Source organism: Lepidochelys kempii, chromosome 2 (assembly GCF_965140285.1).
Source record: "Lepidochelys kempii isolate rLepKem1 chromosome 2, rLepKem1.hap1, whole genome shotgun sequence".
Classification (NCBI taxonomy): domain Eukaryota; kingdom Metazoa; phylum Chordata; order Testudines; family Cheloniidae; genus Lepidochelys; species Lepidochelys kempii.
This window is the reverse complement of record NC_136381.1, coordinates 187339214-187402970: the sequence shown is the minus strand read 5'-3', so window position 1 is coordinate 187402970 and position 63757 is coordinate 187339214. Positions and strand designations below refer to the sequence as shown.

The 63757-nt window shown below is 44.1% G+C and overlaps 2 protein-coding genes and 1 pseudogene across 2 annotated transcripts; 1 reads left to right on the top strand and 2 right to left on the bottom strand.

Moving 5' to 3' along the window:
• Positions 1-10362: 10362 nt before the first annotated feature.
• Positions 10363-37409, top strand: CASP14 (caspase 14). The gene is made up of 7 exons (XM_073333094.2): positions 10363-10757; positions 13375-13472; positions 17967-18122; positions 23475-23703; positions 30200-30328; positions 34269-34378; positions 37192-37409. The coding sequence occupies exons 1-7, from the start codon at positions 10514-10516 to the stop codon at positions 37297-37299; spliced, it is 1074 nt and encodes a 357-aa protein (XP_073189195.1). The 5' UTR covers positions 10363-10513; the 3' UTR covers positions 37300-37409.
• Positions 37410-40928: 3519 nt separating this feature from the next.
• LOC140906155 (C-C chemokine receptor type 8-like) lies at positions 40929-49412 on the bottom strand (annotated as a pseudogene).
• A 3787-nt stretch (positions 49413-53199) lies between these two features.
• LOC140906013 (C-C chemokine receptor type 8) lies at positions 53200-60209 on the bottom strand. The gene is made up of 2 exons (XM_073329507.1): positions 60144-60209; positions 53200-54356 (listed from the first exon to the last, which is right to left on the bottom strand). The coding sequence occupies exon 2, from the start codon at positions 54346-54348 to the stop codon at positions 53281-53283; it is 1068 nt and encodes a 355-aa protein (XP_073185608.1). The 5' UTR covers positions 54349-54356; positions 60144-60209; the 3' UTR covers positions 53200-53280.
• Between the last annotated feature and the right edge of the window lie 3548 nt (positions 60210-63757).

The window sequence follows — 63757 nt, the reverse complement described above, 5'->3', positions numbered from 1 at the left end:
TAGAGAAGTCTTAATTGGTATTTAAGAAGAAGCCTGTGCGTCTACAAACACAAGAAAGAAAAGGAGTACTTGTGGCACCTTAGAGACTAACCAATTTATTTGAGCGGTTTCAGAGTAACAGCCGTGTTAGTCTGTATTCGCAAAAAGAAAAGGAGTACTTGTGGCACCTTAGAGACTAACCAATTTATTAGAGCATAAGCTTTCGTGAGCTACAGCTCACTTCATCGGATGCATATCGTGGAAACTGCAGCAGACTTTATATATACACAGAGAATATGAAACAATACCTCCTCCCACCCCACTGTCCTGCTGGTAATCGCTTATCTAAAGTGATCATCAGGTGGGCCATTTCCAGCACAAATCCAGGTTTTCTCACCCTCCACCCCCCCACACAAATTCACTCTCCTGCTGGTGATAGCCCATCCAAAGTGACAACTCTTTACACAATGTGCATGACAATCAAGTTGGGCTATTTCCTGCACAAATCCAGGTTTTCTCACATCCCCCCCACCCCCATACACACACAAACTCAAGCTTTCATGAGCTACAGCTCACTTCATCGGATGCATACTGTGGAAAATACAGTGTTAGAATATAGATATTCAGGCCTGCCTGTAAAGGCCTGTACTTTAAGAATTTAGGTGTATTCTTATCACTTGGCTAGTTAGAGGTATAAAAGAAAGAATCAAAATCACTGTCTGCCAATGTAAGGTCCTTCTCTTACTGTGACAGTCTGCGGCCCTGTTCTTAGGCTAAGGCCTTTGGCTAAGCAGCAGAGGCAGCCATAAGCTGGGAAGTGAACGGTCACATCCTCACATTCCAAACTAGTCACATTGAAATAAGGTGCTATTGGGCTGTTAGGCACTATCAGGACAGGATTGTATGCCTATCAGCTCCAGAGAAAGGGAAGTGCCTAGAAAATGTAAAAGGAAACTTAGTTTGATAGCATCCTGTCTGGCAAGAACTCACTTATCAATACTGGGATGTGAAATCCTCACTTCTGTATTGTCTTGCCATTATAGTTCCCACTTTACTATTTGTCTTGATTGTCATGCACATTGTGTAAAGAGTTGTCACTTTGGATGGGCTATCACCAGCAGGAGAGTGAATTTGTGTGGGGAGGTGGAGGGTGAGAAAACCTGGATTTGTGCTGGAAATGGCCCACCTGATGATCACTTTAGATAAGCTATTACCAGCAGGACAGTGGGGTGGGAGGAGGTATTGGTTCATATTCTCTGTGTATATATAAAGTCTGCTGCAGTTTCCACGATATGCATCTGATGAAGTGAGCTGTAGCTCACGAAAGCTTATGCTCTAATAAATTGGTTAGTCTCTAAGGTGCCACAAGTACTCCTTTTCTTTTTGCGAATACAGACTAACACGGCTGTTACTCTGAAACCTGTCACTTTACTATTGTTTGTCTGTATAATCTCTGTCTGGTTCTGTGATTGTTCCTGTCTGCTATATAATTAATTTTGCTGGGTGTAAACTAATTAAGGTGGTGGGATATAATTGGTTACATAATCATGTTACAATATGTTAGGATTGGTTAGTTAAATTTTAGTAGAATGATTGGTTAAGGTATAGCTAAGAATATTACTATATAAATTAGGGGCAAACAGGAAGTAAGTTGGGATTTGGAAATAAGGAAAAGGAACTTGTATTTAAGCTTGCTGGAAGTTCACCCCAATAAACATCAAATTGTTTGCACCTTCGGACTTCAGGTATTGTTGCTCTCTGTTCATGTGAGAAGGACCAGGGAAGTGGGAGAGTGAAGGAATAAGCTCTCTAACATACAGAAGATGTTTTTATACACACAAACCATGAAAAAAATGGGTGTTTATCACTACAAAAGGTTTTCTCTCCCCCCACCCTACTCTCCTGCTGGTAATAGCTGATCTAAAGTGATCACTCTCCTTATAATGTGTGTGATAATCAAGGTGGGCCATTTCCAGCACAAATCCAGGTTTTCTCCCCACCCCGCACAAACCCACTCTCCTGTTGGTAATAGCTTATCTAAAGTGATCACTCTCCTTACAATGTGTATGATAATCAAGGTGGGCCATTTCCAGCACAAATCCAGGGTTTAACAAGAATGTGGGGGGGGGTATAAACAAGGGGAAATAGGTTACTTTTTAAAAAGTAACCTATTTCCCCTTGTTTATTCCTTCCCCCCCTCCCCCTTCCTCAGACGTTCTTGTTAAACCCTGGATTTGTGCTGGAAATGGCCCACCTTGATTATCATACACATTGTAAGGAGAGTGATCACTTTAGATAAGCTATTACCAGCAGGAGAGTAGGGTGGAGGGAGAGAAAACCTTTTGTAGTGATAAACACCCATTTTTTCATGGTTTGTGTGTATAAAAACATCTTCTGTATTTTCCACAGTATGCATCCGATGAAGTGAGCTGTAGCTCACGAAAGCTTATGCTCAAATAAATTGGTTAGTCTCTAAGGTGCCACAAGTACTCCTTTTCTTTTTGCGAATACAGACTAGCACGGCTGTTACTCTGAAACACAAGAAAGAGAAGATGCCCTTTAAAAGGCTCGTAAAGAAACAAATGATGTCACAATCAGTTCTTGAAAAGTGTTGTTTGACTTTATTTATAAGTGAAGGAAAATATACAAATCTCAAAGAGCTGACTTTCTCTGATCTTGTAACAAAGTGCTTGATAAGAATACAGAAAATAAAATCAAAACATGATAGAAAATAGTTTCTAGAAGTATTATAATAAAGCAAACTAGTTAAAAGGAACATCCTAAAGAGACTATATATATCATTTGTAGAAGGTGACTTAATTGCTATTGAGTAGGAAATGAGGTTTTGTTTGTTTGTTTGTTTTTTGATCAGGCAACTCAGGAGCATGGTATGGTATATAGCTTTTCTAGGTTGAAAGAGTCCCGCACGGAGATCAGAGTTAACAATCAGGTCACCCAATTGCTGGGTGTGAGAATGCAAGAGAGAGGAGAAATGATGGCAGTTTCTGCCAGCTATGGCTTTCCAGAGTACGTGACTAGTCACCCCAGCCCGGATCTTCTCTCCTTGAGGCTTGGGCTACACACAATTTTTGTACCAATTTAACTACTTCTGGTTTGTTTGTTTTAAAGTCACATCCCTAATCAAAAATAGTTAAATTGGTACAAAACCTGTTTAGCCCAGGCCTGATGTGCTGCATAGGTCTTATGTGGCCCTCTGCAGAGGGTGAATTTTACCCTTCAGAGTCTTCCAGTGGAGACAGTCTAAACTCCTAACGTAAAAAACAAGCTGAATAATAACCTATAAAAATTTTTCAGGCTGCACTTAAACATCATAAACAAGTTAAGTGCAGAAGCCCAAACAGTTTCCTTTGCAGGCTACCTCTGAAGTACTATCTACCCAGATAGGCTGCACATTGACATCAATAAATAAATCCCTAATATGCCACTCCATGCCATATCTGCGAAGACTTCCTTCATTGTTTGAATCATTAGAGAGTCTTCTGCTGGGTCACACAAAACAAAATCTTGTCTATCTCCTGGATAACAGCTCATCAGAGATTTCTTTCTGACTCCTACTAAGTGTTAATTGATAAAATTAAATTTGAGAATTTGTCAAAATATTTGTTAATTTCTTTAATTAACAGCCACTATCAAACAATGTTTTAGATGAGAAAATAATTTATTTATATGATAGTAGTGCCTTGAAGTCCCAGCTCCTTGTGTTATGCTGTGTACAAATACACACTGAGATAGTCCCTGTCCTGAATATTTTATAATCTGAACAGGAAAGACAGACCAAGTGTAAAATAAATGAAGTATTATCACACCCATATTACATATGGGGAACTGAAGCATGGATTAAGTTCTTGCTCAAGGTGATCTTGGGAGCCTGTGGTCAATCTCCAATTTGGTACCTTAATCACCAGACAATCCTTCCTAACCATGGTGACTGAGGACCACATTTTGCTGCCATTTACTTTCTTTCCATTTCAGCTGGGCTCCCTGAGTGCAACTCAGAACAGAGGACCTGATCTTTCAGGTTTGGGGACAGAATGTAGCACTGAAAGTATTATGGGGCTAGTTGGAAAAAAACACAAACAAATAAATCTGAATATCTGTTTGTTAGCTCAACCTAATAAGACTAATCCCCACCACCACCTCACACACACACACACACACCAGGGGAGACAGTGAAATGGTATCATGTAAAAGTTATTTAAAACAAAGGGTCAGCTGCCTCCTGAGTGCCCCCTTGTGACCAGAGGTCATTGTGTGGCACCTATCTCTGTTTTCCCTTCATAAGGGCCCCTTAAGAGCAGCACACCGGCTCTAATGTGGATAGCAGCTCCCCCTGTTGGGGCTAGTTTAGAAGCAGAAACAATTCTTTATTACCACCACCCTGGCTGAGACCAGTTTATTTTGGGACCCTGAGGACTGTTCAGAACTAGTTCTGTTATTAAAGTCCATCTCCACGTTACTTCGCTCTGGTGTCTTCCCATGTAGCCAGAGCTCTTCTGTCCTAGTCTGTTCTCAGCCTGTCCTCCCAGATCTTCCTAGCTGGAGCTCAGCCTTCTAACTTTGACTTTAGGCTTTATAAAAAGCTGTTTAATAAAAATATCAGTATTGCCAACCACAAGCATTCAATAACCATGAATCACACCCTCAAAAATCATGAGAGTGGTTTAAAAATAATGAGATTTTTAAAATATATACATTTTGGGGCTTTTGTTTTTTCTCCTGGTTTTTGAGCCTTCTGGGTTTACTCAGGGCACATTTTCAGGCTTTATTCCACAACTTTGAGGGCTACAAATTTTTTCTTTCAAAACGAAAGCTGAGATTCTCCTTCAGTCTTAATTCTAGCAGCTGGAGCTTTAATAAAAACATATCTGAGAGTTGGCAACACTGAAATAAAAATAACCTTAATGAAGTAATGTCAGAGGAAATTTGAGAAGAATCTATTTAATGTATTACATGTCTCTGGTTTCCTTCTCCAGACCTGAGGAAGAGCTCTGAGAAGCTCAAAAGCTTGTCCCTTCCACCAACAGAAGCTGGTCTAATAAAAGATATTACCTCACCCACCGTGCCTCTCTCTCTTATATCCTGGGACTAACATGGCTACAACAACACTCGACAATAGTGAAGTGAAACAGATCAAATCTATATCTTTAGAACTGTCTGAACCTCCCTAGGCCATTTATATGGCCTGTGAATCTCTTTTCTTCAAAATCTCTGGAGTGTGGTGAATGGCTCTCTTTTACCATGGAGATTCATGACAGATTTTTGGAAATGTATTATTTACAGCCAATTCTGCTCTCTTAATCAGTTTCCAAAAGGGACATAAAACAGAAGTTTTAAATGTTGGTTATGTGGCACTGACAAATTCCAAGTAAGCTACTGTACATCTGTCATATTCAAGGGTGTAATCTAGACCAGTGAGGGGTTGTGTCACTACCTGTCCTGCAACCCTGAGTGCCGCATAATGCTTTGATGTTGCAGCTCTCATAGGCACTGACTCTGTGGGTGCTCAAGGGCTGGAGCATCCATGGGGAAAACGGCAGCCCACTTATAAGCTCCCCGCTACCCTCCAGCACCTCCCACCCGTCAGCAAGCCCCATGGATCAGCGCCTCCCCCTCCCTCCCGCAAGCAGCTGTTTCATGGTGGTGTGCAGGGAGGCTGGGAGGGATGGAGTGGAGACAGGGCCTGGGACAGAGCCCAGGGTTGAGCACCCCCCGGCACCTGTGGTAGCTCCCAATCCAGGCCACTCACAAACAGACTTCAAGCATACAGGTCACAGCTTGAGTGTCTGTGTATAGCTGTAGCCCTGGTCCAGCAGACCCCATGAGCCTGTCAGCAACACACCAATCACACTCTGGATTCCACCAGCCTTGGTTACTAATTGCAGGGTGACTCCAACACAATCCCAGTCTTGAATTTTTCCAAAAACATGTTCTGCACTGTCCACCCCTCTCCGGTCCAGTTCAGATATCAAGGTTTCTTGCTCCTGACCAGTCAATATTCATCTGTTTCATACTTTAATTGGAGTCACCAAACAGTTTAAACACAACACTGGATGAGTTTAGATTAAAAAATAATACAAGTTTATTAATGAAAGAAGTTAGGATTTTAAGTTAATTCAAGAATGGTTACAAGCAAATAAAAGTGAAAACACATCGGAAAGTCTAAAACTTAAACTAGCAAGTTTTGGTTCAAGGCTTTGTTTAAGATGGTCTGTCTTACCCATAGTCTTCCAGCAAGATGGTGACTGTCCCTTTCCTTGGTCACGGTCTCTCCCAAAGACGGTGGTGCCTTTTCTTCTTAGGTGAAAGAGAGAGAGAGAGACCTGTTTAACAACTTTTGCCTAGGCAGGGCTGTGTGGTTTTGGATATGTGCTAACAACATCATAAGTTTACATATACTGTTGCTACATACAATTCACTATGATTTTACTGATCAGTTATTAGTTTTCAAACAATACCTCACAAGACATATTTTGTACAAAGATTACTACAATAGTGTGTAGGATGTGAATACGGGGTGCTTTTAGTCACAGCATCAATTGCCACAACTGTGATTTAGTTAATTTCTTTACATGCTCTGTCACATAAACCACTGAAATATCATTTCTTTTCCCATGACAGACACCAAGTTACATAGATAATATATCTGATTTGTCTAAAAATGCTTAAATAATAATAAAGGCCAACCCTAGGTCCCACTGAACTTAATGACAAATCTCCAACTGGCTACAATGGGAACAGGATTTAGCCATTACAGTCTGTGGGCCCTGTCCTGAGAGGTGCTAAGTGCCCACTGACGTCAATGAGAAGTGAGGACATTCAGTATCTCGCATGGTCAGGTCCTACGTGAGTTTAGGAACATCGGAAATGTCATGTTAAATAAGAGCAGTGGTCCGTCTAGTCCAGTGTTCTGTCTCTGCAATAACCAACACCAGATACTCCAGAGGAAGGTGCAGCAAACTTCACTGTAGGACAGACTGGTAGGAAGGACAGTAGGACCAGCAACAGCCCAACCATGTTATCAAGAATGTCCAAAACTGGAGACTGGAGATATTGCTGCACCTGTTAATGCTGTAAAGGCAGCTTGGGTCTCTGCCACTGCCTTATTAAAAACCAGTTCAGGAACTTGCTTGCTATGGATTTTTACCAGGTTGGGTGCCACTTTTGGGTCAGTATTATGTTCAGTGACTCCTGGAACTGAGCTGTGCTAGACACCTGGGATGAGGAGCAGTTCCCCCAAAACTTCCAAGTATAAAGACCCTTCTTTGCCTCCAGAGGGCTTGCCCCAAAGTTGGAGCTCTGTTCACTGTAGCCAACAAGTGATGGTTACTCAGCAGAAGCTGACAACCCCAGATACAATGTCAGTCACTGGGATGCGCATTCAGGATTGGGAAGCCCACACTGGAGGCTGATGAGTTGCTGGTGTAATGGCAATACATAAAGTTCTGCAGGGTATTAAATCTGTAGCTAGGTTTGCAGCTAGCACAGGAATCTGGCCACTATTGTGGGAGGTGCTGACAGCAAGCTAATTCAGGCAAGCGGGTGGGGCCTTACTGGAAGCTATACTGTAAATGCCCTTAAGACAAATTCAGCTACAAACAGCAGAAAAGTTAGCCAATTTCTCTGTCTTCTCTGATCTTTGCAAATAATGTGATGCAAGATTCTTTTGATCTGGACCTGTTTTGAACCGACTGCCCACGTCTATCCCCTGCAGCCAGCTCCAGGACCAACTGAGCTCCCCAACTCCTCCTCCCGTCTCATGATGGCACTGACCCTTCCCCCTTCTCTGTCCCTAACTAGCCCCGAGGGACAAACTGACCAAGCCCTACCTCTTGCCTCCAGCCAGCCCCAGGGACTGATAGAGCCCCTGCGCTAGGGACCAACTGATCCCCTATCCATTCCCACCCACTGACAGGTTGTTGGGACCTGCCAACAGAGTCCCCAATGAGCTTCCCTCCTCCAGAAGACCCAGGGTGCCTTTCCCCTTCCACTATTGTTCAGCAACTGTGCCCTGGATGCTACTGTGATGTTGCACTCCATATGTTTTATGGAAATATGCTGATGAGTGTGAATATAATGTAACTGTAACATACTTTATGCAAAAGGTCTCTTGTATGGTACCATTACAAAGCTTATAATCTACTGAGTGTGTTCATCCTATTTGTATTAATGTATCATTCTTGTATCTGAAACTAGGTGTATGAAGTATAACTCTGGGGTCCAACTGTAATTATGCAAAGCATGGGCTATTAATGGTGGTTTGGAATCTGGATGGCTCCCATTAACTAGGACAATTGCTTGTAAATGGCTCTGTTTACTTGCAAACCTTTCTGGGTGCGTGCAGGTCAGCCCTGGAATAATGGAGGGTGGAGTCTCACAGGACATCTGACCATGTCACCGGGTAATTAAATCCATTTTAAATCTGGTACTTTTCCATTTAGAAAGAGGGATGGGGACCCAGAAAAACAAAAGATTCCCACCTTGGCCCAAAGCTATAAAAGGGGATGGAACAGAACAAAGGGGCTGCCAGTCATGAGAAAACCCCTAGTTACCACTGAGATGAAACTAACAAGGACTGTACCGGGGAAAGGATTAGACCCAGACTAGAAAGGAATCTAGTCTGTGAGAGAAGCTTATTGGAACATCTCTGAGGGTGAGATATTACCTTTATCAGTTTCTTAATATATTAGGCTTAGACTTGCATGTTTTTGCTTTATTTTGCTTGGTGACTTTGTTCTGTCTGTTATTACTTGAAACCACTTAAATCCTACTTTGTATATTTAATAAAATCACTTTTGTTTATTCATTAACCCAGAGTAAGTGATTAATACCTGGGGGAGCAAACAGCTGTGCATCTTTCTCTATCAGTGTTACAGAGAGCGGACAATTTATGAGTTACCCTGTATAAGCTTTATACAGAGTAAAACAGATTTATTTGGGGTTTGGATCCCATTGGGAACTGGGTATCTGGGTGCTGGAGATAGGTGACTTGCTGAGCAGTTTTTTGTTAAAATCTGCAGCTTTGCGGGGGGGAGGTGTGGACCAGACCTGGGTCTCTGTTACAGCAGGCTGGCGTGTCTGGGTCAACAAGGCAGGGTTCTGGAAGTCCCAAGCTGGCTGGGAAAACTGGCTCAGAGGTAATTCCAGCACATTAGGAGACAGTCTCAAGTGGGTCTCTGTGACCGAACCCATCACAGCTCCCTCCAACCCGTCTATCAAGTATTGGCCAAGGCCGCCGCTTCACCCTCCAACATGTGCACCGTAGCAGGCTTTGCTACTAGATTGGTATAGTGAAAGTTATCTAAAAACATTAAAATGGCCATAATAAGTCAGATCAACAGTCAATCTAGCTTAGTACCCTGTCTTATGCCAGATGCATCAGAAGGAATGACCAGAACAGGTTATTATCCAGAGATCCATCCCCTGTCATCCAAACCCAGCTTCCGGCAGCCAGAGGCAGGGATGCTGAAACATGTGAGGCCAAGGGGTCATGACCCTCCATTTTTGAAAGTGGACAGTCCTGTCCCATCCCTTTTTGCCAAGGGCCCAGCCCCCTGCCCCTCCTCTTCACTCCTAAGGTCCTATACCCCGGCCAAGCCAGAAGCTGGAGCCCAGCCTGGATAAGAGTGGCCCAGGGAGCCACAGACCCTCTGTCTGCCCAGGGTGGGTGTGGGCCTGAGAGCAGCCCCTGGCCTGTGTCCCCAACCCCTTGCCCAGGGCAGATGGAAGGTCCCCGGGTCCCCACAGCTGTCTGTGCAGCTCTTTCCATGGCCCGGCTGCGGCTCTTTGGTCTCCAAGGCCCCATTCCCAGCCAGAAGCTGGAGTCAGGTTGGGGTAAGAGCCATGCAGGCAACCGTGGGGAGCCACAGACCCTCCACCTGCCCTGGGCAGGGGACCTGGGGCTGCTTTCAGGCCACTCCCCACCCTGGCGGGGTGGAGGGGTCCAGGTTCCCCAGTCCAGCTCTGCCAGGGGGTAGGGCCTTGGGGAAAGAGGAGGGCCAGCGCCCGGGGTGGGGGAGGACTCAGAGCCCCTTACTTTTAGGAAGGATCGGTGGCCTTTGGTCAGAGATTTAAGGACACTCAGGGCATGCGGTTGCATCCCTGACCATCTTGGCTAATAGCCACCGAGGGACCTATCCTCCAGGGACGGCTCTCCTTTTTTGAGCCTAGTTCGGCTTCTGGCCTTCCCAAAACTTACACCAAAGGCTTGGCTGCATGAGCATCTCACGCGGTACCCACAGCTCCCGTTGATTTCCCGGGAACTTCTAAGCCCACGGAGAAGGCAGGCTCAGCCTCGCACCGAAAAGGGGCCACTGGAAACCAGCGAGGAAGCCGCCAGGCCGGAAGGGAGAGGCGCGCACGGCGTGCCTGGAAAGAGCTGGAGTCAGGGTTTCGCTGGGGTGCGGCTGGGGCGCGGCTGCCGCTGGCTTCCCCGTGCCCACAGATCCCGGCTTTTCAGGCTCCGCCGTGCGGCCGCTGCTTGCCAGAGAGGCGCGGGTCCCGGACCCAGCCGGGGATGGAGCGCCTGGTCCACGCCGCCTTGGCGCAGCTGAGCGAGGAGGAGCTGGCGCGCTGCGCCCTCTACCTGCGGAGCCCGGAGCCGGCGGGCGCTGGCGCAGGTGGGAGCCCGGCGCAGCTGGCGCGGCGCTACGCGGGCCGGGCGGCCGAGGTGCTGCGAGAGGCGCTCCGCGACATGGGCCGCCGCGACGGGAGCGAGGCGCTGGCCGGGCAGGAAAAGGCGGGAGCCGCGGCAGCGCCAGGTAAAGGCAGCTGGCGGGGGCGGGAAGGGAAGGGAAGGGGGTCGGGCTGTAACCTGAGCAGCGCCGCCGGGGGGCGAGGCGCTGAACCGGGCTAGGGGGCACCCGCTACAGCCCCCTCGCCGGCGCACCGGCCGCGAGCTCCGTTCCGCGCCGCGGCGAGGCGAGGGGCCTCTCGCAGCTAGAACGGAGCGGGGACTCCGACCGCCTGCCCAGACAGCCCCCACCCCCGGGCTAGTGCGGGGGGCTGACGGGTGCCTCGCCCCCGCCCCTGTGGACGGGATTTATTGCGGGCTGGAGCCTGCCGATTTCCTCCCCTGCCCGCCTGCAGCATTCCGGCCCCTTGCCGATCAGCTCCGTGAGCAGTGACCCCACCCCCCGCCCCTTTCAGTCCGTGTGTGTGTGTCTGTCTGTCTGTCTGTCTATGGGGTTAATATTAAAAACCGAATAACAGCTTTCAGCCCCCACTGCCCAGCCACGAAACAGGGGTCTGTGTTTAAAGAGCCAGGGGAGCCCTCCAGCTCCCCCTGCCCTGTCTGGTGGAGTTGGCAGCGCTCTGGTTTTGCTGAAGAATTAGACTAGGCAGAGGAAAGCACGGCCCTGCGTTTGAAAGCATGAGAGAGGTGAGTGAAAACGCACGAGATTTGTTAAAATAGGAAATCCGGGGGGGTGTGCGTAGGTACTGACAGTGCTGGAGATAAAGCTCCCATAGTACGTGGTCCTATTCTCAGAGCCGCTACAGAATTATATTGCTCTGTCAAACTAGCCCTCCTGAACTCTCATTTGTTTCCTGTAGGCACAGCCCCTGTGCATTATCTCTGGATCACAGTTTCAAAGCCAGTGCCGTACCCGCAGGCACTATCAACTATGCTCACTGAAAACTAGGACATCTAACCTCGTGAATTGTGCAATCCACAGGTGGAACCTGCTGCCAGTGAAAATGATGGCAAAACTCCCACTGACTTCAATGGGAGGAGGATTTCACATCACACCTGCAAAACTAAGCCAGGCTCATGAACAGACATTTGTTAATAAGAAATATAAGAGACTGTGCCCAGGCTGGATATTTACATTGCCAATCCTAGTATTATAGCTTTCCTTTTGTATTTGAGAAACTAAACTGAAAACTTAAACAAAAAGAGGGTCACAGAAATAGACTGTAAAGATGTACTTCATGTGACTAAGACAGTAATTTAGAGAGACAGGGTGGGTGAGATAATATTTTTTATTGGACCAATTTCTGTTGGTGAGAAAATCAAGCTTACACAGAGCTCTTCTTCAGGATATTACCTCCCCTATCTTGTCTCTCTAATATCCTGGGACCAACACAGCTACAACACCACTGCATAAGACAGCAATGACAAAAAATAGTAGACACCAACCCAGGAGCTGGAATCAAAAGGTTTTTCCAGTTTTGTTTATATAATCAAGGTTAATATACTATAACTTGGCAGGTTAAGAGTTGATAGCCAATACAAAATAATGTAAACAGGACATAAACCTGCTATCCTCAATTTTTATATAGGTCTGACCTAAACAAAATCACTGTTTCCTTCAATGAGAATGTTACATAAGGAAAGCTCATAATTCAGGCAGGCAAAGTTTTAAGTGTAGAACAATAAATCTGTTAATGTATTAAGGGTTCTGAAGAGATTGTGGTCAGAACAACAGTTTGATACCAATTAAGTAGTACTACTATTTTGTTTAAAATGAGTTTTTCCAAGTTTTGAGATAACAGACTGTTCACTCCTGTAGTTCATTGTATAAAATAGTAGAATGTAGGTGATGCTAAAAAAGGTGAGATGGAATTAAAAGATGATTGAAACTCAATTTACAGACAGCGCAGTACAATACAGACAGGGTTTGAACGTTAAACATTTAAAAAGAGGAACACTCCTCTGCAGTCCTCTTCCTAGTTTTAACAACTTATTTTAAGGGAAGGGAACAGTCTTCCTTTCCAAATCACTCCCTGAACATAAGACACTTAAATGCAGAATAATAAACCACCAGATAAAGATTTGGAAGTTCGTTTCCAGTTGAGGTAAAGTTCACCACAGCAAGTTCCCAATGTATGGGCCAGGGTGAGGCTCTGTTTTGGGCTTCTCTCCCCTAGGCCTTTTTGGCCAGTGATTTTGTTTTGGTGCTGCCACTGTTTCAGTTTACATAGCAACAGTAGAAGAACTAGTGTAGATAAGGCAACTGGCAGTATTTTAACCATGGTGTCAAATAAACTTTATCTGAGTAGGCTTAGATAACACTGTGCTTAATATACTGGCAACTGCCTTAAGTCCTAGTCACTGTTGTCACGAATGGTGGAGTTGGCTCAACAGTGAGAAACTTGACAGAAAAAGCCTAGTTCAGACACAGGCTTATCTCACTTGGTCAAACTGAAGAGCAGGAGAAGCATATTCCTAGGCCTGCAGTGATGTGTGCGTTTAGCATCGGGGGAGGGGTGGATTCTGAATCTGGTTTGTCTCAAAAGCAGTTTGCACTGTCTAATGTGTCAACTGAGACTTACAAAAAATGAGGAAAGGAAGATATTAAAAAAGTCATACAAAAACAGCTTTACCCGTCATTTGAGCTACACTTGTAAATTACTTGTTTTTAAATATCCACACAGCTGCTGTACTGAGAACTGGTGAACAACAAACCACGAATCAGACAAGTGATACAAGTTTTAAAGGAAGATGGACTGAGCAAAGTGACTATGAGGCATTGGTAATTGTATTTATTTTTCAGAAGAGTTCAATGCCCGTGAAGCCCCTGGGCCAAGTTCTCCCAGTTTTATGGGTGCAACTTCCCTGGACTTCAGTGGGAGCTGCCCTTGTGTGACAGAGAGCAGAATCGGCCTGATATTTGTAAATAATTGAATTTTCCTGAATCATGCAGTTTTCTCAGGTTGATAAAGATGACATTAAATAGTTTGCTTAACCCTGCTATACAGTGGGCTGGAGCCTGAGTATAGCCAGGTTAAGTGGAATTTCCAAAAGGGGATCTCCCTTGGTATGCAGGTCATGGCCCATTCTATAAACACGACCAGTTGTAGGGTTTGCTACCATGTAACCCCATCAAAATTAATAGGATTATTCATGGCAGTAATCCATATGTGAAGATATGTTTGCAGAATTAGGCCGTTAGCTGTTTCATGGCTGTAACTATAGCCCCTGGACGATAGTAGTGATTGCTTCCCCTATGCTCTGTCTACAAGAGGGATTATGGCTAGTGAATCTGCATGATTATGGATCCACTGGCCACTCTCCTCTCCCTCAACACAGGATCAGGCATTGTCATGGAGAGAGTTGGCATGGAGAACTGCTCCTGGAGCAGGATAATATCGTGAGAGAATTTTGAAAAACAGGAAAAGCTTGGAAGCAAATCAGTGTCACATGCAAAATTAAAGGAAGCTATCCTTACGCCTAAGATATGAATGCTGGAAATATGCCTGTCAAATTTATTAAATTCCAAAATAAAAATAATGAGAGATGATACAATCCTGGAGCTCACAGGCTCTGCTCCATAAAGGTATTTAGGCTTCTAACCTCCATTGACTTCAATGGAAGTTAGAAGCCTAAATAGATCTTTGTGGAACTGGGCCTTAGAGCTCAGGTATTGCAACAGCACAGAGTAACTTCAGAAAATTACTAGTAATTTTACTGATAACCACATTTCTATATATTGTAGAAAACTAGCATTTGTAGATATGGAATTATTCTATAATATATGCAGTTGGGTTGAAATCCTGGCCCTGTTGAAGTCAGTGGCAAATTTTGCCATTGTCTTCTGTGAGGTATGCTTTTCACTCCACTTCACTTGAGACATTATGTCAAATTGTGTCAGATTGTGCCTGGCTTCAATGGGGTTGCACAGGTATAGCTGAGAGCAGAGTTTTTCCATGACTAGAACCATCTGATATTTATCTCCTCTTCATGTATCAACCTAAAGTCTAAGAATTATTTGTTAAACTGAAAGAACGAGGAGTACTTGTGGCCTTATGCTCAAATAAATTTGTTAGTCTCTAAGGTGCCACAAGTACTCCTTGTTCTTTTTGCTGATACAGACTAACACGGCTATCACTCTGAAACTTTTGAAACTGAGGAATGAAAAACATCCATCTTTTTTTCCCTCTCCTGAATCAGGCCTATAATGTCAGCATTCTCCTGTGACTAATTTTTATATTGCAACTATCCCCGAAGTGTTGAATGTTCAAGGATAATATTAACTAGCTTATTTTGTTTATTGCTTGAAATACAGAAATAATTTGAACCCAAATCCTTAAATACAGATTTTTTTAACCTACTATTGATCATTTTAGATATTTTCTAACTGAAAAATTTGGGCCAAATTCTCCTCAGTTGTGATTTTAAAAAATCACGATTAATTGCAGTTTTAACTGCACTGTTAATAGAATACCAATTGAAATTTATTAAATACTTTGGATGATTTTTTACATTTACATATATCGTGTATTCTGTGTTGTAATTGAAATCAAAGTGAATATTTTTTACAACTATTTGCACTGTAAAAATGATAAAATAAATGTTTTTTCAATTCACCTCATACAAGTACTGTAGTGCAATCTCTTTGTTGTGAACGTGCAACTTACAAATGTAGATTTTTTTTTGTTACATGACTGCACTCAAACAAAACAATGTAAAACTTTAGAGCCTGCAAGTCCACTCAGTCCTACTTCTTGTTCAGCCAAGTGCTAAAACAAACAAGTTTGTTTACATTTAAAGGGAGAAAATGATGCTCTCTTCTTATTTACAATGTCACCAGAAAGTGAAAATAGGCATTTGCATGGCACTTTTGTAGCCGGCATTGCAAGGTATTTACGTACCAGATACGCCAAACATTCGTATGCCCCTTCATGCTTTGGCCACCATTCCAGAGGACATGCTTCCATGCTGATGATGCTCATTAATAAAAATAAAGTGTCTATTAAATTTTTGACGGAACGCCTTGGGGGAGAATTATATGTCCCCTGCTCTGTTTTACCCGCATTTTGCCATATATTTCCTGTTATAGCAGTCTCAGATGCTGGCCCAGCACATGTTGTTAATTTTAAGAACACTTTCACTGCAGATTTCACAAAACGCAAAGAAGGTACCAATGTGTGATTTCTAAAAATAGCTACAGCACTCAACCCAAGGTTTAAGAATCTGAAATGCCTTCCAAAATCTGAGAGGGACAAAGTGTGGAGCTGGCTTTCGGAAGTCTTAAAAGAGCAACACTTTGATGTGGAAACTACAGAACCAAAACCACCAAAAAAGAAAATCAACCTTCTGCTGTTGGCATCTGACTCAGATGATGAAAATGAACATTCATTGGTCCGCACCGCTTTGGATTGTTATCGAGCAGAACCCCGCAGTCATAAATATAAAGGGAAGGGTAACCACCTTTCTGTATACAGTGCTATAAAATCCTTCCTGGACAGAGGCAAAGTCCTTTTACCTGTAAAGGGTTAAGAGGCTCAGGTAACCTGGCTGGCACCTGACCCAAAATGTCCCCAACAAGGGGACAAGATACTTTCAAATTTGGAGGGGGGGGAAAAAGGCTTTTGTCTGTTTATGTGATACCTTTGCCGGGAACCAATCAAGGATGCAAGCCCTCCAACTCCTGTAAAGTTAGTAAGTAATCTAGCTAGAAAATGCATTAGGTTTTCTTTGTTTTGGCTTGTGAAATTCACTGTGCTGGAGGAAATGCGTATTCCTGCTTTTGTGTCTTTTTGTAACTTAAGGTTTTGCCTAGAGGGAGTCTCTGTTTTGAATCTGACTGCCTGTAAGATTATATTCCATTCTGATCTTACAGAGTTGTTCTCTTATCTTTTTTGTTCTTCTAATAAAGTTTTGTTTTTTAAGAATCTGATTGGTTTTTTTTGGTCTTAAAAATCCAAGGCTGATTTGTGCTCATCTAGTTTATTCTCAAGCCTCCCCAGGAAAGGGGGTGTAAGGGTTTGGGGGGATATTTTGGGGAAATAGGAACTCTAAGTGGTCCTTTCCCTGAATGTTTGTTAAATCACTTGGTGGTGGCAGCGTTTACCTAATCCAAGGGCAAAGACTTTGTGCCTGGGGGAAGTTTAACCTAAGCAGGTAGAAATAAGCTTAGGGGTCTTTCATGCGGGTCCCCACATCTGTACCCTACAGTGTTAGAGTGGGGAAGGACACTCCTGACACCCATCATCAGCATGGACGCATGTCCCCTGGAATGGTGGTTGAAGCATGAAGGGACATGTGAATCTTTAGCGCATCTGGCACCTAAATACTTTGTAATGCCAGCTACAACAGTGCCATGAGAACACCTGTTCTCACTTTCAGGTGACATTGTAAAAAAGAAGCGGGCAGCATTATCTCCTGCAAATGTAAACAGACTTGTTTGTCTGAGTGATTAGCTGAACAAGAATTAGGACTGAGTGGACTTGTAGGCTCTAAAATTTTACATTGTTTATTTTTGAATGCAAGGTTTTTTTTGTACATAATTCTACATTTGTAAGCTCAACTTTCATGACAAAGAGATTGCACTACAGTACTTGTGTGAGGTGAATTGAAAAATACTATTTCGTCTTTTTTACAGTGCAAATATTTGTAAACAAAAAATATTAAGGGAGCACTGTACACTTTGAATTCTGTGTTGTAACTGAAATCAGTATATTTGAAAATGTAGAAAACATCCAAAAATATTTAAATAAATGGTATTCTATTATTGTTTAACAATGCAATTAATCACGATTAATTTTTTTAATCGCTTGACAGCCCTATTAGCAACACATCAGTTTGATGTTCTAGACCAGTAGTTTCCAAAGTGGGGTGCGTGCAAGACAATCCCTGGGGGTGCGCGGCAGGAGCAGCGCCGGTGGCACACCTGCGGCGGCTCTTCTACGTAGCAGCTCTTCCCTTTTTTTTCCCGGCGGCGGCACACCTGCGGCAGCTCTTCCCCTTCTTTTCTCTGGCGGCATGCCTGCGGCAATTTTTTTTTTCCTCTTGGGGGTGCGCAATCAAAAAAAGTTTGGGGACCACTGTTCTAGACAAGGCTATAGAAACCCAATCCTAGAGGTGCTCCCACAGTCAGTGGGAGTTCTCTTAGCAGAGTAGTTGCAGGATTGGGCCCTCAGTCGTTTGTTTCATGTGGAAAAAACATACTGTGTTAGAATGTTGTTGTTCAATTAAGCTACAGCCCATTTGTCAAACATTTTAATTTAACATTTTGAATTAACAGGATATGTATGACATGAGCAAAACCCGTGTAGCTTTTATGATGTGTGTGACAACACACAGGCGCGGTGCAGAAAAGGATATTGAAATAATGAATAAGTGGTTTGACAAGTATCAGTTTGAAACGCCTTCTGGACAGTGCATAGATCCTAATGGGCAGGTAAGTCTTAAAAATTATACCATACCAAGCAGATAGCTTCAAATGGAATGCCTTCCACACCCCCAATAAGGGCTCACTTGGTGCTATTTGAAGCTGTACTGAAGCAGAAGTCAGTACTGTAAAATGTTTAGAAAATATTTGCCCACCAGAGGTATTGATTATCTTTTGTAGATAGGGCTTGGGTTAACTGAAGTCCCTGAAGCTTTGGATGTGGATCCCTTGCAGGCTGATCTTCCCAGGGAAAGGGACAGCCTAATACAGAAATGTTTAAAACTTCAGCTCCCTGGGTGGCAATAGAAATTCTCCAAATGAGCTCCCCTCCTCCAATACCCCACAAATCCAAATGCTTGGGACACAGTTTCCTTATCTGCAGCTGTGTGGCTATAGGCTGGCTGGAGTAACCTCTCTGAATGATTGATTCCAGGGTTGACTTGAGACTAGCTGAGACACAAAAGAAAAAGTTAGTTATTTAGAAGGATATAGGGGAGTGGTTTTTTTCTTCCTTCCCCTTTCACCCCTTTATTGCCAATCTGCTGTATATTATTACACTATGGGGCTTCCCCCCTACTTTTGATTGCCCTTTTGTGGAAGGGCTAATCTTTAGGCCTCATGATCTTGGTAAGGGACTGAGGCATAGGCAGTGTGGCCTAGCAATCACAGCTAGGCTGGTATCCACCGGACAAGGATGGCCAAGAGGTGATAATCAGTGAGCAGGGATCAGAGTGATTGCCAGAGTGAAGATCAATGAGGAAGAGTTAGAATCAGGCCAGGGATAGAGTCCACGGAGTCCCTGTTAGCCAAGGAGAGAGGGATAGAGTCCCTGTTAGCCAAGGAGATCTTGATAATGCTGTCATTACAGCATTGCTGAAACTGGCCCCTTTTCTTCCATAAATTCCTTCGTGTATTTCCCAAGATTATAAAATCAAGTACAATATTTGGGTCAGATTCTACCTTTGCTTACACTTGTGCAACACTATTGATTTTAATGGCAGTTGTATCCGTGTAATGGAGAGCAGAATTTGGCCCAACAATGTTATTTCTCTGCGCCTGAGGTAACAAGAATAATTTCTAAAATATTGTTGCACCAACTTCCTGCAAAGTTTTTGTACCATATCATGCTGAAAACCTATGAATTTAAGAAAACGTAAATGTATTTGAATTTTAAAGGTGCCAATATAGACTGCATTGAACACCTAAAATGTAGTATATAAAGTGCTTGACAGCTTTCATATTTGCATTTACATTCTAAAGTTATAATTTCTCAGCTCGGTTTCCTTACTGCTCAGATTCAGTGGCACAGCACCACAAAATCTGCATATGCAAAAGGAAATGCTTGCATTTTAGAATTCAGGCTCATTCCTGGTATTAAAATGCAAGGCTGCAAAAGCTAATCTGTATCCCTATTTACAAATGAGCCCACCCAATCTTGCTCCCATTTAAGTCAATTGGAATTTTGCCATTGATTTCAGGGGGAATAGGATAAGACCTTAGGGATTTCAGTGGGAATTCTGGGGGCACAGCTGCAGAACTGACTTTTAAATACTCTCATGACTCTTCTTTTAAGGAGTTGAGTAAAATTAGATTAGTGGCAGGTAAATGTCAAATGGTTAGGAAGTTCTGTAAACTTGTAATTATAAAGCAAACTTTTTAGAATCTCTTTATTTGGGGGCAAAAGGGCTCATGGACTTTCCATCGCCCCATCCCCATTCTGGAGCATTTTTAAATTAAACAAAGTACACATTTTGAGGACTCAATTTATTTCAAATGAAGAAATGATGGGAGCAATGGCAAAGGAAGAGTTTTGAAGGGTAATTAACTGGGACTTGAGCATATTTACCAGGAAAAAAAATACACATGCCAAGATCTTTGTCTGCCTTCTATCAAGCCTGTAATTACTTGATATATTTTTGTAGCACAGCAGGCACTCACTGCCATGGTGCCTCCTGCTGGTCATCCAGGAATTAGCTCTGTTCCAGTCTTAGAGTGCCTCCCGCTGGCCAGTGTCTTCCTACTGGTGCCTGCTTCCTCCTGATTTCCACCACTTATAGCACTTCAGGCCCCATGTTCCTCCCAGACCCCGGTGCCCCTTACCTTGGGGTGCTGCCCCGCAGCTGTGCCCCCACACTCTGGGTCTTCCCTCCCCAGGGAACCCCAATTCCTTAATCCCACCTCACCTCAGTGACCCACTGTCAGTCCTCATCTAGCCCCTTCCCTCAGGGGCAAACTGCAGTTTGAAGTAGCCACTCATCATTGGCAAGAGGGTTTGGACCTGTTGCCTTTCCAGTCCCAGCTGCCTCCCTGCAGCCCTAGTACCTCCCCTGGCCTTTAGCAAGGCCTAAACCTGGGGACTCACCAGGCCAGAGCGCCTCCACTCTGCCTCAGGTACCCTGCTTGCTCTCCCAGACAGCCTGTTCCTCTCTGGAGTAAGAGTGTTCTCTCATTCCCTCAGCATGCCCTTTTATCAGGGTCAGCTGGACCCTAATTGGGTGTGTCCACACCTGTAGTTGTTTACCCAACCAGCCTCCCTCGGTGGGGTGACTGCACCGCTACAATTTTAGATGAATAATACCAAGTGTATTGCTCAACTACAGCAGTTTAGACTCACAAATCCTTACAGGTCTGATTATGATCTCACTTTGCAAGCATAAATGGGGATCAATTTTTATGCATTTGCTGAGGTGCCAATTAGATTTTAAAGATGAAATCTAACAAACTAAATTTGTCAATTTGATAAGTTTTATAGCTAATATAGGAATGGAATCTAGTTAGGATAACTCCTTTTTATTGAGTCCAGGGAGCATAACTTACTAATTTTAATGCAAGATTCTATTCACGCCAGCTTTTACTTTTGATTTGAGAAATACTGGTTCCAGATATGTGATGCTCTTAATCAATCAAGATTTTGATAATTCACCCAGAACCACATATGTGTACAATCAACCGTTCATCAATCAAGCATAGACATAGCCAATGTTCTAGGTGTGTACTGAACAGAAAAATAAAGCCTTGCAAGCAACTGTCATAGACTAAGGTTGAGATTTTGCAGTTATCTCATATACCAGTACAAATCACCAACATTCCTAATTACACTTACTTATGATCATCTGTTGTCAATTCTTTAGTACTTCCAACACATTTACCGCTCTTCCCATATTTCTCCAAGTAGTAAGGATGCACTTGTCTTAAAGATACTTTTAAGAATCCCTGTTGTTTGAATGGGGTGACATGGAAGGGACAAATTTAAATTTTAAAAACAATTGTATAAATTATGGTTTTAAATCTTTTAGGCCAGTTTGCATGGGCTTACAAAGACGAGCATGCTTATAGCAATAGTTAGTTAATATGCAACATATCTTGAAGTCTCACTAAAGAGTGTAGACTCAAGGTAACTTTCAGTTATTTATATTCAAGATCAGAAAGAGAAATACAGGCTGAGGTGAAATCTCACCATTTCTTTGTCCTGTAACCCAAGAGGAAGTGAGAGCTGTTCACCAAGCTGGTCAGTGTCCAATAGCACATTTGGGTTCTGCAGCTAATCTGTAAGCTCTTCTTCCTGTAACCCTGGATGAAGGGAGAGGCTGTTTGAAGGGGATAAGCTAAACTCTGGGGTCCCATAAGGTGACCCAGTTTATGTATCCTGTTTCAGGGTCTGTTGGAGAAGGGCAATCCTCTGATTTTCTATCTGATATTGTCTAACTGAGGGCTTAGATTTCAGCTGTTTCTCTTTTGTTTCCATTGGTATCCAGTAGATGGCATGAGCATATAACAAATTTCTTCAATCCTTTTCTTATCGGAAGCTTTTTATGTTGGATTAATTTCAAGGATTTTTATTTCAATCCTCCACAGACTAGCCTGTTTGCCCTAAAGCATGGGGTCACAGTGCTACTCAGGTTTGGCAGAGCCACTGGTTTCATGACAGAGGGGTGGTCGGACAAAATTTGAGTGAGTAGCATTTTGACCTGGTGCACAGGGTCACAACACCACTCAAATTTGGCCCGTCCCCTGTTTTTCATGATGGAAGGATGGCCAGACCAAATCTGCCGTCCCAGGCTGCTGCCCAGAAATCTACCACCCTAGTCAGCTGCCTAGTTTCCCTGTAGCTAGTGCAGTCTCTGATGATGGGAATGTATTGATTCTCATTATCTTTAGCTCCAAGAGGAAGCTAAAGGTTTGGAATATGCATAAGGGCAATTGGTTGCAGTCTTAGGGCTATGTCTACACTGCGCATTTTACAGCGGCAGACCTGTGCCACTGCAGCAGTGCTGTTGTAAGATATGCAGTGTAGCCACTCTTTGTCGGCAGGAGAGAGCTATCCTGCTGACAAAATAAAACCACCCCCAGGTAGCTTTGTCGGCAGGAGAACATCTCCCACCAACAAAGTGCTGTCCGGCGCAGGGCAAAGGAGTGGTTTTTTTCACACCCCTGACTGACAAAAGTTTTCCCGACAAAAGTGCAGTGTAAACATAGCCTTGGTTGCTGCAGACAGAAGGACAGAGTGAGAACTGTAGCTGTTAACAATGTTTTTCAGGGCATGTTTGATACCTCTGGCTTCTTGCAACTTACAGTAGCTTTATATTAATATAACTCTAATGACCTTAGTGGGGTTACTCCTCATTTACAATCATGTGAGTGGTATCTGAAGCAGGCTCTAAGGCCCCAATTCAGCAAGGTACTGCCTGGGACCTCACTGTCTACTTATTGGTAGGTTAGCACAACCAGGCAGAGGCACACAGAACATCTTTTTATTAGTGGATGAGGGCACAGAGGCAGCTCCCCTCCTGCCAATGATGCTGCTGACCAAACACAGTTTTGTTTTCTTCCTACAGCAGGAAGCACATTCACTCCTGAACTATCTCTCAGAGTTACTTCCTGCATCAGGGGCCTTTCCCTGCTGGGAAGAACCACTCACTTAGGAGCTATCTGTTGATGTGCTCAGAAACACCCACTCATACAGTAACTGTTACAATGTTTAAGAAGAAAGTGACAGACTTTATGCATGTGATTAGTACCACTGATTTCAATAAGACTTGTTCACATGCCTTGCTGGCTTGGGCTCTAGATCAAGAAGGGAAGAAATCTAAATCACAAGGCTGTGGGGGAAGAGCTGCCATAATACAGCTTTTTGTTAGCTATTATTATTTATTTGTATTATAGTAGCATCTAGGAGCCCGAGTCATGGACCCACTATGTACAGTTAATGACACTGCAAGGTGTAGTAGTGGCTTTAAAAATACTTTTTATGGCTAATTCAATTGGTCCTTTAGCCTTATTGTTATTTCATTTGTTAATAAATAATCTCTTTTGAGAATTAATTATTTTGATCAGCGTATCTAACACAGCTGTTTGTGACAGGAAATATTGCCAGCATTGGAAGAGTTCCGGGATCAAATCAATCAATCTGAGGATGAAATTAGCTGCTGCCTCATTGCTCTTATGAGTCATGGGAGGAGTCACGGCATCATTCAGGGGAAAGATGGTGACACAGTTGATCTTGATGATATATTTGCATTGTTCAACAATGTACAATGCCCAAAGCTCCAAGAAAAACCTAAAATCTTTATCATTCAGGCATGCAGAGGAGGTGAGTAGGACATTAAATAGTGTTTGCAGGATTTCAGAATTTCAGCTTCTTTCTATGAAGGTTTCATTTCAAGTCTCTATAAAGGGCCTAGAGTATGTATAATTAAATCTAGTCCAGTGACCTCAGCAGTTCTCTGTACTCTGGTGTTGGTGCTGGACAGCTGGATTCAGTCCCAGTTCTGATCTCTCAGTCTCGAAGCAGCCAGCATTGAAAATAACACAGAGAACATGCGTTCCACCCAGAGGGGTGGCAGTGCCTTGCGTTACTGCACAGTGACATCCTGGCCTTTTAAGGACACCCCGTTACAAAATGCCAAAATGTATCTAACCTATCCTCCTAACACAGCAGAACGGTGGAGGTGACAGGGGCCTCAAAGTTAGAAGTGGAAAATGGGGTAGTCCTCAGGGCTCTGACTGGGAAACTGAAGACAAACCCCTTCCTTACAAGAAAAGGTGTATAAGGCCTGACTTCAACTAGTGCCTGCTCTTATTGGGCAACCTTCTGGCTTAACAGTTTGCAAATTATCCACAAGGGTATGGAGTACAAATATCTATCTTCTTAGAAAGGCCAGCTTTGCCAAGCGACAGACTTTTTTAAGTCCATTGAATAGTCCCATAAAACCAGTTTCACTGATGAAATGCTTGTGGGGATTTGCTATATATAAGGGTATGTCTACACTATGATATTAGGTCGAATTTATAAAGTTGGTTTTGTAGAAAGCGTTTTTATGCAGTTGATTGTGTGTGTCCCCACACAAATGCTCTAAGTGCATGTTGTCAGCAGAGTGTGTCCACAGTACAGAGGCAATCATCAACTTCCAGAGCGTTGCACTGTGGGTGGCTATCCCACAGTTCCCGCAGTCTCCGCTGCCCATTTGAATTCTGGGTAGAAATCCCAGTGCCAGATGGGGCTAAAACATTGTTGCAGGTGGTTCTGGGTACATATCGTCAGGCCCCCGTTCCCTCCCTCTGTGAAAGCAAGGTCAGACAATTGTTTTGTGCCTTTTCTCTTGAGTTACCTTTGCAGACGCAATACCACGGCAAGCATGGAGCCCGCTCAGCTAACCATCACCGTATGTCTCCTGGGTGCTGGCAGACGTGGTACTGCATTGCTACACAGCAGCAGTTTATTGCCTTTTGGCAGCAGACAGTGCAGTATGCCTAGTAGCCATCATCGACATAGTCCTGGGTGCTCTTTTGACCGGGCGCCTGGGCAAACGTGGGAGTGACTCAGCCAGGTCATTTCCCTTGTTTCGTCTCGTGGCGATTGAGTCCTACCGGCAGTGCACTGTCTTTTAACCTCCAGCTAGCAGAAGATGATGGCTAGTCGTCATACTGCACCGTCTTCTGCCGAGCACCCAGGAGATGATGATGGCTAGTCGTCATACTGCACAGTCTGCTGCCAGCAAGACGTATAAAGATAGATGAAGTGGCTCAAAACAAGAAATAGACCAGATTTGTTTTGTATTCATTTTCTCCTCCCTCCTTCCCTCCCTCTGTGAAATCAATGGCCTGCTAAACCCAGTTTTGAGTTCTATCCTTGAGGTTTTGAGTTCTATCCTTGAGGGGGCCATTCAGTTTCTCGCAAAGCCACCCCCTTTGTTGATTTTAATTCCCTGTAAGCCAACCCTGTAAGCCATGTCGTCAGTCGCCCCTCCCTCCGTCAGGGCAACGGCAGACAATCGTTCCGCGCCTTTTTTCTGTGCAGACACCATATCACGGCAAGCATGGAGCCCGCTCAGATCACTTTGGCAATTAGGAGCACATTAAACACCACACGCATTATCCAGCAGTATATGCAGCACCATAACCTGGCAAAGCGATACTGGGTGAGTAGGCGATGTCAGCGCGGTGACGTGAGTGATGAGGACATGGACACAGACTTCTCTCAAAGCACAGGCCCTGGCAATGTGGGCATCATGGTGCTAATGGGGCAGGTTCATGCGGTGGAACACCGATTCTGGGCTCGGGAAACAAGCACAGACTGGTGGGACCGCATAGTGTTGCAGGTCTGGGACAATTCCCAGTGGTTGCGAAACTTTCACATGCGTAAGGGCACTTTCATGGAACTTTGTGACTTGCTTTCCCCTACCCTGAAGCGCAAGAATACCAAGATGAGAGCAGCCCTCACAGTTGAGAAGCGAGTGGCAATAGCCCTGTGGAAGCTTGCAATGCCAGACAGCTACCGGTCAGTCGGGAATCAATTTGGAGTGGGCAAATCTACTGTGGGAGCTGCTGTGATGCAAGTAGCCAACGCAATCAAAGATCTGCTGATATCAAAGGTTGTGACCCTGGGAAATGTGCAGGTCATAGTGGATGGCTTTGCTGCAATGGGATTCCCTAACTGTAGTGGGGCCATAGACGGAACCCATATCCCTATCTTGGCACCGGAGCACCAAGCCGGCGAGTACATAAACCGCAAGGGGTACTTTTCAATAGTGCTGCAAGCACTGGTGGATCACAAGGGACGTTTCACCAACATCAACGTGGGATGGCCGGGAAAGGTACATGACGCTCGCATCTTCAGGAACTCTGGTCTGTTTCAAAAGCTGCAGGAAGGGACTTTATTCCCAGACCAGAAAATAACTGTTGGGGATGTTGAAATGCCTATAGTTACCCTTGGGGACCCAGCCTACCCCTTAATGCCATGGCTCATGAAGCCGTACACAGGCAGCCTGGACAGTAGTCAGGAGCTGTTCAACTACAGGCTGAGCAAGTGCAGAATGGTGGTAGAATGTGCATTTGGACGTTTAAAAGCGTGTTGGCGCAGTTTACTGACTCGGTTAGACCTCAGCGAAACCAGTATTCCCACTGTTATTACTGCTTCCTGTGCGCTCCACAATATCTGTGAGAGTAAGGGGGAGACGTTTATGGCAGGGTGGGAGGTTGAGGCAAATCGCCTGGCTGCTGGTTTTGCACAGCCAGACACCAGGGCAGTTAGAAGAGCACAGGAGGGCATGGTGCGCATCAGAGAAGCTTTGAAAACCAGTTTCATGACTGGCCAGGCTACGGTGTGAAAGTTCTGTTTGTTTCTCCTTGATGAAACCCCCCGCCCCTTGGTTCACTCTACTTCCTTGTAAGCTAACCACCCTCCCCTTCTCCCTTCGATCACCGCTTGCAGAGGCAATAAAGTCATTGTTGCTTCACATTCATGCATTCTTTATTCATTCATCACACAAATAGGGGGATGACTACCAAGGTAGCCCAGGAGGGGTAGTGGAGGAGAGAAGCACCAGGAGGGGTGGTGGAGGAGGGAAGGACAAGGCCACACAGCACTTTAAAAGTTTACAACTTTAAAACTTATTGTATGCCAGCCTTCTGTTGCTTGGGCAATCCTCTGGGATGGAGTGGCCAGGTGGCCGGAGGCCCCCCCACTGCATTCTTGGGCGTCTGGGTGAGGAGGCTATGGAACTTGGGGAGGAGGGCGGTTGGTTACACGGGCTGTAGCGGCGGTCTGTGCTGCCTTTCCTGCAGCTCAACCATACGCTGGAGCATATTGGTTTGATCCTCCAGCAGCCTCAGCATTGAATCCTGCCTCCCCTCATCACGCTGCCGCCACCTCTCTTCAGCCCGCCACTTACTCTCTTCAGCTCGCCACCTCTCTTCCCAGTCATTTTGTGCTTTCCTGCACTCTGACATTGTCTGCCTCCACGCATTTGTCTGTGCTCTGTCAGTGTGGGAGGACAGCATGAGCTCAGAGAACATTTCATCACGAGTACTTTTTTTTCGCCTTCTAATCTTCACTAGCCTCTGGGAAGGAGAAGATCCTGTGATCCTTGAAACACATGCTGCTGGTGGAGAAAAAAAAAGAGACAGTGATATTTAAAAAGACACATTTTCTAGAACAATGGCTACACTCTTTCATGGTAAACCTTGCTGTTAACATTATATACACAGCACATGTGCTTTCATTCCAAGGTCGCATTTTGGCTCTCCCCACCACGTGGCTAGCCCCTCACCCCTCCCCGTAGCTAACAGCGGGGAACATTTCTGTTCAGCCATAGGCAAACAGCCCAGCAGGAACGGGCACCTCTGAATGTCCCCTTAAGAAAAGCACCCTACTTCAACCAGGTGACCATGAATGTTATCACTCTCCTGAAGATAACACAGAGAGATAAAGAACGGATGTTGTTTGAACGCCAGCAAACATACACTGCAATGCTTTGTTCTACAATGATTCTCGAGTACGTGCTACTGGCCTGGTGTAGTAAAGTGTCCTACCATGGTGGACGGAATAAGGCTGCCCTCCCCAGAAACCTTTTGCAAAGGCTTTAGGAGTACATCCAGGAGAGCCGTGAATGCCAGGGCAAATTAATCCTTTCACATGCTTGCTTTTAAACCATATATAGTATTTTAAAAGGTACACTCACCAGAGGTCCCTTCTCTGCCTGGCAGGTCCGGGAGGCTGCCTTGGGTGGGTTCGGGGGGTACTGGCTCCAGGTCCAGGGTGAGAAACAGTTCCTGGCTGTCGGGAAAACCGGTTTCTCCGCTTGCTTGCTGTGAGCTAGCTACAACTTCATCATCATCATCTTCCTCATCCCCAAAACCTGCTTCTGTGTCGCCTCCATCTCCATTGAAGGAGTCAAACAACATGGCTGGGGTAGTGGTGGCTGAACCCCCTAAAATGGCATGCAGCAGCCATTTTATAGAAGCAGCATGTTTGGGGCTCAGACCCGGAGCGGCCGTTTGCCTCTCTGGTTTTCTGGTAGGCTTGCCTCAGCTCCTTAAGTTTCACGTGGCATTGCTTCGGGTCCCTGTTATGGCCTCTGTCCTTTGTGCCCTGGGAGATTTTGACAAATGTTTTGGCATTTTGAAAACTGGAACGGAGTTCTGATAGCACGGATTCCTCTCCCCATACAGCGATCAGATCCCGTACCTTCCGTTCAGTCCATGCTGGAGCTCTTTTGCGATTCTGGGACTCCATCATGGTCACCTCTGCTGATGAGCTCTGCATGGTCACCTCTGCTGATGAGCTCTGGCCAGCGTGGCAAGCTGTAGGTGACCATGCAAACAGGAAATTGAAATTCAAAAGTTTGCGGGCCTTTTCCTGTCTACCTGGCCAGTGCATCTGAGTTGAGAGTGCTGTCCAGAGCGGTAACAATAGAGCACTCTGGGATAGCTCCCAGAGGCCAATACCGTCGAATTGTGTCCACAGTACCCCAAATTCGACCCGGCAAGGCCGATTTAAGCGCTAATCCCCTTGTCGGGGGTGGAGTAAGGAAATCGATTTCAAGAGCCCTTTAAGTCGAAAAAAAGGGCTTCATCATGTGGACGGGTGCAGGGTTAAATCAATTTAACGCTGCTAAATTCGACCTCAACTCCTAGTGTAGACCAAGGCTAAGATACAATATTTCACAAGTACAATTTTATCAAAATTGACACAGAATCAGAATTAATACACTGCCATTTTTTACCAGGAGACTGTGTTCCCTAATTATTAAAAGAAAGAGCTGGGAGCCAAAGAGGAATCAGGGTTCCAACAGGCAGACAGGCTCATAGAGTCCTAGTAGGTTCAGAGAGGCACCTAAAAGTTTGGATACCTACATGAATCTTATTCTAATCATCTGAACCTCATAGATCTCCAAAATGGAGATAGAAAGCTTCCAAGAACAGGCTCTTTCATGATATTTTGTGGGGCTCTGAGAAAGATGTAACCAAAACCTGAACCCACCCCAGTTCAGAGCAGACTTTAGGTTTTAATGCAAGTCAAACATCAACCAAGATCCATGGTTGTTTGCAGACTTGAGCTGTTGCTATTTGCACAACTTTAGACATTATTGTCCCCTATAAGCCACTGCCCCCACAGCCAGGCCACACCTTCCTCCCAGACATTGAGACTGTCTGGTAGAGTTGGTTGATAAAATTATTTTATTTATTTATCATTACAATATTTGAAATTAAATTGTTGTTTTAATTCTTCAGGTTACTGAGATACATAATTTTTGTTTTCAAAATCTTTAGTGAAATTTTCATCAATTTTTGGTTTCAAAATGTTTGTTTTCAGTATTTTTGATTTTTGATTTTTTTGTTTTTTCTTTTACCCCTTTTTCTTCTTCTTTTCCATTTTTTTCCAGTTTGCAGGGAGGGGCAATGAAAAAAGAAAAGGGGGGGAGGAAAAATGACAAACCAGAAAACTGAAATAAAATGAAGAAAAATGCTGTTATTCATTTTCTAATTTTGAGTTTAAGAAGTAAGAATTTCTGATTTTGATAAAATAATATATTTAAACAAAATGTACTTTACTCAAGAAGTTTCCTCAACTCTGCTATCTAATAATCCATCTAGCTAGATTACCACCATATCTCAGTCCCTGCATTCCTTCAGTAGCTATAGGTGGGAGTGCCAGGATGGGAAAATATTCTGATACCTTGTAGCTTTTGTATAAGAGGAACAAGTGTATAAACAGCAGCCCATACATGCAAGTCACTTGGAAATCATTTGACACCAGGCAGTCATTTTACAGTGTGTTTAAACATATTTCCTTGTCATAAAAACAGGAAAAGAAGACCATGGAGTTGAAGAAATAGAGCATGAATTCAAGGAAGCTGATTGTACTTATAACTTGATAGCTATCAGGAGGTTGCCAACAGCTAGTGATTACTATGTCGTGTATTCCACTCAAAAGGGTAAGAGAGATGAGGCCAAGTTAGGCCCCAATTACATGAATTGTGGTTGATTCCAGTCAGGGTTTGTGTGCATGAGAGTAGAATTTGACCCTTTATAAATGCAATTTCTGACTGGTTTTTTTGGGGGGAGGGGGGTCCAGTTCCACTTTAGTATAGTAGTTGTTATCCCCATTCTACAGAGAGGTTAAATGACTTGCCCAAGGTCACACAGGAAAGCTTGTGGCAGAGCTAGAATCTCTTAACTCTAAGCCCTGTTCTTTAAATACAAAAGCATTTCTGACATAGGCTTTGGGGTCTTTCAATAACTTGTATTTCATAGTATGGGGAAAAGGGTAAGAGATTTATACTGAGGAAAATACAATTTTCCTCTATTGGGGCCAATATCCAAACAGGATACAGAAGGAGAATGTGAATTCACATCAGTAGTCGTTGTATGGGGAACAGACTTTTCAATTCCCCAAATGGTGAAACTGCGCCTAAGTGGAAATGCTGATGTAACCTCACCCTGATATGATAATGAACTCTAACAGCTGGGAGGTGGCCTGGAACAATGGCCTGATGAGCAGGCCCTAGTCAGATAGAGAGACTTTTGAGACCCAGTAGGGAGAGGCAGCCTCAGGTTGTCCTGACAGAAAGGGGGTCAGTAAATGGACACTGATTTCAAAAGATGTAAAATTTTTATTTTATTTTCTCTACATTTAAAGGCTCTTTTATATAGGAAAATTATACTAATCTAGGGCCTGAATTTAAACCAATATAGGACTGCTGGTGTAATACCCCATGTGGACACTCTTATTCTACTGTGAGTGCCTTTTTCAGTTTAGCGTATGTCACTTGGAAAAACTAAAGCAAAGAAAGATTTTCTTTACTAGACTGTGTGTATCCACTCAGGAGGGAGGGTGTGTATGTCGTGCTGGTAGAGCTATACTGGGAGTTAGGTGCCTAGGTGCTTTTGACAAATCCCACTAGGTTCCTATCTGCTTCTTAGGAATCTAAATATCTTTTAAAATCTTGCCCATAGTTAGGAAACCAGGTAAGTGACTGTTTTTTGGCAGATGCAGCTGCTCAGCATCTCTGAAAGAAATTAGCTGCTGCTGAAGTCAAAACTGACATGGCTATTAATAGCAGCGTTCACCACTCAGAAAACGGAAGCCTATCACACCTCCAGTTTACTGAAACCCCAGGCAAAAGAATTGTCAAACACAGCTTCTGATGGAGAATTTTACTTTACATGAATAACAAGATGGGGAAAAATCCACTAAAATTTGGTGTCACATGGGTAGACTAAGGCACTTGTGCTATATCATGATGGAATGAAAAACAATGCGTCAAATTCTTCATTGGATTTTGAGCTGGCATTGTTCAGTTTCATCTGTGACTAGTGAGTGGGTGGCGGGGGGGGAGAAGGGATCAATAATGTGTGTTTGCATTTCTTTGTCCTGATTACGGTAATGATAATTGCATTGATTTTAATGAATTGCGTATTTTTTTAAAGAAATATGATAGTGGGAACTGGAGGTGTGTGAGGGAAAACAGGCCTTGAACTGGGGCTTCCTTTCTCTGGAGCCTTTCTTGTTGTTCTCCTCTCTTTTCCAAATTAGCTCTCCCTGCCCTTCCCCACAGAAAGACTATATTGTTCAACATGTATAAAAACAATAGAGATTTGAACAGGGCTTTCTTTTGTGGGAAGGGTTAGAGGTGGCCTATCTGCGGAGTTCGGTAGAGAACATTCCTTGCAGTTGCAGGTACAAAAGTCCCTTACATCGCAAAGAAGCATTTACACTAATGCAGTCAAACTGACATAAGTCTCAGGTGTTGTTTGACCTTTGCAATTCTGTACTAACTTGAAACCACAAAAACCAAAGCATTCAGAAAAAAAGCCACACAACTACATACATCCCTTCACACTCATCTACATCCACTCTCGAATAAACATAATCCCTAACAACCGAGCAAATCAACCACAGTCATCAAGGCAGTTGCAGATTTAGAGTTAGTGGGGTCCTGGGTGCAGTTTCATTTTCGGGGGCCCCCTCTCAGGACCTAGCCAAGAAAAGGAACGTTCTCTCTTATCTCCCCCACCCCCATTTTTCATTTTTTTTCTTCATTCTCCTCCTATATTATAAGTAATAGGAAGTAAATGAAAATAAAGTGGGGTACGTTGATTGGGGCAGGGGGTTGGGGTGCAGGAGGGTGTGTGGGGGTCAGGCTCAGGGACGGAGTTTGGGTGCGGGCTCCGGGCTGGGACAGGGGGATGGGGTTGGGTGGGGTGGGGGGAGGGGTGCAGGCTCTGGGAGGAAGTTTGGGTGTGGGCCCTGGGCTGGGGCAGGGGGTTGGGGTGAGGGAGGGGTCAGGGGGGCATCACTTACCTTGGATAGCATGGCTCCCAATGCGACTGGCACACCCCTCTGGCATCAGCTCCTAGGCAGGAGGGGCCGGGGGCCTCTGTGCACCACTCCCACAGCTCCCATTGGCTGCAGTTCCCGGCCAAAGGAAGCTGTGGAGTTGGCACACGGGGTCGGGGGCGACATGTGGAGACACCCCCCAGGGGCCGCAGGGACATGCTGGCCGCTTCCGGGAGCAGCACGGAGGGAGGGAGGCAGTGCAGGCAGGGAGCCATCTTAGCCCTGCTGCTGGCACGTGTCTGTGTGCCCCTTGCGGGGAGGAGGGCAGCGAGTCTCCGTGCGCTGCCCCTGCCAGCACACAGAGCTGCCTCTCAGGCAGCCTGAGCCCTGCTGCGCTGCCAGCCGGGACTCGGGGGCAGGTTGTGAGATGAGATTTGTCCTGCATTATTGGGGGCCCAGTTCCACCACACTGTTTGTTTCATGATAAATCTGCCTCTGCATCAAGGGATGCTCGACAGCTTTCACTGTGCCCGTGGCATGACAGAATTTCTGGGGGTGAGAATTTATTAGTTTTTATTTGTATTGCAGACCTCCCAACAGTCCTGGGTTTTGTGGGACTGTCCTGCTTTCACCCACAAAATCCCCTGTCCCTGTTGAAGCAGCTCCTGTCCTGCACAACTGGCTGGGCTTGTCTCCCCACTCGGGGCTTTTCAACCTGGCCCTGGCAAGAGGGGTTGCAGTGCCACACAGGTTTGGCCTGGCCACCCTAATGGGGTGGGTGAGCCACATTTGACTGAGTGGCATTGCAATTCTGGTTGTATTTGGGGGCCAGGCCAAACCTGAGAAGCACTGCGACCCTGTGCACTGGGAGCCAAGTCATGATGCCTGGAGCAGAGTCAAGCCCAGCCAGCCCTGCAGGACAGGAGGTGCAGGAGCTGCTGCTGCTGTGGGGTGAGCTAGCTCTTCCACTTTCTTCTCCCTCCCTTCCCCACTCCCCCCAGATGCCCTTTCCTGGTTCTCCATCCCCAAGGGCAAGACCTGTCCTGTTTTAGCTACTGGAAATGTTGGGAGATATGGTATTGGCTTTATGAGCTATAATACCTTGCTATTTGTGAGCAGCATTCAGTTGTTGGGCGGTTTGTAAAGTAAGCGTTACAGTTTGTTCGGTCAGGAAGAGCCCCATTAAACTGGTGGTGTTGTCTGGCTTGCCACAAGTGTGTGCAGCCTACTTCCTCCTTCACCTCCACCCACCTCTGTTAATCAAGGCATTAGGAGGTGGGATAGCACCACGGTTCTGCCAGCTCCCTGCCCCTTTTCTGCTCGCTTGCTCATGGTGGTGAGCAGTGGCAATGCAGGGACTGCACTCCACAGGAGACTCAGAACCACAATCGATTCTAGCTGATCCTAACATGGCTGCTCAGGAAGGAAGGGAAAAGAACCATTATGTCTCCCTTTTCCTCTAGGTGCCCATGTTAGTGCTAATGATCACCTGGTGTTAATACGTCTTTAAAAGTTCTTAAGTTGAATTTTGACAATCAACTTTTATTAGGAAAAATCTAAACTGATGAGCTGTTCCTGCTTTTTTCCACCTGTAGGTTATGTTTCTTTGCGTAACAGGGAAAAAGGCTCTAGAATGATTGAAGCAATGGATGAGGTCTTTTCAGAGCAAGGCATGAAGTGGCATATCGGGGATTTATTTACTAAAGTAAGTATGCAACAAAACAGGATAAAGACCTGCAAAGGAAAACTAATTGGGTATCTGCTCTTTATTGCTTCTTTGCCATGTATGAAAATAGGCTATAGGGTAGATAGGTATTTGGGGTGTTTTAAAGTTTTTCTCCTTTTTCACTTCAGCAATTTGGACTTTGTTTACACTAAAAGATTCTGAAGGGCAAAATTCACTCTTGTTCTGAGGACCAGCATAAGGTCTGTGCAGTACTCACATCTTTAAAATAGCACTCCAGTGGTATTTAAGTGATACATAGACCTTGTGCTGTCATTCTGTACAGGGATGAATTTCACCCATATGCAGCTGGTAAAATAGTGGAATTGTAATATTTCAAGAAACAAGAGATTGACAACTAATAAGCAATTGGAGAGGAGAGGGAATTTTTAATCTGATTGTTTTAAAGCTCTTTGAGTAACAGCTTATTTACCATCAACCCCCTCAGACATACTTGGAAGAAAGGATGGTATGGTTAGAGTCACCACAACTGCTCAGTTTAAGAAAGCTCCCAATATGTGCCTGATACTTCCAGCAAAATCAGGGAAGACTAAACTTAGCATTCCTGATATTAACAAGGCAAAAAAACCCCCAAATGTTAAAAAATAATACCCGCTCAGGTTTTCTTTATATAAAGAAGCAACTGTAACAACAACAAAAAGGAACAACCTTAGTATTTTAAATTTCCTTTAGTGGTCACCCTTAATTACTGTTTATGTTGGGCTAGATCCTCAGAGCTACAGCAATTTACAAGAGCTGAAGATTTGGTCCATTAAATACATCTAAAGTAGTAAAGTTAATAGAGACCGTATATTTTACATGCACATGTGATACTATTGCTGAGTTGACGCAAGTGGCTTTCAATTTTCATTAACAATAAATAACATCAATTTCACTGTACACACACAAATCAATGAAAAAATATTTCCATTGATGATGATCAAAATTTAGAGGTAGGCAAAGTAAGAAAAATGCTCCTTGAGAAGTCAGAATTCCAGTGATTTAGACTTTTGAATTTGGCTTGTTACAAATGGACTAGCGAATAGTAAAAACAGGTCTGATTTGTTGATCTAAGGATATTTACTATATGATGTTGACAATTTGTGTTTTTAACTGTATATAAAATTTAACTTTTTGAATTTCAACCTCTGTTTTCATTAAATAATTATCTGATCGCTCCCCATAATTTCACACCACTGAAAATTTAAATTGATAAAATCTTTTAAAAATAAACATTTGATATTAGCCATTGAAATGATAAAAAAAATAAAAATTGAATTCTGGCAAGGCTAGCAATAAGATACTAAGAAAAGGTCAGCAAAATAAAAATCAACAAAATAATGTACGTGACTGAAAACAAGCTGATTAAAATCATAGGATGCAGGATGGGAGTGGAATACATGGGGGTGGGGGATGCCCAGTCAAAGGCTGGGGTGAGTTGATTTTCACACAGACTCGCTAGAGAAGTAGTTGACATTAGGTCAGAGCCCAGTACTTTTCACTGTGGAGGCTTATGTTCAGTTAGCTTCTGCCCACTTGTCACCTTTCTGTAGTTAAAAACCTACAGCTAGAAGGACTCAGTGAAGTCTGCAGAGTTCATCTCAAATAGGGTGACCAGATGACAAGAACAAAATATCGGGACACATGGGGGGGCAGCCACAGGCTTACCCCCCGCACCAGGGTCGGCTCTAGGGTTTTTGCCGCCCCAAGTGGGGGGGGGGGGGAAAGCCGGAGTGCTGCCGAAGCAAAATATTGGGACAAATGGCGTCCCGACCGGCAGGACAAACAATTAAATATTGGGACAGTCCCGATTTTATCGGGACATCTGGTCACCCTAACCTCAGAGTTTCTGTTTAATACTCCCTTAAAGAGGAAGGGATTAGATGAGTCTCAGGCAGAAGAAACAGCTTCTAACCCAGGCATGGGCGAACTTTTTGGCCCAAGGGCCATATCTGGGGATGGAAATTGTATGGCGGACCATGAATGCTCACAAAATTGGGGGTTGGGATGTGTGGGGGGGGTGAGGGCTCCAGCTGGGGGTCCAGGCTCTGGGGTGGGGCTGGGGAAGGGTGCTCTGGGCTGAGACAGGGGTTCAGAGGGCGGAAGGAGGATCAGGGCTGGGGCAGGGGGTCGGGTCCCAGGAGAGGGGGAAGGGGTGCAGGCTCTGGGTGGCGCTTACCTCAAGTGGCTCACAGAAACAGTGGCATGTCCCCCTCTGGCTCCTACGTGGAGGCTCAGCCAGGTGGCTCTGCACGCTGCCCTGTCCACAGGCACTGCCCCTGCACGCACGGAGCGGGTCAAGCCCCAGACCCTGCTCCCTGCCTGGAGCTCAAGGGCCGGATTAAAACGTCTGAGGGGCTGGATGTGGCCCCCAGACCGTAGTTTGCCCACCCCTGTTCTAACCGCTCACCAATCCAAAGGGAAAGGAACCTTTAAACCTGTGGAGCGGCCTCGCTGTGGTGTTGTTGAGTTTTGCCAACTCGCTAGACAGGAAGGAGCCACACTGTCATTGGCTGCTCCTTCCATGCAGTTCCCCCTCCCCCAGATGGGAGTGCAGAACAGATGCTTTGCCTCAAGTAGAGCTTTTGTTTCTTGTTCATTTGTAGATGCAGATTTAGACAAGACACAAATGCTCCAGGACCCAAAGATGCATGGTCTTCCTTAGGGCTCAGCCTACATTCCTTCCCCCACCCCCACTCAGCCCTGTAACAGATTCTGTGTGTAGTAGCATCACTCACCAGTGAAGGTTTGGATAATGTTTTTATTTATTTTTTGATTAAGGTTTTATTTTTCAGATCAATAACAACCTGATGCACGAAACTTTTAGTATCCACGGATGCCCTGTGAAAGAGACAATAGTCGTGGAATCAACTCTGACCAAAGCTGTGTACCTTGCACCTTAACTGGTTGATCAGTGGAAGACTCACTGCCTTTTGAATTGCTCAAAATACAGACAGTGAATAAAAATAAAATAAATACAGATAATAAAGTTTAAATAGTCATCTTTTTCCAAATTATAGCAAAATTCTTTAGGATGTTCCTTTTAACTAACTAGCTTTATTACTGCATTTTAACAGCTATTTTCAACAACAGCATTTTTTTTCAACTAATAGTCCCATTTTTAGAAAGCACTTTTTTACAGGATCTTTGAAAAAACCCAGTTTAGGATCTTATATTTGTCTTCATTTATAAATAAAGTCAACCAGTACAAACAGTTTTATGTTGAGAGATCACTGGCTCCTTTTCCAGTTCTGCAGAGGGCATTTTCTCATTCCCTGTATGACTACTTAAAATTCCACCATAAAAACTTAAACAATAAGTTTATGGAGGAGATGGTCTGATGGGATAACATGGTTTTGGTAATTAAATATTCATGGTAAATAGGCCCAATGGCCTGTGATGGGATATTAGATGGGGTGGGATCCGAGTTATCCAGGAAAGAATTTTCTGTAGTATCTGGCTGATGAATCTTGCCCATATGCTCAGGGTTTAGCTGATCGCCATATTCGGGGTCGGGGAGGAATTTTCCTCCAAGGCAGATTGGAAGAGGCCCTGGAGGTTTTTCGCCTTCCTCTGTAGCATGGGGCACGGGTCACTTGCTGGAGGATTCTCTGCTCCTTGAAGTCTTTAAACTACGATTTGAGGACTTCAATAGCACAGATATAGGTGTGAGGTTTTTTGCAGGAGTGGTGGGTGAAATTATGTGGCCTGCGTTGTGCAGGAGGTCAGACTAGATGATCATAATGGTCCCTTCTGACCTAAATATCTATGAATCTACATAGATAACATCCAACATCCAATCTAACATCCAACAAATCTTTTACAACAGCTTAGTCCTAAGTATTAGCCTGGGTAGTCTGTTCTAGCAGCAGTGCGACAGAGTTGTTTGAATGTTACCAATAATGTGTCCAGTAATGTCAAGTGTGTGGTGATGCTCGTCATGTATCTGAAGAGAATAATGGGCCCAACCACTCTATTTCCAAGGCAAAATAAGCCTGCTCTTCAAGTCCATGGGAGTCTTTCCATTGGTTTCGTTGGATTTTGGATGAAGTGCTAAAAGGGGGGTGCTGTTCATAACATTGGAAGGGAGGGGGAAGATTCTTCCTATGTTGCATAGAATTCACTGTATTGGCTCAGATCAGGTACCCACTTATTCTACAGATTATTTGTTAATATGCATTGCTTTATCTTTACCCAGTTTAAATTTAATCTGTTCCCACAGCACCCAGGCCCACAACGTGTTTGGTTATCCTGAATTTTGCACTGTCAGTAAGTTTTATACTGTAATATATTAGTATTAAGAAGTTGAGATAATGATAAAGCTGTTATGTTATATAATGACATATTCTCATCATAAGGAAATGTGTTCAAATTTGGTCACAAACTATTTTAAAAAGGGGAGGCATAGCAGTAGTATGTTATCATATTGAACTTGACTTTTTAAACTTTATTATCTGTATTTATTTTATTTTTATTCTCCGTTTGCATTTTGTGCAATTCACATAAAAATTGTGAAGGAAATAGATAACCTGATGCTGAAGAAAACACCCAAATTTTAAAATGTTTGCGTCTCTCCCCGAGGCTGACCATTCCAATGATCTTATATGTATATGGTTTCCTCTTTGCGTCCCTTCTCCGTTTTCCTCTGTCACAAGGGAAGAAATGCAAGCATATTTTAAAATTAAAAATATGGCTTCTAATTTTGAATTATTAAACCAAATTAATTCTTATGTAGCACTGGGGAGGGGGGGTTATTTTGGAGACAAATTTGATTCATGTTTTGTTTTCTCTGCAAGGTATCGCTGATTTTAGTAAACCAAAGAGCCACCAATATATGCTCTACCAACCTGAGGAGCCTGGTACCTTGTGATCTATGGGGCTTGAGGAGCAAAAAATGAGGAAAAAATAGAAAGGCATTAAAAGTACCCAGTCTATTTTTTTTAATCAACTGGGAAAGGAAAGAGACTAGAAAGACAGTAGAGGAGATGACAGAGATGAACCAGAACAGAAACATAAATAAAGTGGCCCTACCTTTTTTAAAGATTTAGTACCACTGATATACAGAGTGTATTGAATGTTCAGTATTCCATTGAAATGCTGATTCTACCAGCCATAAGTACCATCTTTAAGGCTTTAGAGCCTTAGGATATGTCCACCCCGCAATAGAAACTTGCGACTGGCCCACGCTATCCAACTCAGGTTCACAGAGCTAGGGCGACTGTTTTATTGCTGTGTAGACTTCCAGGCTCGGGCTGGAGCCTGGGCTCTAGGATCCTGCTGAGGGGGGCGGGGGAGAAGGGCCCCACAGCTTGGACTCTAGCCCAAGTCCAGAAATCTATACAGCCCCATAGCCTGAGCCTTGCAAGCCCTAGTCAACTAGGATGAGCCAGCCATGGATTTTTTTCATTGCTGTGTAGACATACCCTTAGATATACTCCTTCTTGTCATCTTATTTAGAGCAATTTCTTGGAAACCTTTACTTATATGAGTTGCCTCAATGATGTAAATTAAACTATTAACAAGTAAAAATTATTCCTAGGAGCAGGCATACTTGCATTACCCTAGTGTTTGTAGCAGGTATATAATATCAAATACACGTTTAAGAAGAGGGGCTATTTAACTCAACTGGAAAAAAGCAGATACTTCAGGACACTTTTTTCTTTTTTCTTTTTTTTTTTTAAACCATCAATGACTACATACATTAGTGTTAAATACCATGGCTTGGGGAACATCTGAAACTTCTGACTAACCAGGTGTACGGATTAATGGAAGTGCTATTCTGCAGTGCAGTGTCACTGATACAGAAATTGAGGGAACAGAGGGAGTAATGCTGATGTTAGCTTAATACTTTGTATTCTATTAAAAAGAGTTAAAAAAAACTTTGAGACCTGCTTTACAAATACAAAGCTGTTGATTAGTGCTTACAGGTGCAAAGAGGCAAATTGAGAAGTTAAGTGTGTGATGAACTAACGTAAGAGCACAGGATGGACACACTGTAGATTAGGATAGTTAGGATTTTTGGAAAAAAGGAATTTGGATAACTGGAATTCTACTGTATTATAAAACCTAGATAATAAATTCAGTTGATAGTTACGTGTCTTATACATGTCCATACGTCCCTGAGGACTTCAGTGAGCTGTAGGATTAAAAATAATAATGTTAACAACAGCCTTCCTTTTAAGGAAGCATATTATACATATGAAGCTCAAATTAATAAATTTAAGGACACTGAAATTATAATATTGTCTAAGCTTTTATACGAGTCACTACTATGATGAGTGAGAATTTTAATTGAAAGCTAAGTCCTCCCACCTACAATGTGAAATAATCTATTTACTAAGCTGCCTGAAGTATTTTCTTTCAAAGTCACTGATACTATATCGCATCAACTGCATCCCTGAATGGTTGTATTTGGCCCATTGTATTTTACAGGACAGGGTCAACAACAGAAGAATGTGAGGACTGGGGTGCACATGGAAGAGGTGCTATAGTGACTCTAAAAGACATTGTGGTCTTTGCAAGTCAATAAGAATCATGTATGTATTTGGAATATTTCATGAAGGTATTTCTTGAACTTTTCACCCACAAAAGCGTAGATCACTGGGTTCAGGCAGCAGTGGATGAAGGAGATGGTTTGTCACCTGCAGGGCCAGGTCTAGGCTTTTGCTCATCTCGCAGTCATCTATGATGTGCAGGCTTTGCAAGGAAACCAGAAAAATCACAATGTTGAAGGGCGTCCAGAAGAGGAAAGACACAACTACAACAATGAAAACCAGCTTTAAGCTTGTTTCAGTTCATGCATCTCTGCAGGTTTTACAAGATGTGGGAGTAACAGATAATGAGAGTGTCAAAGGGGATCAGGAAGCCCAATATATTGACTTCAAAATTGATTAAAAGTTTCCAATAGTCCTATTATACTGGTAATAAGAAGCACATTTCATAATGCCATCTTCATTAAATTCTTGGATGAATAAAATATTTGGTACTGAAGCTAAAGTGGCCACTGACCAAACAGCGAGGCTTATAACAATGCTGAGCATAGTTCGAACTTTCCGAGCATACACAGCCTGGACGATGGCTAAATACCTGTCTGTGCTCATTAGGATTATGAAGAATATGCTGCTGTAGAAGCCAATGTAGTAAATTCCATGTATTATTTTACACGTTGGATTTCCAAAAGTCCATTGGCCTGAAGCATAATGAGCCAGAAAGGGCGGGGAGAAAACATAAAGCAGGCCAGAGACGGCGAGGTTCTGCAAATAGACATCACTCAGCTGGTCAGTTTCTTGCAAACTACCAGAACACAGATGACCAAGCTGTTTCCCACCGAGCGGAACATGAACACCACACAGTAAAAGACTGGAAAAAATACTGATTCAAAGATCTCAATGTTCTCTGTCCTGCAGGTGGAGCCCCACTTGGAATAGTAATCATAAAAAGTAGACGACTTGTCTCAGTTGAATAATTCATCATGAGGTGACCTGTTCAAGAGCACAGAATTTAATACAACCCAACAATCCTATTGTTTAGTTAGTAATCTAAGCACAATTCTGCCCTGACACCTCACGCAAGTCAACAGGATTGCACAGGCTGTAAAGGGATAGAATTTGGCCCATGAGGACAGGCTAGCCTGTTCAGTTAAAAGAACATTTCACCCTCAAGCCTCACACAACACCTGAACCAAATCAAAGCTTTTTTTGACGTTTGAAAATATTTGGGTAACTTTTGGGTTTCATTAGATTTATTTTTTGTGAGCATCTCCACTTTCAGTTATTATTGTCAAAATCCCATGAGAAAGGTTGTTCCACAGTGTTTAATTTGTGCCAAGGCTTGTCAGGGCTGAGCTTCGTCACTTCAGGGCTTGGCAGTTTGTAGCCTCAGCACTTCTGGGCTTCCTCTTTCAGTTATGAAAATAAAAAAAATTGCTTGCACCCTAGCACCTAATTGCTTGAGCCTCAGCACCTCTTTCATTGCATATTAAGCACTGTTGTTCCCAAACCATTTCCATGAAAATGAAAAGAGGAAATACTGGGAAGCCCATGAGATAACTTCTCGCAGGGTTTCCTACTCAGTTTTACAAGCGATGCAGAGATGGCGATAGGCTAGCATTGGGGAGACACTGGATTTGTGACTTTCCTGGCTGGTGTGTCAGGGATGTGATGTGTTTCCATGAAAAGGGGAACACCAAGTAGTATGTTAGTGAGCAGAAGAATTTTGAGAGCCTGGTTACCTAGAAAATTGCAATGAGGCCTAAATCCTGTCGCCAGCGCTCAGCCTGAAAGAATGGTACTCATGGGGATTCCCATTCACTGTGCATCCTGTTGAGCAGGTTAAGGAACCAGACTGACTTCATGGTGCATAATTAAAGCACCAATAAAACTGAGGTAGTGAACATGCTGAGCACCCTATTGTTTATCATTTCCTTGTTTCTAAATGATATTCTAAACTATGCCCTCCCACTTTTTACCGGTTGTAAGGCGAGCAACAGGGGGCAGGAGGTGGAGAGGAACAAGTGAGGGATGTGGCCTCCAGGGAAGAGGTGGCGTGAGTTCAGGGCCACAGTTTGGGCACCTGTGGCCCCCCCACTTTTAGGGAGCTTCTGTCACTCCTGAGTCTGGCTTACCTGTGTGTTAGTATAGTTGAAAGAGATATTAGAGTTATATCAATGTGCTTAGTGTTTCGACTTTATAGAACGCTTGTAGGATGCTGCGTATATTAATCCTACTTACAATATCTTGTTGTGTATCTGAAGTTAACAACAATTCGAGATTGTTGAATAACAGGCTCAAAGATTATCAATCAGAGATTAGTACAGCACTACACAGAATTCAGAAAGAATGGAAATATTACCACCCTTTGATGTGATGGATGATTGATGATGAAGAGCTGGCTATGTGTCTCTCCTTCTGCGTAACTGGAGGGACTTGCAGTTTCATTCCCTAACTAAGTTCCAACACCACTGTTATTATATAAGTTTTTAAACAAAGAAATCTCTTTGTCGGAAGAAACATATGTTCTGATGTCATTTCTATACATGCTCAGTTTACCTGATTTATGTTATGTGTGAAGGCATAATTATTTACAGCTGAAAGGACTAACAATTCTATAAGATAATAATAGCTTTCAGTGGCTCTTTCTTCCCCCATAATCATTCTTCCCTATTGATTCCCCAATAGGAAACATCAGCTGTAACAATCATCCCTCATCATATTTCCCAGTTTTATATATGCTTATGTACTCATTATATATATGTGTAAGGGAATGGTTTCCAAGAACATCTGGAGTTCTATAGGTCAAAGAGATTATTAGATACAGTCTAATGCATAGAATTCCTGAAGAGTTATTTATTGGTCAAGGACAGTGGCACAGGAGCCAGCAAACAGAGCTGTAAACAGGGGAGTTTGAGTGGGAGTTTGAAAGGGGAGTTTGCATTGTGGTGCTTGTTTGGAGTTTGTTTTTGCTGTGGGTGGTGGTGTTTTGGTGTGGTTTGTTTCCCAGATTAACAGGATTTAGGTGGGAAGGCTATGACAGATACAGAGGCAGCAGTGGGAGTGACTCATGTAGTGGAAGACACGATGAAGATGACTGGATGTGGAAGCTGCGATATGTACATGATCCTGGAGGGGGTACCTGGTAAGAGTTTTGTCTGCATGAAATGCCATCTGATGGAGCTGATGGAGGAAAAAATCCGAGGTTTGGAGATGCAGGTGGAAAGTCTGGTTGAGTTTAGAAAGGGGTTCAAGCAGATTATGGAGCAAAGACATGATGTATCTGAAGGGAAAACCTCAGACTTGCAGATGGAAGCAGGACTGAGGAATTCTGAGGGGAGACTGGGTGAGGAAAGTGGTCAGTGGAAGCATGTGACTAAAAGAACCAGGCAGAGGAAAAGACGGCCTAGTGAAGGAGAAATAGAGCTCAAGAACAGGTTTGCAGAGTTGGAAAACGAAGAAGGGGCTCAGCAGGTAGTCACTGAAGGTGGAAGGGCAAGGAAGAAGAGAAGAGCGGCTAGTCCTATAGGAAAAGGGGAAGAGTCAATGGAGACTACACCAAATATGAGCCCCAGGAGGATACAGGATGGGTTGAAGAGGATTACAAGGGAGAATAGGAATGGAAAGAACTTGCAGCCAGAGGGAACAGGATAGACTGGAGAATAGCACCGTCACCAGGAAAAGGCAGGTCTATGTGATCGGGGACTCTTTACTGAGAAGAATAGACAGGCCTGTAACCAGAGCTGATCCAGAGACTAGAAGGGTATGCTGTCTTCCAGGTGCTAAGATACAGGATGTAGACCTGAAGTTAAAAAGGATCCTAAAGGGAGCAGGAAAGAATCCCCTAATTATCCTTCATGTGGGAACAAATGATACAGCTAGATTCTCGCTGGAAAGTATTAAGGGAGACTATGCTAGGCTGGGGAAGACGCTTAAGGAAATCGAGGCTCAGGTGATCTTCAGTGGGATTCTGCCTGTTCCTAGAGAAGTGCAACAAAGGTGTGACAAGATTATGACTATCAACAGATGGCTTAGGCAGTGGTGCTATAAGGAGGGCTTTGGGATGTATGGCCACTGAGAGGCATTCATGGACAGAGGACAGTTCTCTCAAGATGGACTCCATCTGAGTAGGGAAGGAAATAGACTTCTAGGATGGAGGCTGGCACAACTGATTAAGAGAGCTTTAAACTAGGAATTTGGGGGAGATGGTTGGGAGATGTCCAGGTAATCTCCACGCCAGATTTTAGCATTCAGAGGGAAAAAAACAAAGTAAGAAAGGATACAGCCGTGGGTAGAAGAATGTATATAAGGAGAAAGAGCAGTGTGGATACCAGTCTAATAGGTTATACTGGCTGTAGAATGACCATGCCTAATAGGGTACAGAATGTGAGCGAGGCCAAACAGCAAAAATTAAGATGTTTGTACACCAATGCGAGGAGCCTAGGTAACAAAATGGAGTAACTAGAGCTACTGGTGCAGGAAGTGAAATCAGATATTATAGGGATAACAGAAACATGGTGAAACAGTAGTCATGACTGGACTACAGGTATTGAAGGGTATGTGCTGTTTAAGAAAGACTGAAATAAAGGTAAAGGTGGTGGAGTAGCATTGTATATCAATGATGAGGTAGAATGCAAAGAAATAAGAAGCGATGGAATGGATAAGACAGAGTCCATCTGGGCAAAAATTACATTGGGGAAGAAAACTACTAGAGCCTCACCTGGGATAGTGCTTGGGGTGTGCTATAGACCGCCGGGATCTAATTTGGAATGGATAGAGCCCTCTTTAATGTTTTTAATGAAGTAAATACTAATGGAAACTGCGTGATCATGGGAGACTTTAACTTCCCAGATATAGACTGGAGGACAAGTGCTAGTAATAATAGGGCTCAGATTTTCCTAGATGCGATAGCTGATGGATTCCTTCAACAAGTAGTTGCTGAACCAACGAGAGGGGATGCCATTTTAGATTTGGTTTTGGTGAGTAGTGAGGACCTCATAGAAGAAATCGTTGTAGGGGATAAACTTGGTTCAAGTGATCATGAGCTAATTCAGTTCAAACTGAACAGAAGGATTAACAAAAATAAATCTGCAACTAGGGGTTTCGATTTCAAAAGGGCTGACTTTCAAAAATTAAGGAAATTAGTTAGGGAAGTGGATTGGACTGAAGAACTTATGGATCTAAAGGCAGAGGAGGCCTGGGATTACTTTAAATCAAAGCTGCAGAAGCTATCGGAAGCCTGCATCCCAAGAAAGGGGAAAAAATTCATACGCAGGAGTTGTAGACCAAGCTGGATGAGCAAGCATCTCAGAGAGGCGACTAAGAAAAAGCAGAAAGCATACAGGGAGTGAAAGATGGGAGGGATCAGCAAGGAAAGCTACCTTATTGAGGTCAGAACATGTAGGGATAAAGTGAGACAGGCTAAAAGTCAAGTAGAGTTGGACCTTGCAAAGGGAATTAAAACCAATAGTAAAAGGTTCTACAGCCATATAAATAAGAAGAAAACAAAGAAAGAAGAAGTGGGACCGCTAAACACTGAGGATGGAGTGGAGGTCAAGGATAATCTAGGCATGGCCCAATATCTAAACAAATACTTTGGCTCAGTCTTTAATAAGGCTAAAGAGGATCTGAGGGATAATGGTAGCATGACAAATGGGAATGAGGATATGGAGGTAGATATTACCATATCTGAGGTAGAAGCGAAACTCGAACAGCTTAATGGGACTAAATGGGGGGGCCCAGATAATCTTCATCCAAGAATATTAAAGGAATTGGCACACGAAATTGCAAGCCCATTAACAAAAATTTTTAATGAATCTGTAAACTCAGGGGTTGTACCGTATGATTGGAGAATTGCTAACATAGTTCCTATTTTTAAGAAAGGAAAAAAAAGTGATCCAGGTAACTACAGGCCTGTTAGTTTGACATCTGTAGTATGCAAGGTCTTGGACAAATTTTGAAGGAGAAAGTAGTTAAGGACATTGAAGTCAATGGTAAATGGGACAAAATACAACATGGTTTTACAAAAGGTAGATTGTGCCAAACCAACCTGATCTCCTTCTTTGAGAAAGTAACAGATTTTTTAGACAAAGGAAACGCAGTGGATCTAATTTACCTAGATTTCAGTAAGGCATTTGATACCGTGCCACATGGGGAATTATTAGTTAAATTGGAAAAGATGGAGATCAAAATGAAAATTGAAAGGTGGATAAGGAATTGGTTAACAGGGAGACTACAGCGGGTCCTACTGAAAGGTGAACTGTCAGGCTGGAGGGAGGTTACTAGTGGAGTTCCTCAGGGATTAGTTTTGGGACCAATCTTATTTAATCTTTTTAATACTGACCTTGGCACAAAAAGTGGGAGTGTGCTAATAAAGTTTGTGGATGATACAAAGCTGGGAGGTATTGCCAATTTAGAGAAGGACTGGGATATCATACAGGAGGATCTGGATGACCTTGCAAACTGGAGTAATAGTAATAGTATGAAATTTAATAGTGAGAAGTGTAAGGTTATGCATTTAGGGATTAATAACAAGAATTTTAGTTATAAGCTGTGGACACATCAATTAGAAGTAATGGAGGAGGAGAAGGACCTTGGAATATTGGTTGATCATAGGATGACTATGAGCTGCCAATGTGATATGGCCATGAAAAAAGCTAATGCAGTCTTGGGATGCATCAGGTGAGGTATTTCCAGTAGAGATAAGGAGGTTTTAGTACCGTTATACAAGGCACTGGTGAGACCTCACCTGGAATACTGTGTGCAGTTCTGGTCTCTCATGTTTAAGAAGGATGAATTCAAGCTGGAACAGGTACAGAGAAGGGCTACTAGGATGATCTGAGGAATGGAAAGCTTGTCTTATGAAAGATGGAAGGTGACCATAAAAGCACATTTTGCCTTCCCATCTTCCCCACTATCTGAAACTACAAATTTTCAGTCCAAATTGGGGAACTTTCTTAGTCAGGAAGGAAAGACCATGGCTGAATTAAGGACTTTTTTGGGATGTCATTCAGTGCCTCCTCTCACTTTCACTGGGTTGGGGTGGAGGAGGGGGGAGAGCGCTGGGGGTGCAGGCTCTGGGGTGGGGCTGGAGTTGAGGAGTTCGGGGTGCGGGAGAGGCCTCCAGTCTGGGGCAGGGGGTTAGGGTGCGGGGGGCTCTGGGCTAGGGGTGAGAGCTCCGGGTGGGGCCAGAAATGAAGGGTTCAGAGTGCGGGAGAGGGTTCCAGGCTGGGGCAGGGGGTTGGAGTGCGGGGAGGGGTAGACTCTGGCTGGGGGTGCAGGCTCTGGGGTGGGGCCAGGGATGAGGGGCTTGGGGCGTTTGAGGGGGCTCCAGGCTGGAGCTGGGGGCTTCGGAGTATGGGAGGGGGTGTGGGATCCAGCTGGGGGTGTGGGTTCTGGGGTGGGGCCGGGGATGAGGGGTTTGGGGTGAAGGAGAGGGCTCAGGGCTGGGGAAGGGGCAGGGCTGTCCTTACCCATACGCAAATTACGCAGCTGCGTAGGGCCCTATGCAGCTGTGTGCTGCTCCAGTGGCCAGCCCAGTCCCCTGGCTGGCTGAGCTGGCCAGGAAACCTCTGCCTCTTCTCATCCCTGCTTTGCCCCAACCCTGCTGCCTCTCCACCCCTTCCCCAAGGCCCCTACCCCGTTCCGCCCCAGCCCTACCCCCACTCCACCACTTCCCCTGAGCTACATCCCAGGGGACTGCAGCTGGGGTCAGGCGCGCCCTGCACTCACCGGGCAGTGGGAAGTGGAGCAACCTGGCCCCAGCCCACTGTGCTCTGCCGGCTGCACTGATGTGTACTTGCTCCAATTTACTGCTATGCATTGTAGTACTAGGCATGAACTAAGCATGTTGCAGTGGAAGGAAGAAATTATGGCTGAGAAAATTTTAGCCCAAGCCAGAATGTATCACATGTTGGCCTGAACCTGAAGATGGTCATTTATAACATTAAAAATAAGAATGGTTTTAAAAAACATTTTCAAGGAATTCTTTGCACCTTGGATAAAAGGGTAACTAACGTGTTACATCCATGACTTCTGAGGTCTGGTCTACATTACAGACCTATATTGGTATAACTATGTCACTCAGGGGGGTCAAAAATCCACTCCACCCCAGTATGACATAGTTATACTGACCTACGCCCCCGTGTAGACAGTGTTATGGCAGCAGGAGAGCTTCTCCCATTGACATAGGCAATGTCTACAATACACAGTTAAGTCGACTGAAGTAACCTTGACATACAGCCACTGCTATAATTAAACCGCTGTTGTATGTCCACACTAGCTCCTTGTGTGGGCGGAGCCAGCGCATCCACAGTAGCATCTCTTGCATGGACACAGAGAGCAGTGCACTGTGGGTACCTATCCCACTGTACAGCTGGCCACAGACTGTTTCGGGAAGGGTTTGCAATGCCTCGTGGGGGCAGGGTCAGTGTCACATGATGCAGGTTTCTCAATCCCATCATTCCATGGGCATCCTACCAGGTTTCCAGCTGATTTTCAACTGCTCTGGTAACCTGCGAGCCAGCCATCTCTGCCAGAAAGCATGGATCCTGCACTGCCCTTCTGTATTGTGCTGTGGGTTATGAACACCAGGCTATAAGAGGAGTTCAACGGGAGCAGGGGCGGAAAGGGGGGGCTATTCATCACCACGCTGACCCCAGACCCCTCCTTGTAGAAACGGCATGTCTGCAGCTGTGCACCAGAGGCAACTATTTCCTCCCTTGCCTTCTGCTGTGCCTGCCACAGCTCTTTGAGTTTTACACGGCACTGGTGTTTGTGTCCCTATCATAGCCCTTCCCCTCCATGCCCTGAGCAAGTTCCTGGGACTGGAGCAGAGCTATGCCTGCACATGAAAGGGGAAGCATGCAACGGGAATATTATCACAGGGCTACGGTTCTTAATTTTTGCACCTCAGGGCTTGGCAGGTCATCTTCCGTGCCCCCCCACAGGCAGGAGGTGGGGGGAGCAAGGAACAACAACAGGCACTCCCATGACTCCCGGTTAGTTTCCCCATAGGAGTGCAAGAAAGGGGTACAGGATGGGGGTGCAGGGTGAGGGGCGCAGGTAGGGGTGAGTGATCTCTGGTTACCCAGCCAGTGCTTAATTTTTCAGGGACTTGCTACTTTCATACATAGGCTATGAGCTGCAGACAGCTGCTTCCCCGCTTTCAAGATCCTATATTCCCTCTCCCCTCTGTATACAGAGAAAGGGGTGGTGATATAGATTAAGACAGGCAGCAAAATCCCCCATGCTCCTAATCATGCAGTTAAAGCAGCCAAACAATTTAGGAAACCTCTCCCGATGGGCAGTTGGAGTGGGAGGTAGCTGCTTCTGCAAAGTAAGTCAGGAAGCCACACTGACTTACTGTACTTTGCAGAAGCAGCTGCCTTCCAGAGGCTTGGCTGCTTAAACAGCAGGGGTCACCGTTAGGAGCATGGGAGATTTTGCTGCCTGTCTTGATCTATATCACCTCTCCTTTCTCTGTATAAGGGGCAGGAAGTGGAGAGGGAATATTTAGTCTCTATGGGGAGAGGGGTGGACTTTGCTGTGAGTTGGTCTATGTGACACTTCTCTCTCTTTGGGAATGGGGGGCTCTGTGTCTCTTTGAAGTACACGCAGGAACCTCATTATATCCGCATCTGATCGGCAACTTGAGGTGCCTTCTGATCTATGGGGCTGGGGGAGCAAAAAATGAGGAAAAAATAGAAAGGCATTAAAAGTACACAGTCTATTTTTTAATAAACTGGGAAAGGAAAGAAAATAGAAAGACAGAACAGGAGATGACACAGATGAACTAAAACAGAAACATAAATAAAGTGGCCCTACCTTTTTTAAAGGTTTAGTACCACTGATAAAGAGTGTGTACTGCATGTTCAGTATGCCATTGAAATGCTGATTCTACCAGCCATAAGTACCATATTTAAGGCTTTAGAGCTTTAGGATATGTCCACCCAGCAATAGCCTGTACTAACTGACTCAGGCTTGCAGAGCTTGGGTTGAAGGGCTGTTTCATTGCTGTATAGACTTTCAGGCTCAGGCTGGAGCCCATGCTCTAGGACCCTGCGGGATGGGAAGGTCCTAGAGCTCAGTCTCCAGTGCAAGCCCAGAAATCTAGTCAGCAATGACACAGCCCCACAGCCTGAGCTCTGCGAGCCCCAGTCTCAGCCATGGGGTTTTCTTTGTTGTGTAGACATATCCTTAGATATACTCCTCCTTGTCTTCTCAGTTAGAGCAAATTCCTGGAAACCTTTACTCATACAAGTTGTCTCAAGAATGTAGATTAAACTATTCACAAGTAATAATTAATCTGAGGAGTAAGCATACTTCCATTACCCATGTGTTTAAAGCAAGTACATAGTATTAAATATGGTAGAACCTCAGAGTTACAAACACCTCAGGAATGGAGGTTGTTCGTAACTCTGAAGTGCTCGGAACACTGAACAAAACATTATGGTTGTTCTTTCAAAAGATTACAACTGAACATTGACTTAATACAGCTTTGAAACTTTACTATGCAGAAGAAAAATTCTGCTATTAACCATCTTAATTTAAATGAAACAAGCAAAGAAACATTTTCCTTGCCTTGTCAAATCTTTTTTTAAAAACTTTACTGTTTTTAGTAGTTTACGTTTAATACAGTACTGTGCTTTATTTGCTTTTTATTTTATATTTTTTGTCTCTGCTTCTGCCTTATTGCATACTTCTGATTCCAAATGAGGTGTATGGTTGAACAGTCAGTTCATAACTTTGGTGTTTGTAACTCTGTTTCTATTGTTCATGTTTAAGAATGGGGGCTGTCAAGGTTCCTTCCCCACTCTGAACTCTAGGATACAGATGTGGGGACCTGCATGAAAACCTCCTAAGCTTACTTTTACCAGCTTAAGTTAAAACTTCCCCAAGGTATAAACTATTTTACCCTTTGCCCTTGGACTTTCGCTGCCACCACCAAACATTTAACCAGTTACTGGGAAAGAGTTGTTTGGAAACGTCTTTCCCCCCAAAATCCTCACCAAAACCTTGCACCCCTCTTCCTGGGGAAGGTTTGATAAAAATCCTCACCAATTTGCATAGGTGACCACAGACCCAAACCCTTGGATCTTAAGAACAATGAAAAACATTCAGTTTCTTAAAAGAAGAATTTTAATAGAAGTAAAAAGAATCACCTCTATAAAATCAGGATTGTAAATACCTTACAGGGTAATTAGATTCAAAACATAGAGAATCCCTCTAGGCAAAACCTTAAGTTACAAAAAGACACAAAAACAGGAATATCCATTCCATTCAGCACATCTTATTTCCTCAGCCATTGAAAGAAATCATAATCTCACACATATCTAGCTAGATTACTTACTAAATTCTAAGACTCCATTCCTGTTCTGTCTCCGGCAAAAGCATCACAAAGACAGACCCAGACCCTTTGTTCCTCCCCCGCTCCAGCTTTGAAAGTATCTTGTCTCCTCATTGGTCATTTTGTTCAGGTGCCAGCGAAGTTACCCTAGCTTCTTAACCCTTTACAGGTGAAAGGGCTTTTCCTCTGGCCAGGAGGGATTTTAAAGGTGTTTACCCTTCCCTTTATATTTATGACAGGGGTTATTCAACACAACCAGAAAAAAAGCAGTATACATCAGGAAACTTTTTTTTTAACCACCACTGACAACATACATTACTGTTAAATTCCAGTTGTTTGGGGAACATCTCAATCTTTTGACTAACCAGGTGTTAGGATAAATGGAAGTGCTATTTTGAGGAGCAGTGTCACTGATACAGAAATACGAGGAACAGAGGGAGTAATGGTAATGTTAGCATCATACTTTGTACTTTATTAAAAAGAGTAAAAAAATAACTTTATTGAGACCTGCTATACAAAATACAAATCTGTTGATTAGAGCTTACAGATGCAAAGAGGCTAATTGAGAAGTTGTGTGTGTGATGAACTAACATAGGGCTACCAGATGGACATACTGTAGATTTGGGTAATTAGGATATTTGGATAAAGGGAATTTGGATAATTGGAATTATACTACAAAACCAAGCTCAGAAATTAGGTTGATAGTTACATGTCTTATACATGTCCATAGGTCCCTGAGCACTTGAGTGAGGGTTAGGATTAAAAATAATAATATTGATAACAGCCTGGTTCTCCTTGTAAGGTAGCATATTATATATATGAAGCTAAAATTGATATATTTAAGGACACTAAAATTATAACATTATCTGAGCTTTAATACCACAGTCATTACTAGGGTAATAGAGAGCTTTAATTGAAAGCTAAGTCCTCCCAACTACAATGTGAAGTAATGTATTTACTGAGCTGCCTGGAGTATTTGCTTTCAAAGTCACTGATACTTATAACACAACAAATGCATGCTTGAATGGTTGTGTTTGCCCCATTCTATTTTACATGACAGGGTCAATCACAGAAGAATGTGAGGACTGGGTGCGCATGAGAGAGGTACTATAGTGACTCTGAAAGACATTGTGGTCTTTGCAAATCAATAAGAATCTTGCATGCTTTCTGAGTATTTCCTGAAGGTATTTCTTGAACTTTTCACCCACAAAAGCATAGATCACTGGGTTCAGGCAGCAGTGGATGAAGGAGATGGTTTCAGTCACCTGCAGGGCCAGGTCTAGGCTTTTGCTTGTCTCGCAGTCATCTATGATGTGCAGGCTTCGCAAAGAGTCTAGAAAAAGTGCAATGTTGAAGGGTGCCCAGAAGAGGAAAAACACAACCACAACAACGAAAACCAGCTTCATTGCTTTATACTTGTTTCGGTTCATGCATCTCTGCAGATTTTTCAAGATGTGGGAGTAGCAGAAAATGAGAATGCCAAGCGGGATCAAGAGACCCAAAACATTGACTTTAGAATTGGTTACAAGTTTCCAAGCAGCCCTATTATCCTGGTAATAAGGAGCACACTTCATAATGCCATCTTCATTCAGTTCTTGGATAAAGAAAATATTTGGTATTGAAGCTAAAATGGCCACTGACCAAACGGCAAGGCTTATAACAATGCTGAGCATGGTTGTTCGAACTCTCCGAGCATACACAGCATGGACGATAGCTAAATACCTGTCTATGCTCATGAGGGTTATGAAGAATATGCTGCTGTAGAAGCCAATGTAGTAAACTCCACATATTGTTTTACACATTGCATTTCCAAAAGTCCATTGGTCTGAAGCATAATGAGCCAGGAAAGGGAGGGATAAAACAAAAAGCAGGTCAGAGATGGCAAGGTTCAGCAAATAAACATCAGTCATGTTGGTCAGTTTCTTGCAAACTATCAGAACGCAAATGACCAAGCTGTTTCCCACCAGGCCGAACACGAACACCACACAGTAAAGAAATGGAAAAAATACTGATCCAAAGATCTTGATATTCTGTGTGCTGCAGACGGAGCCCAACTCAGGATAATAATCATCATAAAAAGTGGAGAGAAGATTTGACTCAGTTGAATAATTCATCATGAGGTGACCTATTTAAGAACACAGAATTTAATACGATCCAACAATCCTATTTTTTAGTTAGTATCTAGGCACAATTCTGCCCTGATACCCCACATAACCCCACTGAAGTCAACAGGGTTGCACAGGCTGTAAAGGGGTAGAATTTGATTCTGAGGGCAGGCTAACCTGTTCAGGTAAAAGAACACTTTTTGCCCTGTGATGTTATCTAATTGAAATATAATCATGCAAATCATTATTTCTACCATGGTTATATACTTGCAACAAATCTTATAAAGAGTGTAACACATGGCTGGAAAGGGTTAAGCATCCTGCAGGCTAATTAACCCAGCATTAGCCTGTAGAGACATGTTAGAAATGATAATTAAGGCCATTCAATGCTAGATAGGTTTGCATTGCAAAGTTCTAGCCTATCTTGTTAAAGTTAGGGGTGATACTAATTGTATATGTGTACTCATAAATGTTAGCCATGTAAACGGACAGTTCCTGTCTGTCACTATAGCTATGGATTCAGAGATCAAAAGGGAATATGAACATTTAGATGAATCTTGGGTGAAGTAATGTCATTGTCTATATGTCTCTGAAGTTTGTGATAGACTGTCTAAATGAATAAATTGCCCTATGTTAATTTGTGTAACTAATTACTGGTGGTGTTTAGGAAGCAGAAGGTTACATCAAAAGCCTATTGTTTGCCCAGGACTGTATGGTCAAGTGGATGCTAGGACACTGTATAAAAAGACCCTCGAGTCCTGATCATGTCATCTCAGATCTGCTTGATGCTTGAACGCAGGGAAAGCTTAAGCCACAAGATTGAGATCCCAGTGCTGATTAGTCCGCCCTGAATATAATACTGGACATTGGACTATAACCTATGGACTAAAATCTAAAAGAACTTTTTGCAGCTATAAAGCTTACCATCTCTGCTATGAATCTGAACCTCAAGTATTGAACTCATGTCTGTATGTATATTGATCTTTTAACTATACTCTCTCTCTCTCTTTTCTTTTTAAATAAATTTTAGTTTAGTTAATAAGGATTGGCTGTGTGTATTTGGGTAATATCTGGAATATTCATTAACCTGGAGGTAATGTATCCAATCCTATAGGGTTGGTAAAACTTTTTTACATGATGAAATAAGTAGGGCTGTCAATTAATTGCAGTTAACTCATGCGATTAGCTAAAAGAAATTAATCGTGATTAATCGCACTGTTAAACAATAGAACACCAATTGAAATGTATTAAATATTTTTGGATATTTTTCTACATTTTCAAATATATAGATTTCTATTACAACACAGAATACAAAGTGTACAGTGCTCACTTTATATTATTCTTTTTATTACAAATATTTGAACTGTAAAAATTAAACAAAAGAAATAGTATTTTTCAATTCACCTCATACAAGTACTCTAGTGCAATCTTCTTTATAATGAAAGTGTAACTTACAACTGTAAGAATTATGTACAAAAAATAACTGCATTGAAAAACAAAACAATTAAAACATTAGATCCTACAAGTCCACTCAGTCCTACTTCTTGTTCAGCCAATCACTAAGAAAAACAAATGTAGATTTTTTTGTTACATAACTGCTTTCAAAAACAAAATAATGTAAAACTTTAGAGCCTAGAAGTGCACTCAGTCCTACTTCTTGTTCAGCCAATTGCTAAGACAAACAAGTTTGTTTACATTTACAGGAGATGCTGCTGTCTGCTTCTTATTTACAATGTCACCTGAAAGTGAGAACAGGCATTCACATGGCATTTTTGTTGCCGGTGTTGCAAGGTATTTGTGTGCCAGATATGCTAAACATTCATATGTCCCTTCTTCCTTCAGCCACCATTCCAGAGGATATGTTTCCATGCTGATGATGCTCATTAAAAAATAATACCTTAATTAAATTTGTGACTGAACTCCTTGGGGGAGAATTGTGTGTCTTCGGCTCTGGTTTACCTGCATTCTGCCATATTTTTGTTATATATGTTATAGCAGTCTCGGATGATGACCCAGCACATGTTGTTCATTTTAAGAACGCTTTCACAACAGATCTGACAAAAGACAAAGAAGATACCAATGTGAGATTTCTAAAAATAGCTAGAGCACTCGACCCAAGGTTTAAGAATCAGAAGTGCCTTCTAAAATCTGAGGGGGACGAGGCATAGAGCATGCTTTCAGAACTCTGAAAAGAGCAACACTCTGATGCGGAAACTACATAACCTGACCACCAAAAAAGAAAATCAACCTTCTGCTGGTGGCATCTGACTCAGATGATAAAAATGAACATACGTCCATCCGCTCTGCTTTGGATTGTTATTGAGCAGGATCATTATCAAGCAGAACCCATCATCAGCATTGACGCATGTCCTGTGGAATGGTGGTTGAGGGGACAAATGAACCTTTAGCACATCTGGTACGTAAATATCTTGCGACGTCAGCTATAACAGTGCCATGCAAACTCCTGTTCTCACTTTCAGGTGACACGGTAAACAAGAAGTGGGCAGGATTATCTCCTTCAAATTGTAACCAAGTTTGTTTGGCTGAGTGATTAGCTGAAGTAGGACTGAGTGGACTTGTAGGCTCTAAAGTTTTACATTGTTTTATTTTTCAATGCAGTTATTTTTTGTACATAATTCTACATTTGTAAGTTCAACTTTCATGATAAAGAAATTGCACTACAGTACTTGTATGAGGTGAATTGAAAAATACTATTTCATTTGTTTTTTACAGTGCAAATATTTGTAATAAAAATAATTATAAAGTGAGCACTGTACACTTTGCATTCTGTGTTGTAATTGAAATCAGTTTATTTGAAAATGTAGAAAACATCCAAAATATTTAGATAAATTGTATTCCATTATGGTTTAACAACGTGATTAATCGCGATTAATTTTTTTAAATCGCTTGACAGCCTAGAAATAAGATTTTCATTAATCTTCATCATGTTTGACTTGGGTAACTAGGTGAAGGCCTGAGGCTGGGTTGCTTTAAGGGAACTGTGTTGTTGGCTGCTGGGTAGCCAGTGAGGTATTATAGAAGCTGTTTAGTGCTGACTTGGTAAATCTAAGTATTAGAATATCCACCAACTTTGGGGATTGTCTGCCCCATTCTTTGCAGTTCACCCTAATTGAGTGACCTCAGCTGGCTCCCCCTGGGACTCCGGTCACATGCCCTCATACAATGCCTAAACCAAATCAAAGCTTTTTTGAGGTTTGAAAATATTTGGCTAGCTTTTGGGTTTCATTAGATACTCCAGGGGGAAAGGTTGTGGCTCGAATGCATCCATGGAGATAAGAAACTCTGCCCCATGGCCGAGCAGGGCCGTCCTCACCTAGACACAAAGTACGTAGCTGTGTAGGGCCCCAGGAAATTTGGGGCACCAAATTTTCTGGTGCTCTGCGCAGCTGCGTGCTGCTCCAGCCTCTGCTCCACCTCTTCCCCATGGCCCACGCCCCTTCTCTGCCCCGCCCCACCTCTTCCCCACCCCAGCCCTGCCTCTTCTTGCCCCTGCTCCGCCACAGCCCTGCCCCCACTCCCCTGAGCTCTGCAGCATGCGGGCCTGCAGTCACTGGCAAATGCCGGTGAATGCTGTGTTGGGCCCCAGAATAGCTAGGGATGGCCGTGTGGCCGAGGTACCTCTGGAAGTTATGGGGAAGTTTAGATGGAATGGGGTTGGGGTAGTGATGACCATATTCCATCCTGTTTCACTAGGCACTGACTGGAGCCCCTTCCCATTAGGGAATCAGACGGGGATCTGGGGCCCCGGTTGGAAAAAAATAAAATCATTGTGGAAGCGGAAGCCAAAGCTAGACATGGGGGGTAGGGGGAGTGGAAAAACATTAGACAGAGAAACATTAGCCAGGTAGAAAGGGAAGGGAGGACCCCTAGAGAAAGTGGGGGAGAAGGAAGAAAGGATAGAATTAGCCTTGCAGGATAAGGACAACCAGAGGTCACTGGCGGGGGCTAGGCAATCACTGGAACCCCGCCACCCGAACGATGGGAGGAGGGACAGCAGGAGCAGTTTGGAAGCCTGGGAGAACTGGAGATCCTGGGTAACCAGGAGGGTGAGGGGTGCCAACAACCCTGCCACAAAACAAAGGGGGCAAGAGTAGGGAGAGTATCCCACTGGGTTGCCCCTGGCATGAAGACCTATGGGCTGAGACAGAAAACCAATTGTGGTTTTTGCAGGTGGAGAATGAGTAAACCCCATCAGGGGACCATGGAGGACCACCCTGGGGGCAAAGAACAACACCAGGAGAGTATCACATCCAGTAAAGGAGTAAGAACCCAGGGAAGGAGGAACTTTTCTGCCATACAAGGGGGAGGTTTGGGACAGTGTGAGAACGAGCAGCTGAACCAGCACTCTGGTCACTGTAAGTCCAATTAATTTCCTTGGAGAAGGGCCTGATTGAGGGAAGCTCGGGCTAATCACGAGATCAGTCTGCACTGGGGAGAGTTAAGCTGCTAGTTAACCCCATTAACTAGAAGAGTAGAAAGGCACACAGGAAGAAAGTGCAAGGGGAGGGAGGGAAATGCTAGCAAAACCAAGGTAAAAGGGGATCCCTTAGTGGATAGATCTCTCCCCTCTATGACAAAGGGTCCTGATGCTGGTATGTCACTGTAAAGACAGTTGCTGCATGGGACTATAAAGGGTGGTGTTTACAAACCAGAGGTTTTAGAGCCAGTAGGAGAGGACAGAAGCACAGGGCTGCGTCCCTGTCACAGGACATCTCAAAAGGGAGGCGCCCAAGATTAGCAAATGCTTTTGAAAATTTTGATCAAAAAGTCCCATATTACACCAACACTTTACTGTAGATTGGCTGCACAGAAGGAAGGTAGTCACATCTCAGTGCAGAGATGTTTACACAAGGAGTTCTCAGGCATCCAATGGAGAACGTGCTAAAATGCTAATAAACACCCATCAGCGCCAGTGAGAAACTTCTAAAAAACATTTCTGGTGGTACCTTAGAGACTAACAAATTTATCTGGGCATTGTCTGTCTGTATCTGCCACAAGGACTCCTCTTTATTTTTGCTGATACAGACTAACACAGCTACCACTCTGAAACCTAAAGAATATTGTGAGAGATTGGATGTCCTTTCTTGCATACCAGCAGCCCTAGCTTCAATTAAAGACAATTCTTATTAAAGATTAGCCAAACCACTCAAACATTCAATTTTAGAGTATGGCGACACTACAAATAAAAGGTGTGTTGTGTTCTTTGCTTGGGTTAGCTCACCTGGATTAAAAGAGCAGAGAAGACACAGCAACTTGTGTTAGCAGCTCAAGTTCAAGGGGTATTCACTGCTGTTTGGTCCCGAGTTAGCTAACGTGAATTAGCTAACCCAAGTTAAGCACACACGTATTTGAATATGTTCAGACACACCCTTACTCTCTCTCTGCACCAGCAATGCACTAAATCACATGAAGTAGCCATAGCACTGAATAAATTAAGCACAGCCTTGATCAAAGGATGGTCATAGCATTTGCCACAGCAGATCAAGCCACTTGTCCATCGTTCCAGTAACCTGCCTCCCACATTACTGAAACCTGATAGAAAACAGCACATAAGGCATCCAGCTACCCGTGCGATCAAACGGTATCTGTGAGCTTTCTCTTAACCGTAATGAGCTATCATTTTATGTTTGCAATTTTAACTTCACAAAATATTCTGACTCTTACTCCTTTTCTGGTACTTTGGGTACATTGTGCCACTTGCATTATCCACACTGAAGAGAATACATGAATTATTAGACAGCTGGCTGTAATTTTTTGTGCCCCCCTCCCCCACCATGCATACTTACCTTCACTATTGAGGTTTCTGTTTCAGTGCCGCTTCATAAGTGAGCTCCTTATCTTCACAATTAAAAATGATAAAGTCTTCTTCCTTCGTCTATTACTTGAGTACCACAGCTATAGAATTGGGATAACAGCTATCCAAATAAATTATCTTTTACTCTTCAGCAGTGAGTATATAAATACTGTACCGATCTGACTAAAGAATGTGAGTGTTCACCTTAGAATCACACCTCAATCTCTTTAAGATCTGTCAGATAATTTTGCTCATTAGGCAACCTCAGAAACGTCATGGACAGTAGTGTTTTAACTCAGTTTCCGCAGGTGTAAATGATGCCCACAAGGTGCTGGCCCGTAACCTCTGTGGTTCCCTCTATTCCACCCTTTTCCCCCACCCAACAGTCTCCTCAGGAGCTCTGCTGTCCCTGCCCATTCCATTAAAGGGAGGCAGAGCCCAATATTTGGTGCTGGGCTCCAAGACTGAGCTGCTACCGGTGATGCTGAGAAAGAAAATACCATGAGTACTAGTTCCTCTGGCAAGCTGCTTGGGTTTTTTAAAGATCACAGAGCCTCCCCTCAGCCCTCTCCCCACCCTCCCACCCCCCGCCCCCGACGAGATGAAGGGATTATCTGCATTGCCAAGTGTGAGGTGCTAATAAAGAGGTAACTGAAGCTGATGATACTCTAAATAGTCCAGATAGTGCGAGGGACAGGAAGTCTGTTCTCCCGGTGGAAGCATGTGTAACTCCCCCTTTCCTCCCTGGGTTACTCGGGACCAGACAACACTCACTTGTGTGCCTGGGTGCCTGATGTTGTTGACATTAAAGGAGATCCTGGGTATCCCAGTGGTGATGTTGGATAGGCAGGTATCCTCTATCCACCCCTCTGCGGCAGTCCTTTTACTACTAAAGGAAGTTAAAATTGGCAGTGCCTCCACCAGGCTGACTCCTGTACACACTCAATGGCACGCCTTGGGAACCTCCAAGAATAAGCCTATTCTAATAATAATAATGTGTGACATGGGTCTAACTCAAAAAATACCAATTATAAATAATATACATCCAAGGTACTTAAATTAGAGTTTTCACAGCTTTGCTTAACAACTTAAAGAAACAGGGTATAACAGACTAAAATTAAATGTCACCACTAATTTAAATCCACAGGGAGCAGTTGAATAAAATCAAATAACAAATACAGCATACAGTGATAAATGAAATTTACCTAACTGGGATTTACACTGCCACCATTTACCCCACCCTGGAGCGTACACTCCTCTGGATTTCAGCGTCCTAGACGCTTGCGTGAGAGCGCTTCAAGATCTGCAGCTGCAGACAGCACTCTGGTGGTTCTGTGTATCAGCCCAGCCAAGGCAACAAGCTGCACAACCCCTCTGATGACTGGAGCTGGCCCCATCAAATGTCAGCAGCTCTGGGTCCTGGTTCAATGGGACGATCACTCTGCCTGTCCTCAAACTCAGTCTCTCTGCTGTGCCCCTTCCCTTGCAAGTACTTTCCCAAACAAGAGTGTGGGGGTATTCACAGTTCCTTCACTGCAGGCCCACCTCAGGCAGCTCCAGGCACAGCAATAGTCTCTCCCCGGCTACAGTGAAGCCACCAACCACCTCTGAAGTTCCCTGCTCGATGAACGGGGGACTGAAACATATGATTTATGAGGAGAGGCTGAGGGAACGGGGATTGTTTAGTCTGCAGAAGAGAAGAACGAGGGGGGATTTGATAGCTGCTTTCAACTACCTGAAAGGGGGTTCCAAAGAGGATGGATCTAGACTGTTCTCAGTGGTAGCAGATGACAGAACAAGGCGTAATGGTCTCAAGTTGCAGTGGGGGAGGTTTAGGTTGGATATTAGGAAAGCTTTTTCACTAGGAGGGTGGTGAAGCACTGGAATGTGTTACCTAGGGGGGTGGTGGAATCTTCCTTTGCGGTTTTTAAGGTCAGGCTTGACAAAGCCCTGGCTGGGATGATTTAGTTGGGGATTGGTCCTGCTTTGAGGAGGGGGTTGGACTAGATGACCTCCTGAGGTCCCTTCCAACCCAGATATTCTATGATTCTATGAAAGCCCCTGCAGGCTCTCAGCAGCAGCTTCTGGCTTCCTAGCAGTAATCAGCAGCAGCTCCCAGTGTGTATAATACTCCTGGGGGAATTCTGCTCCAAAAAATTAACAATTATTCACACAATATTTTAAAATTCTGCAAATTTTATTTGCCAATAAATAAATGTGGCTCCAGCATGGTAGTAGGGAGCACAGGCCACTGGTTGCACTGAGGTGGGAGATCACCCTGAAGCCCCCACCTCCCATGGTACAGGGACTCAGCAGTGAGACTGCACCTGATTCTGACACAGTGCAAGGGCCAGGCCTGCCCCAGAAAACACCCTGGGGCCCTGCCCCTCTGCACCAGGCACACTAGGTGTGGGTGGGCAGGCTCAGCCCAGCAGGATCCCCAAGTGTGGAGGGGGGTTGTGTGGGGTGAGAGGTTTCTGTGGGGAGCAATCTGGATGCGGGTGGCTCAGTGGGAGATCTGGATGCACAGGGGCTCGCATGGGGGTTCCGGGTGCAGGGGCAATGGGATTCTGTAGGTGATCCAGATGAAGGTGGTTGGGGCTCAGCAGGGGCTGTCTGTGTGTGGGGAGATGGGGCTTGATGGGGTGGGGGTCCAGCTGAAGCTGGTTGGGGCTCAATGGGGTGGGGGTATGGGTGTGGGGGGCTTGTCTGGGGGGTCCAGGTGTAGGCGGGTAGGGCTTGTCAGGGTGAAGATTTGATGGGCCTGCTTAAAGGGGGAGCCCCAGCTGCTGCCAAGGGGATACTGCATGCTGGGCTCCCACTTCCCCTCACGATTCCCCTGTCCCCTTTTCTTTCCCATCTCATCCCCTCCCAGCTGCCCATCACCCTCTCCTCACTCACACATTCCCCTCCCCTGCCCTAATCCACCTCCCTTCCTTCCACACTGCCTTTTCCCCCCACCCCCGTCCACTCCCCGTTCCCCCTCCCTCCCTTACCCAGCCCCACTGCTGGCACTCATTGTTGCACATAAAACAGGAAGGCTCCCAGCACACAGAAGGGGACCATGACTGGCTCTAGGACTCAGAAGGTGGCATTCAGCTGCAGAGTTAGTGAAGCCAAGACACAGCCTCCTTCAGCTGGGCAGTTCTGTGCTTGCAGACATGAGGAGGTGGGCAGTGGCATGTAACTTAATGTGGCCTTCCATGCCTCACCTCTACTGGGGGGGCAATCCCCCCAGAAAAACTGCACCCGTGGTCATCTCCTCTCCCCGTGTGGCTTCCCTTTGCTTCACTGCTGTTTTCTGCAGGGAAGCACAGGAATTCTGCAGGGGGAGGGAGGCGTTTTCTGCGGGAAGTGAGCTGTAGCTCACGAAAGCTCATGCTCAAATAAATTGGTTAGTCTCTAAGGTGCCACAAGTACTCCTTTTCTTTTTGCAGAGACAGACTAACACGGCTGTTACTCTGAAATCTGTGGGCATGTGATCCCACAGAATTCCCCCAGGAATGACATAGGAATCTCATTATATTCACATCCAATCCACGATCCGCAAATGTGGTGAACAAATACAATGGCTTCGGATGCAGATAACCATGGATTTCCAGGGCT

Excerpts from the sequence above, each read along its gene's own strand:
- LOC140906013 (XM_073329507.1), bottom strand. The coding sequence starts at position 54,348 with ATGATGAATTATTCAACTGAGTCAAATCTTCTCTCCACTTTTTATGAT.
- CASP14 (XM_073333094.2), top strand. The coding sequence starts at position 10,514 with ATGGAGCGCCTGGTCCACGCCGCCTTGGCGCAGCTGAGCGAGGAGGAG. Across the intron at positions 18,123-23,474 it reads GCATAGATCCTAATGGGCAG|GAAATATTGCCAGCATTGGA; the intron begins GTAAGTCTTAAA and ends TGTTTGTGACAG. Across the intron at positions 30,329-34,268 it reads CGTGTATTCCACTCAAAAGG|GTTATGTTTCTTTGCGTAAC; the intron begins GTAAGAGAGATG and ends TTCCACCTGTAG.